We start from the raw sequence: 72,089 nt of genomic DNA on the forward strand, positions 1-72,089 counted from the left end.
CTGCCCTTCCTGCCCCAAGTGCTTCACTGCCCCTCCTGCTTGAATGGCACGCTCCCATTGAGGCCAATGATTGACTTAGTGGTCATGTGAACGATGGCTGTCACTTCATCACTTCTGGACTGATTGGGACTGGATGCTGTGGGGGCAGGACCCACAGCTCGGGTACAGAGGGACCTTTAACAGCTGAGTGAAGCTTTTTCTTTGTTTTATAAGCTGTCTGCTGAAGATTTTTAAAACTTTCAGATAGCCGCTTTAGGGCTCATGCACACGTGTGTGGCCCGTGCTGCGGAGCGGTCTGCAATGTACAGGCACCGGCCGTGTGCTGCCGTTTGCGGATGTGGACCCATTCACTTGCAACGCAAAAAAAAGAGCATGTTTTATTTTTTTGCGATGTGGAAGCACGAACCGAAATCCCACAGAAGCGATTGATAGTGCTTCCACTCCGTATCTTGTGGATTACAGACCCATTCAAGTGAATAGGTCCACATCCGTATTACGGAGCGTACAGGGCCAGTGCCCATATATTGCGGACCTGCTGTTTGTGGGCCGCACACATTCGTGTACATGAGCCCTTAGGCTGGGTCCACATGTTATAAGCCTCACCACTAGTGTTGAGTGAACTTGTGTTTTCAAGTTTGGCGTCCGGGTTATCTAAGAATTCCGGTATGGATTCCGCTACCACTGACTATAAGTTATGGTCTGTGGTAGCGGAATCCATAATGGATTTCTTAGATAACCCGAATCCGAACCTTGGACACGGAACTTGAAACCACAAGTTCGCTCATCCCTAGTTACCACACACCCTTTCTGTAGACTGGGCGAGGATGGCAAAAAATGCACATTGCGACTTAAAAACAACACACATTTAATAGAAAGTGACAAATCCAGTGGCTCTGTGACTTTTCTGCGCCTAAAAACAGGCGTCAGGGCAATAATAAATCAGGTCTTGTATGTCTATTGGGGGGGGGGGTGCGCAATTTGCCTAAACTGCCTAAGGGCTGTTTCACACGAGCGAGTCCATTGCGGGAATCACGCTCCGTGTGTGAGTGTGATCCTCCGCTCTGGACTTGCAGGAGCGTACGGAATTATCATGATTTATAATGCTATGTGTCTCTGCTTGACCTTATTTCTACAGGATCATAGTGACATAAAGCTGTCAGTATGATTCTGTAGAAATAAGGCCATGCAGAGACACATAGCATTATAAATCATGATAATTCCGTACGCTCCTGCAAGTCCAGAGCGGAGGATCACACTCACACACGGAGCGTGATTCCCGCAATGGACTCGCTCGCGTGAAACAGCCCTAAGGCACCAAAATACATTGTCCCGGCCCTGCAAACTATGTTACTATAAAGATGCCCCACTGTGAATGCAGGCTGGGTGGTTGTTTTGCTTTGGGGTTTTTTTTTGTCCCTTGGAGTTTTTTTAGTTTTTAGTAAATTGTAGCACGCTGTGGGTGTGGTATTTTTTACACATTTTCCCTTAGGCTTCTTTCACACAAACAATACGTATTGTGTCCGGGTGCGTTTAGTGAAACTCACACCATTTCCCAAGCAAGTTCAGTCAGTTTTGTCTGCGGTCGCGCTCAGTGTTTCAGTTTTTTCCGTGTTGGGGTGCAATCCGTTTTGATGCGCTTATCATGAGCGTGAAAAAACCCCTGAAGGTTGACAAAGCAACATCTCCTAGCAACCATCAGTGAAAAACGCATTACACCCGGATGCAATGCGTTTTTCACTGAAGCCCCATTCACTTCTATGGGGCCAGGGCTGCGCGAAAAACAAAGAGTATAGAACATGCTGCGTTTTTCACGCAACGCAGAACTGATGCGTGAATAAAACGCTCATGTACACAGACTTATTGAGGTGAATGGGTCAGGATTCAGTGCGGGTGCAATGCGTTCACGTCACTCATCGCACCCGCGTGGAAAACTCGCTCGTGTAAAAGGCGCCTGCCTTAGGCTTCTCTGTGTGGGGAAAAAAGTGAAAAAACTAGCACTAGCCTGCTTTTTGTGAGAGGCTGGCTAGAAGAATGCAGCCTACAAGGCACACAGCACTCCCATGCTGAAGCTGAGGGAACCTAGAAGGATTACCTCATAGACATATTTCACAGAGCAACACATGAGACGCCGTGCGGCATTGTCTGTGAGGGAGTGCTCGATGTATCCTAAACAACGCGCAGCAGGCAGCACGCCTCAAGCACGTGAGACGCCACAGGGCCCTTCTGTTAGGAGAAGTACGGTACAAGGGCTGCGTCAGATCAAATCCTTCTGCCACTGAGGTTTAAAGTTTCAGCAGACCTGCAAAGTGAATGGTAGAGGCTGCAGAGTGCCAGTGTGCCCGGGCACCGTCCACCTGACTGCTCCTAGGAGACCTGGCGCTGGAGGGCAGACATATGGGTGTATAAGGAATACTCACTAATGACAGTGCACACCCTAATGAAGCAGTTGTGACTTGTCACCCAGGAAGCCATGCCTCGCTTCTCTGCCCTGCTGTAGAACCTCCTGGCATCTGGCTGCCTCTGCCTTGTAGCGCTGCTTCCTCACACCCAGTCATGGCCGATTCCTCCACCCCGGACCTCAGAGATATAGAGATCAAGCTGGGGCGCAAGGTGCCGGAGAGCCTGGCCAGGTCCCTGCGAGAGGAGCACGGGGACTGGAAGAAGGATGCCACCCGCTCGGAGTGCCCGCTCAGCCCTGCCCAGTCCAGCACCCTGGAGAGGCTGGAGAGTAAGCTCCAGCTGCTGCGCCAAGACATGGTGAGTGTCAGCAGGGAAAGCCCTGGCACCTGCTGGGCACAGGGGGGACACTATGCATGGGGTGTGGGCACAGTATGTCCTGCCAGTGTACCTTTTGAGTAATATCTGCACTGTATTTGAGTGTGGGTTATGGGTGTGTGTGTATATATATATATATAATCTAGTATTATATTCCCTCATAATCCATTACGTTATGCACTTTACTATTGTAAGTTGTCACCATTTCCAATATCTCTGCTTGTTGACGGTGAATGAAAGGAAACTGCAGCCCCCTACAAACCTAGGAGTATCGGTCTAGTGTTCTATGAGCTCAATCCACCAGCACAATAGGTTTTCCTGTTCTGGCAGTTCGTTACTATGTATCAGTGCAGGTAGGGCGCTGTTCTCTGTAAGAGCTCTATACACCCATGTGCCATAGACTGTAATTGCCAAATGTTTGCTACGGGTTGCCTATACTGAACACCTGCGTTTGGCGGCACAGTTCCAGCGTGTGAACAGAGGAGCCTAGCATGTGATAAACAGTCAGGCTTTTTGCTTTCTGTCCACACGAACGAGTGAAGCCCGTGCTTTGGACCTCAAATGCACGGGCACCGTCCATGGGGCAGGCGTATGGGGATCGCAGACCCATTCACTTGAATGGGTCTGCGATCCTTCCGTTCCGCAAAAAGATTGAGCAAGTTCTATCTCTTTGCGGTGTGCGGAGGCACGAAACGGAACCCCAGAAAGCACTCCTTAGTGATTCCGTAGTGTTACGTTCCGTTCTTCCGTTCCAAATCTCTGGATTTGCGGACTCATTGAATGGAATGAGTCCGCATCAGTAATGTGGAATGGCCACGGAACGGTGCCTGCAACGGGCATCACACGTTCGTGTGAACGAGCCCTTAGGGGTATTCACATGACTGTGCTTAGTGCGGGAAACACGGAAGGTGTCGGCCACATCTCCTGGACTGACCATGGCTCCACTGACCAGTGATTTGTTCCTATCTGATTGTGGATCTATTGTACGGTACACCAGACCTGTACCCAGGATAGGTCATCAGTATTTAATCGGCAGGGGGGACCAATACTCCGCACCCCCATGATCACTTTGAATGGAGCGGGAGCACAGCTCTGTTCCTAGCCTAGTGGTGGAGCTGCAGGAAACGGCTGATTGGTGGGAGTGCTGGGTGTCAGACCCAGTGTGCCCTCTGGAAAGGGGAGGGTTAAAACAGTCTACTAACCAGTATTACCAGACCAATAGAAGCTTTACCTGCTGCAGAGTTTGGCATTTTTAACTCTTTCAATTCTAGCGCTTACAGGGGCCAGGACCCTGCTGGTTGGATATTGACCTATTCAGAAACCTGGAAAACCCCTTTAAAGGGATATTCCAGTTTCAGAGCTCCAGCTGTTAGCGGAAGGACTATGGGAAATATGAAACACCGGACTCTCTATTTAATGTGTTTATTCACACGTCCTTGTTTTTTCACAGACCGCGGGGATCATTGACTAAGGCCTCTTTTACACAGGCGTCGCGTGTGAGAGCCGGTTAGGATGCGAGTGCGTCACGGGAAAATGCATGATTTTTCCGCGCGAGTGCAAAGCGTTTTAATGCGTTTTACACGCACGTGAAAAAAATTGGCATGTTTGGTACCCAGTCCCGAACCCGGACTTGAATGGGTCCACAAATCCGAAGATGCAGTGAGGATCAGAACAGAACCCAATGGAAGCACTACGGAGTGCTTCTGTGGGGTTCCGTGCTTCCGTTGCGCAAAAAAAACGGATGGATCGCGGACCCCATTCAAGTGAATGGGTTCACATGCGGCTGCCCCACGGTCGGTGCCCGTGCATTATGGACCACAATTTGCAGTCCGCAGCACGGGCATAACCAGGTGCAGGTCAGTAACACAGAACAGGAGCAGATCTTTCCCTTATACCTCATCTCTGTGGAGGCTCCACTCCTGGTTTTGGCTCACAGTCACTGATGGAAATCACTGATCAAACAATGACCAGAACACTGACGTGTGTACTAGGCCAAAGTCTCTGAGGGGAATTTATCATGAGGGGAATGTTGGAGTACTTCATACCACATTTATCAAATGTCTCATGTTTCTTGATACTTTTTTCTGTACTTTTATCTAGAAAAGCTGCTCTAGTTTTCCTACTCCACCAGCCTACTGGAGTAAAATGGCGACTTCTCTTGCGATAAATCTGGAGTGAAACTCATTAACATGGCTAACCACGCCTGCTTTCCCACCCATATTGGAGGGAGTGGTGTAGAAAAGATTTTTGCACAATTGAGCCCAAAAAGTCAGAGGGTAAAACACAGACACACTGGTGCAAAGGAAGACTGGCTTAGTTGCCCAAAGCAACCAATTGGATTCCACCATTCATTTTTCTGAGCTCCTTTTGAGAATGAAAGGCTGCCTCTGATTGGTTGCTGTGGCCAACTAGGCCAGTTTTCCTTTGCACCAGTTTTGATAAATCACCCCCTCCCCTGACCCTTCACAGACATCTTCATGGATAAAACACTGACCATCTTGACATGGACATGTGAAAAAAGCCCTTTACATGGAGCCCCTGCAGCTCCTTAGTAGAAAGCCATAAAGCCTCCCTGCAGACCTTCTCATTAGTGCAATGTTCCCCGAACTGTGGCTGCTCAGCTGCTGCGAAACGGCAACTCTCATCAGGCGCTTATAGGGGGGTCATTTATCAAAACTGGGGTAAAGGAAAACTGGCTTAGTTGCCAATACTAACCAAGCAGGTTCCACCTTTCATTTTTCAGAGCTCCTTTGAAAAATGAAAGGTGGTTTCTGATTGGTTGCAATGGTCAACTAAGCCAGGTCTACTTTACACCAGTTTTAATAAATCTCCCCATAGTCTGTGGCTATTAGAACATGGTGGGACTTGTAGTTTTGCAACAACTGAAGAACCACAGGTTGGAGGTCACTTCTTTAGGCTCTGCACACGCATAATTTGTTTTTGTTTTTTTACCAATTAAAACACCAGAATAATTGCAAGTGTGTTTTTTGTCACCCGCTGTTTTTTCAGCATTTTTTTGTGGCATTTTCTTGCACAGAGTGACCCAGATTTACTAATCCTATAAATGGTGTACACGGGCTGTCTAGACAAGCAGCAGATTTATCACAGTGCCCCAAGCACTTTTCTCTGACTCCATACCAATTATTGGTTGGCTTATGTCTCATTCACACATCAGTGGTTCACGGACACTTGCTGTACATGTTCTCCCTGGACAGCACACCTACCTATTCTTTTTAATGTGTGTATTCACACATCCGTGGTTTTAGCACGGTCCATGGGTCTGTGGTTTTAGCACCGAAGCGTGCTCTATTTTTCCCATCTTCACAGATCCATCATCCTCATTTTAGTCTATGGGTCCATGAAAAACACAGATGCAACATGAATGCCATCTGTGTTTCACAGACCATTAGAAGATGCTAAAAAATGAACTTTCTGCTGTGCGGTGTCCGTGAAACACAGATAACACATGGAGAGCAAAAAACGGACACCCAGACCAAACACGGATCCTTCACGGAGATCTTCACTCAAGAATCACTGACCATCTTATCACGGTTTTCATCACGGACGTTTGAATGAGGCATTACTTTGAGACAGATTTTCACACCAGAATTGTGGTGCAATTTTGGCGTAAAATGGCGCATCTTAGGCCCTACCCAGTCACATGAAGCCCTGCCCCCTTTCTGTTAAGGCCTCAACCGTGTCGGAGGAAAAAAGTGTAGAAACTCTAGCCAATTTGTGCCACTTTTTTGACAGATTTTTGGTGTAGACACATTAGTAAATCTGGGCCAGTGTGTCTTGGGGGGTCATTTATTAAGGGACATGCGACTATTTTAAAAATAGTCGCAAGTCCCTTTTTTATCAGCCGTGCAACAATACTTAGTGTTTTTGTCAGTTGGACAGGGGTGTCAGAGTCCTGGCCCCGGCAAATTGACTAACATTAACACCTGGAAACAGGCATATATGTTGGCAAAAAACGACACCATCCAGGGGCTGGAGTCGTTTTTTGCCAGGCGCAAGGACTGCCATAGATGTGCCTAATTTATGACAAGGCACACGCCTCGTCATAAATCAGATGAGTCTTACACGGCACGCTGCGAACAGGTTTCGTATGGCCCAGACAGACCACCAGTAAACAGGCTTGTTTGATCCGCCAACAAGCTGGAGCTGCTCCCACATTTTTATTGGCCACCATCCGGTTGGCACCTTCTTTACACACCCCTGTCTCTGCCTGGACCTTTACCAGTTGCTTAGCAGAAGGAAATTTGGTGTCACAGTGCCCATTACATGTCCTCCCATTTGATGGCCAGCTACCATCGCCTTCATTTTCAGCGATTTTGTGAACGAGAAATCTGGATGCTACAGACTGAAACTGTTCAGCAACCAATCCAGGTTCTGTTTGGGATCTGACAAAGGTTGGGTTTGAGTATGGAGGCCTCATGGCGAGTGATTCAGTCTTGCCTTTGCTGTAGAATGACACATTGCCCCAACTGCTGGTGTGATAATCACATAGGACATTCGGTCCCCCCTAGTAGTGATACGAGGAACACTAACAGCAATATGTGCAGGACTTCCTGCGGCCACGTGTGTTGCCTCTCATGGCAGGGCCTCCAACTGCCATTTTTCAGCACGATAATGCTCGCCCACCCACACAGCATGGGTTTACCAGGAATGTCTCCACCAGATTACAGCACATAATTGGCCTGTCAGGTCACCAGATTTATCACCAATTGAGCATTCATGGGACCAGCTGGGACGCCAGCTTCAGCAACCTACGAGTGTGCAGGATACTGTATGGAACCTGTATGCCTCCGGGACCAACCATGTCTCATCTTGTATCCAGGCTAGAGGTGGCCCAACAGGGTACTAGAGCCTCCTTTCAATTGTACTATTTTATGAACCACTCAAAGTGGCAGACCATGTATTAAAAAGTCACAAAAACAGGGTCTTGCAACTTTCTTTTTACACTACAAACTGGCATAGGCTCCTTAATAAATGACCCCCTATGTGTTGGAAACAGTAAAAATTTGCAAATGTAAGGTTATGTTCACACGGATATGTTGTTGCTGATTTTCAGGCGGCAAATCCATAACATTGCTTAGTACCAGCAAAATGGATGAGATTTTAAGAAATGCGGATTTGCAGCAATGTCAGTTTATGCTGCCGATCTCCACAGATTTCATTTTTGCAAAGGAGAGGGTGAAATCTACAGCCATCTTCCCAACAACAACTGCATGTAATTCACGTAGGGGGGTGGGTTTGCGGTTTTCAGCAGACTTTTCTGTTGTATTTTACGTCCCATGTGGATGGACCCTAAGGATTTGAGTGACTTTGACAAGGGTTAAGTTTGGAGGGTTAAAGAACTTGGTCAGAGTATCTCTAAAATGGTAGTCTTGTGGAGTGTTCCCAGTATGCAGTGGTTAGTAGCTACCAACAGTGGTCCAAGAAAGGACAGTTGGCGAACCGGCAATAGGTTCATAGGCGCCCGAGGCTTATTTAAGTACATGGAGCAAAGGTAAGCCCTTTCTGGTCCAATGCCACAGAAGAGCTACTGTAGCACAAATTGTTGAAAATGTTAAAGGGAACCTGTCATGGTGTCTGGGCTGAAGGCAGCATGTTATAGAGCAGGAAGAGCTGAGCACATCAATGTATAGTTTTATGGGAAAAGTTTCAGTATAACTTTTAATTTACTTATTAACCGTATTTTTGGCCCTATAAGACGCACCGGCCCATAAGACGCACCTAGGTTTTTGAGGAGGAAAATAAGAAAAAAAAATTTTTTTACCAAAAGGTGTGCTTTTGGTGGGTTTGAACTAATGGCGGTCTGTGCATGACATTATTATGGGGGATCTGTGGATGATGCACTGTTATGGGGTGGGGGATTTGTGGATGGCACTATTATGGGGGGAGCTGTGGATGGCATTATGATGGGGGGGTCTGTGGATGGCATTATGATGGTGGGGAGGATCTGTGGATGGCATTATGATGGTGGGGGGGATCTGTGGATGGCATTATGATGGGGGGATCTGTGGATGGCACTGTTATGGGGTGGTGGATCTGTGGATGACACTGCTATATGTGTCATCCACAGATCCCCCCATAACAGTCCCATCCACAGATCCCCCATCATAATGCCATCCACAGACCCCCCCCCCCCCATCATTATCCCATCCACAGATTCCTAGGGAGGGGCTGTAGTAGGCGGGGAGAGCGGCGGGGCAGTGCAGGCACTGTACTCTGGCCCCGCCGCTCAGTATGTACTGTATTATACGTAGTGTTAATCATCATATCTAAACTGAATAATGATGCGCTCCCCCTGCTCACCGTACTTACCGGTACACACATCACGCTCCTGTAGTAAGCACTAGCAGCTAGCAGGCAGGCTGGGCGGCCGTAACTCACGGAGGTCACGTGCCTGCTCCTCCTACTTTATGAATTAAGCAGGCGGAACAGGCACGTGACCTCAGTGAGTTACGGCCGCCCGGCCTGCCTGCTAGCTGCTAGTGCTTACTACAGGAGCGTGATGTGTGTACCGGTAAGCGCAGGGGGAGCGCATCATTATTCAGTTTAGATATGATGATTAACACTACGTATAATACAGTACAGTACATACTGAGTGGCCCCCAGAGTACAGTGCCTGCACTGCCCCGCCGCTCTCCCCGCCTACTACAGTCCCTCCTCACTAATACATCGCAGACTGCAATGTAAATTGCCAGCATTCGCCCCATAAGACTCAGGGGCACTTTTCCCCCTCTTTTGGGGGGGAAAAAGTGCATCTTATGGGGCGAAAAATATGGTATATATGTGCTCATTTTGGGCTTTTAAGTCCTGGAGGAGGTCCTATCAGTGATTGACAGCCTTCCCTCTATGACTGTGTGTGCAGAGATAACTGTCAATCACTGATAGGACCGCCTCCTGGACTTCAAAGTCCGGAATGAGTACAGATTTGAATAAGTACTGAATCTTTTCCCATAAATCTATATATCAGTCTGCTCAGCTCCTCCTGCTCTATATCATGCTGCCTGCAGATTATTACACATTTTCATGGGAACAAGTTTAAGGCTACTTTCACACTTGCACTGTTAATTCCGGTATTGGGACCCAGCAGTGGATCTCAATACCGGAATTAAACGGATCCGTTTTGATTGTGCTCATCAGGATGCATCCGTTCCGTTAGCATGCGTTTGTGTGAAATCAAAACGGGGAAAAAAAGGAATCCGTCACTAAGTACATTGAAAGTGAATGGGTGATGGATCCGTCACCATTGACTTACATTGTTTTCTGTACCAGATCCGTTTTTATGACTGGACATAAAACCGCAGCTCTTTCCATTCAGAATGCATAAGGACTAAACAGAAACGTGTTTGTCCGGTATTGGGATCCTCTATTGGATCCCAATAGCGGTAAACAACAACGCAAGTGTGATAGTACCCTAATGCTCTCTTCACCGTGCATTACAGCTTGCTGTGTATCAGGCTGCGTAGCCACATTGCTGTCCACCCATGTCCACCACCAAAAGCATCTACAATGGGCATTTAAAAGGGTTATGCAGTACAAAGATATTGATGACAGCATCAAAAACATGATAAAAACTCCACATAAATCTGCTTCATTTATCGTGGTTTTTGTTGTCTCTTTTTGGGGAAAACCACTTTACATAAAGTGCGGAATCACACAAACCATTGACATGCTGCAGATTTTGAAATCCACTTGGGAGTTCAGTTTCCGCACATACCAAATACTCAATGGAGGTAATGTCTGAACAGTTTTACACCTATTTTTGGCATAAAAATGTCACAACGCCCCATTTTTCTAACTTTTTAAATGACCGTGCGCGACAATGTGTTTTTACTCCATGTTCGACACATAGGTGTATTGAGGGAGTATTTAGGACCACGGCCAGCAAATTCACAAATTTTACGAAAGAAAACTACGCCAGCCCTTAGCGCAAGCACTACCAAGGATGCGCCTAATTTATGATGAGGAGCACCCCCGTCTAAAATTAGGCGCATCTTCCGGCAGCAACGATGGAGTAAAAGGAACAAAAAGAAAAGCCAAAAAATGACGGTCTTAATGAATGACCCCCATGCGTACATGACATTTGGCAAATCTCATTCACTTTGGTGGTGCAGTTTTACACTGCAATGAAAAGTAACAAAAAATAGCCACCAATGCTGTAAAAATAAACACTGAAAAATGTGTAAACCTGCCTAAGGCTACTTTCACACTAGCGTTTTTACTGGATCCATCAGGGCTCAGCAAAAACACTTCCGTTACTGATAATACAACCATCTACATCCGTTATGAACGGATCCGGTTGTATTATCTGTAACATAGCCAAGACGGATCCGTCATGAACTCCACTGAAAGTCAATGGGGGACGGATCCGTTTTCTATTGTGGCAGATTGTGGCAGAGAAAACGGATCCGTCCCCATTGACTTGCATTGAGGGTCATGCCATCCCAGGACGGAAAGCAAACTACAACATGTTGCGGTTTTCTCTCCGGTATGGGAACACAACTAAACGGAACGGAATGCATTTTGGAGCATTCCGTTCTGTTCAGTTCAATTTTGTCCCCATTGACAATGAATGGGGACAAAACTGAAGCGTTTAAAACGCTAGTGTGAAAGTAGCCTAGCCATATCACCCTGCATACAAGAGAATGATTGGTCATATGTAGTACTATAATATCACTGTAATTGGGAACGCTATGAGGATTAGATAAAACAAATACTTTATTAGATATATAAATATATAAAAAATCAAAGTGACCAAAGTGTATCCACAATTCCTGTGGCGGATCGAGGTAACAAAAGGACCACGGTCCGTGATACCACTCAGGTGTGGAGACGGTCACCTATCTTGTGTTTGTGACAAAGACTACACTGGCCACTAGGGAATGGGATACAACATCGCTTAGCAGAATCTGACAATAATCTTTGTCCCTATAATGCCTGCAATGCCCTGATGCATTATATGTTTAAACCGCCGTTTTGTCCCTTTAACAATAGTATGTGAATGTGTTGACATTCATCTGTGATCGTCTCATAGAGGGGGCGGGTAAGTGGGGCGGGTAGTTTGTTGCGGTGTTGCCGCGCCTCCTTCCTCCTTATTGGCCGCTCCAGGGGCTTGATCCGGAATGAGGGGAGGAGTCTCCTCCTTATATAGAGCGTGTCCTTGCGGCCGCGTACGGCCACTCAGTGCTGATAGCTGCAGCCTCAGTCACGGAGGCTAGCAGCAGCTGATCTGTTTGTTTGTCTCTTTACCCACAACTTGTGCTCCTGACGAGCCAGAGCATGGCGAAACGCGTCGAGCAATTAGTGGGGGCAGACTTATATGTTTTTTGATGGTTGCTTGAATGGCGTTTACATGGCAGCAGTGGTCTGCGGTTTCCCAGCCCTCTGCCATACGTGAACAGATGCACTCAAGCTTCTTTTTGCTCACACCCAGGTAGTTAGTGTCCCTTGATTCGTGCTCTAAGGGCCGACAATCAGACATCTGGTTCATACACATGACAGGTGGTTCTTGATGCATGTCGGATCCTAAGGGTAGATGTTTATCAATGGATTAGTCAAACATTAAATTTAGTCCAGGGCTATCTAAACTGGGTGAGTGAGCTGAGCACCTTGTCCGTGCCACGGTGCACAATTTTGGTTGTGCATAGATTACCATAGCCGAGGCATGGTTATGTAATGAACCATAGTGCACCTGAAGTGGATCTCTTAGGCCCCTTTCACACGGGCGAGTATTCCGCGCGGATGCGATGCGTGAGGTGAACGACCCATTCATTTCTATAGGGCTGTTCAGATGAGCGGTGATTTTCACGCATCACTTGTGTGTTGCGTGAAAATCGCAGCAAGCTCTATTTTGTGCGTTTTTCACGCAACGCAGGCCCCATAGAAGTGAATGGGGCTGCGTGAAAATCGCAAGAATCCACAAGCAAGTGCGGATGCGGTTCGATTTTCACTCATGGTTGCTAGGTGACAGTCTATTCACTGTATTATTTTCCCGTATAACATGGTTATAAGGGAAAATAATAGCATTCTGAATACAGAATCCTTAGTAGGTGATCAATTGAGGGTTAAAAAAAATATAAAAATTAACTCACCTTCTCCTCTTGTTCGCGTAGTTCCCGGTCTCTTTACTTCTCAAAAGATGAACTATCGGCTAGGACCTGTGGTGACGTCAGATCACATGCTCCAATCACATGGTCCATCACCACGGTGATGTACCATGTGATTGGAGCATGTGATCTGACGTCACCAAAGGTCCTTTAGCCCACAGCTCATCATTAAATAAGTAAAGAAGAGACCGGGAACTCCGCAAACAAGAGGAGAAGGTGGATAGGTCATCAGTATGTGATCAGTGGTGGTCTGACACCCAGGACCCCTACCAATCAGCTGTTTGAGAAAGCACCGGCACTTCCATCTCGCAGCTTTGGCTTGCACCATTGAAGTGAATGTGGCTGAGCTGCGATACCAAGCATATCTGCTATACCATGTACGATTCTGTGCTTGGAGAGCAGAGAGACGGCTGCAGCGCTGCTGCGTTCACTGGTGCTCTCTGAAACAGCTGATTGGCGGGGGTCCTAAGAAACTCTTGGAAAACCCCTTTAAAGTTGTTCAGTTTCAGGAGGAAACCAGACAACCTTCCCCCCAGGATCTGGCATAAAATAATTGATCTGCCAGATCCCACACCGCCACTCCGTTTGTCCCCGCTGGGCTCTATTTACCCAACTGCAGCAGTGATGTCATGTCTACATGTGACTGCTGCAGCTAATCATTGGCCTTGTCGGGTGCACTGCTGAGGCCAGTGATTGGCTGCAGCGGTCACGTGTTGTCATCAAGACATCAGCGCTTCTGCAGGGTAAATAGAGCCCGGCAGGGAGAACCGGAGCTGCAGTGTGGGATCTGGCAGGCGGTGATGGCCAGTTCGCCGTGTTCGCCCGCGCTCCTTTCCATTGCGTGCATCTTCACGCCATTCCTATTCACAGCGCAGCATCCCCTGGTTCTTGCTTCCAGAGCGGCTGATGTTTGATAAAGGCTATTTCAGCCGAAACGTCACACGAAGTGTAACTTTGCTGCACTAAAATAAAGACAATATCAACGCATTTCGCTGGAGTTTTTTGATTTTCTTTATTGAACACATGCGGGCTGCCATCTTTATTCACAAGTCCGGCGATGCACAGGTAAGTCCTTACCTGTGCCGAGAGCTGGTCTGAAACAAATGCGGTCACCGGGAGCAGGCAGTTCCGAGAACAGCCTGATAATGGCCCCCGGCGGCTGTTCTCGGAACTGCCTGCTCCCGGTGACCGCATTTGTTTCAGACCGGCTCACGGCACAGGCACAGGTAAGGGCTTACCTGTGCATCGCCGGACTTGTGAGTTAAGATGGCAGCCCGCATGTGTTCGCGGGCGAACACGGCGAACTGGCCATCACTGCTGGCAGGTAAGTACTTACATGTTCCTCATCTCAAGAGAGACAGTGATGACAGATGTGTTTGTTTGTAGCTGATAGCATATACAGAATATAATAATTTCATCCTGCTATGACTGTGATTTACAACCCAAACATGCCTGCATCTTGTAGGAATTAGAGGAAGCGCAGAACTGACCGCAGTTTCATATACAGGCCATGTGGACTGATTATTGCCCAAATCAAGTTATTTCAGATGCCCGCACTGGGTCCTTGTAATCAGCAAAGTTACTGGCTCGGTCATTACGTTCAGTATTCTGGTTTACATTTCATTGTGTAGAGATTGTCCCACTGGAAATGATTACTTTAAAATAAACCTGTCATGTCCGCACCAGTGCACACTGAGCAGATATTCTCACTGACAACATATAAGTAAACAGGTTTCTTGGCAATAACCCCCCATAAAAAAGGAACAAGTAGTCTGACAATAATCAATGTGAAGGGAGCACGCATTTTCCGTATACACCTGACGGCAAGGCACACTGCTGTAATACAGCTGTATCATATTCCCCCTGCAGTTGTATACTTATGTATCGCCAACATATTCCGGAGCACTTTACAATAGGGGAAGCAGCAAACAAGTAAAATGACAAATACACTGATGCAAAAGGAGAGCGGTCCCTGCCCGTAAGAGCTTACAATCTAAACAGAAATATTGTATAACGCACTGAGAAGGAGTTGTTGGAATCAAATGAAACTTTATGTGTGTGAATGTAATGATGATATTTGTAAGTGATTACATACATACATTGGGGAAAACTGTCCAACTGAAAGGAGGCTCTAGTACCCTGGTGGGCCACCTCTAGCCTTGGTAAAAGATGAGATACGGTTGGACATGGAGGGAGGTTCTGTGTGGTATCCTGAGGCACATTTGCCCACAACTGGACCTATAGATCCTGCACACTCCCAGCTTGTCTCAAAAAATGATCGGTGATAAATCTGAAAACCAGGCAAGACAAGGAAGTCTTGCAATCTGGTAGAGACATTCCTGGGAAACCTTTGCTGTGTGTGAGCATTATTCGGGTAAAAAATGCCAGGTGGAAGCCCTGCCATGAGAGTCAACACACACTCGAACACAACCATTGTGGGAGGCCAAACAGAACCTGGGTTTGTTGCTAAAGGCGATATGGTTCCTTACGAGAGCAGTCCAAGTTTCCCATCCACTACACCACTGCAAAAGAATGTGATGGGGGCTAGCTGTCAATGGCAGTGTGACACCAAATGTCCTTCTGCTAAGCACCTGGAAATGGTCCAAGCAGAGACGTGTATAATGAAAGTGCCACCTGTGTCTGGATGGTAGACAACAAAACTGTGGGAGCTGCTCCTGCTTGTTAGCTGATCAAGCGATCCTCTTTACTGGGGGTCTGTGTCATCCAGAGCCTCATGTAACCACTGCTCTCAACACCTCATAACGGCTAGGTTAGAATGGCCTAGATGGCGGGTTAACTTTTGTATGATAATACAGTATATGGACGTACTAGGTGAATACTGTTTACTGCCTAAATAAAGTACGTTAAAAACACTTTATTTCATTTTATTAAAAAGTTATCTCCACAAATATAGGCTGATAGGGTAAACTGGAACTGATTCAGACCAATAATATGCTGGTTCCTAAATTGACCCTACCACAAGAACTCCTTATGTGTGTAGGAGTATGAAAAGCAAAGAACACTCCTATTACAGTCCTAGGAGTATATCTGCACTAGTCCCTCAGGGCTGCAGTCCCTATAGACAGTGCGTACCCTATTGTTGTATAGGACCAATATGTAGGAGGAGTATTCCCTATTGGGGCTCAGTAAGGGGAAGAGAGTCAGCCTGCATGTATCAAATCTATACTGCAGTGCTAATGCTCGACGCGTTTCCCTTCCGACTTCTGTCGGTAATTCATCAAGAGCATTGATCTAAGTGTCTGGCCAACACTGTACACGGCGACCCTGATGGTGGGTGCACAGCAATCATGCCAGCACACTTGATCTAATTGCTGACTATAACGCTGCACGCCTCTGATGGCGTGCGTGCAGCAAACAGCGAGCCTCCCGGCACTATAGTGGCCATCCTGCTTCTCTGAGTCCAGTGATGTGCTCTCTCTCAAAGTCTGTCAACTTTGCAAAATGACTTTGAGTGTATTGTAGAGGCATGTCTAGCAGAGGTACTCTACCAAAAAGTAGCCTCTGAGAGCCTTTTTATAGGGCAGTGGGGAGGTACTTTTTACGCCCTCTTGTGGCAAGATCCAGTGTTTAGTCAGACCACATCTGTAATCATTTATATATTTCCCTGAGACATAACTGCGTGCCGAGTTTTGCTGCAATCCGACATTTCTATTTGGGAGTGTTATTTATTTATTTTTGTCAGTGTGTGTATTAAAGTAGCACTCCCACAGAAAGAAAGTTAGAAAGGTACATGATGTAAACTTGCTGTGGAGGCAATCTTCTTACCAGAGACTGTATTTGTGAGTTATCCCCTCCCTTCTGATCCTCAGCAGTGTCATTTGACCAGCAATCAGACTTTCCAAGATCTGCTGTGGGGTCAGTCAGTTCTAGTTACGCCACTTGTGTAGATACTTGTCTGACGTAGGGTAAAAAGACATCACTGTGGTACACTGCAGAATTTGGATTGGGTGCTCTCTCAGAAGGCAGTTAGTTACTGCGTCAGGGGCAGGTTATCAGATGGCACAGCCCAGGTTACAGCTCTGCAGCACTCAACAGTTAAATGCTGATCCTGGAACGGGTTCTGTTTAAGCAAACATGGAACAGTTTGATTAACTTCACATCAGGGTTACTGCAGCGAATGTCACATTCCAGGCACTGGTAAAGACTTTTCTTTAACCCTTATTATTCAGGTGAGAGTTCAGTCCTACTGCACAATCTGAACCATGCAGCAATAGGGCTAACAAATGAGACCCAAATCCTAAGTGTGTAAGAGTTCTCCTAACTGTGCTAATACTACATTGTAGTACATCGTATAGCCAATCAACCGTCACATTTCAGTAGTATTAACTTGTAATATAAACATGAGTGGCAGATATTACATTAATAGGGTAAATAGTATATACGGTACGTACATCTTGGTTTTACTGACCTTGTTGCTTAGGTCATTTAGGATCTAACTTATGAAAACCATTCATGAGGTAACTGCCACTTGTCCAGCTAACAGCTGTCACTTCCAGACCCCCACCCTTCACCCCAATGCACGTTTACTGTATTTCAATGGGGAAAGAGGAATAAGCAGCTGTCAGACACCTCTGTCAGTGCCTGGCTCCTGAGGCAATAAAGGATTGGGCATGTGGGATACTTCCTGACATATGCTAGGGGCATACACAGATATCTCCATAGCATAAGGCTCCGTAGCAAAATAACCCACCCTCCCCTCAAGTGAGAGTTCTGCTGAATGTACAGTTTTGTTTATTAAGTGGAGGATTTTTTTTGATCTGATCCCAATATTTACACCAGACTCCCCCATACATGATTAAACAGGCTGTCTATAGCAACCACTAGCGTAAGCTCTGTGCATACGAATTCTTAAAGCTACCATTAAACTCAGTAACAGCTGTAAAACGTTATTTTCACTGAGCTCCCTCTAGTGGTAGCCGTACAACTATGTCTTTAATTTATACTGGAAGGCAGGAGAAGTGACGGTCTCCCTTTCACACTAGTCTCATAGCACTTGCAGTGTTGTACACTATTAGAATCTGCTGTAGATCAGTGCGTGTCAACCTGTGAGGCGCCCCCTAGTTGTTGAAGCACAGGTTGGCAGGATCTGTCTCCAGTGAAAACTGCATGTATGCTCACTGAAGGACCAGATTACATAGAAGTCAAGGGAGGGTGGAGTAGGAGAAGGGAGACGGCTGTTGGAGACAGTCAAAGAGACTTACAGCGGAACTGCTGCTGGTTTGTAAATTAATTACTGTCCTAATTTACTGCTGGATTTATATATAAACTGCTTAGTTGTGTTGTATAATGTCCTCCTTGCTGCTGCCGCGTCTGAGGGCGTGCTGTGAGAGCTAGGGAGTAGGTTCTCCTGTTTCTCCATGCCCTGTGAATGGGCAGACAGCTCATCTCTACGTCCCAGCTCAAAGACCATTCAGAAATTACAGAGGAGGAAACTGCTTAAAATACCACATTGTGTTATTCCTCATGTACATACATGACAGCCTATTCTGAAAAATTGCCTGAAGCTATAGTTACACTTTAAAGGGGTTGTTCACTATGGGGGCCTTTCGCTCAGACCACCTCCCCGCGGCACCGGACGCTGGGTCCGGCTCGTTTACTTCCCTGCCTTTCTGCAGTTTCTCCGGGTCAACTTATTGCCTGACACGGGTCACATAACGCTGCAGACAATGAATGGCCACAGTGGTTACATGTCCTCAATACATCATGTCACTGGGCAAACAGGAATTATTTTAAAGAATGCATAAAAACAATATAAAAATAATATATTGATGTTTCCAAAGCTCACATATACCACAATGCGTACATCGACAAGAAACAGGGGTATTGCAATATTTGGAAGTCATCTACTCGACAAACTACTACCATATTAACAAAATATACAGTACAGACCAAAAGTTTAGACACACCTTCTCATTCAAAGAGTTTTCTTTATTTTCATGACTATGAAAATTGTAGATTCACACTGAAGGCATCAAAACTATGAATTAACACATGTGGAATTATATACATAACAAACAAGTGTGAAACAACTGAAAATATGTCATATTCTAGGTTCTTCAAAGTAGCCACCTTTTGCTTTGATTACTGCTTTGCACACTCTTGGCATTCTCTTGATGAGCTTCAAGAGGTAGTCCCCTGAAATATTTTTCACTTCAGAGGTGTGCCCTGTCAGGTTTAATAAGTGGGATTTCTTGCCTTATAAATGGGGTTGGGACCATCAGTGGCGTTGAGGAGAAGTCAGGTGGATACACAGCTGATAGTCCTACTGAATAGACTGTTAGAATTTGTATTATGGCAAGAAAAAAGCAGCTATTTGACCATGAAGGAGAGTGATGGGGTGCTGCGCCAGATGACCTGGCCTCCACAGTCACCGGACCTGAACCCAATCGAGATGGTTTGTGGTGAGCTGGACCGCAGAGTGAAGGTGAAAGGGCCAACAAGTGCTAAGCATCTCTGGGAACTCCTTCAAGACTGTTGGAAGACCATTTCAGGGGATTACCTCTTGAAGCTCATCAAGAGAATGCCAAGAGTGTGCAAAGCAGTAATCAAAGCAAAAGGTGGCTACTTTGAAGAACCTAGAATATGACATATTTTCAGTTGTTTCACACTTGTTTGTTATGTATATAATTCCATATGTGTTAATTCATAGTTTTGATGCCTTCATAGTCATGAAAATAAAGAAAACTCTTTGAATGAGAAGGTGTGTCCAAACTTTTGGTCTGTACTGTATACTTTGCGAGAAAATTATAACCTAATAATTAATACACAACTTTGCTGCAAACAATGGGTATATAAAATATTGGATGAAAACTCAAATTTGCAACTAAAATGCGTACTCTAGCAGAGTTCTTCTGATAAAATATAGTCTGCAAAAAGCTGTAAGATGTGAGGAGTTCATGGATACCACACATGTCTACACGCAATGCTGCTGGACAGCAGCTACAGACTGTCTTGTTTTAAAGCTGACAGTGTACGCTTGCTGCCGTACTGTGGGAACTATAGCCTTTAGAAATTGGGTCAGGAGTCATGTGCAGTTCTCACTGGGACCCATTTCTATGAGGTGTAAGTGGATAGCTTTAAAGTAAACCCTGGCTGGTATCTCTAGCCTCTACACAGCCTGAGATACAGCCGTCAGTAGCAAAGTTCGTATGAGACACGTTCTTGGCTACTGAAGTGCCACCCTGCAAGGGCATATGAGATACTTTCTTGGCAGGCAAAGGGTTAAGGAGCACCTATCGCTATGATCAGCCCTATTAAACTTGGCATATTGCCTGGTAGGGTTGATCATGGTGAATAAAATGCAGCACAATTAGTAATCCGGACCCATTCATTTCTATGGGGCTGTGCACATGAGCGGTGATTTTCACACATCACTTGTGTGTTGCGTGAAAATCGCAGCATGCTCTATTTTGTGCGTTTTGCACGCAACGCAGGCCCCATAGAAGTGAATGGGGCTGTGTGAAAATCGCAAGCATCCGCAAGCAAGTGCGGATGTGGTGCGATTTTCACGCATGGTTGCTAGGAGACGATCGGGATGGGGACCTGATCATTATTATTTTCCCTTATAACATGGATATAAGTGAAAATAATAGCATTCTTAATTCAGAATGCTAAGTAAAATAGGGAGGGAGGGGTAAAAAATAAATAAAAAATAATTTAACTCACCTTAATCAACTTGTTCGCGCAGCCCAGCTTCTCTTCTTTCTTCTTCTTTGATGAGCTGGGAGAAAAGGACCTTTGGTGATGTCACTGCGCACATCACATGGTCCATCACGTGATCCATTACCATGGTGATGGATCATGTGACGGACCATGTGATGAGCGCTGTGACGTCACCACAGTTCCTTTTCCTCAAAGAAGAAGAAAGAAGAGAAGCCGGGCTGCGCGAACAAGTGGATTAAGGTGAGTTAAATTATTTTTTATTTATTTTTAACCGCTCCATCACTATTATACTTAGCATTCTGAATTAAGGATGCTACTATTTTCCCTTATAACCATGTTATAAGGGAAAATAATAAAATCTACACAACATCTAACCCAAACCCAAACTTCTGTGAAGAAGTTCGGGTTTGGGTACCAAACATGCCGATTTTTCTCACACACGTGCAAAACGCATTAAAATGTTTTGCACTCGCACGGAAAAATCACGCAATTTCCCGTGACGCATCCTATCTGTCCCAAATCCATGACGCCCGTGTGAAAGAGGCCTAAATGCGTCTACTTTGTAATAATAGCACTCACAGTTGGTCGTGGAATATCTAGAAGGGAAGACATTTCATGAAGGTTTGTTTCACACTGCTTGCAGCGATATTTGTCCGGCCAATTCTCTGCATATTTGCTGGATCGCGCCTGGATCACCACCATACCCTATCATAATTAATGGGGTCAGATGGCATTCCGGTAGCATCTAGCAATGTCGGATCTGGCAGGCTGCTCCCAGCCTGAACAGCCTGCTGGATCGGCAAAAGCAAATGTGAAACTAGCCTTACACTTGGGGCATCCTGCTATAGTACCATGCTGGAATTCAGTGAGTTCTTTAGAATAAGCTATTCTTTCACAGATGTAAAGGCAGACTGCATAGCTAGGTGCTGGATTTTATACACCTATACACAATACTTTTGTCCATATAATGTAGCTTCCCATACACACTACAATTCATGACCTCACCATCATCCCAGGTTAAACTATTGCACCATGTATGGCCAACTTTACAATGATGAGAAGAGTTGTTTTGTCTACATAGGTTACATATGTGCACAGTTTGTTTCCATGTAAACTAGTTTCCAAAGTTGCCCAGAAATTAGAAGCATGTACAGGACATATAAAAGGACAGACGCTGAGGAATCAAGTCATAGCTTTCATGTTCTGACATATGTGCTTCTTTGTTCATTTGAAATAATGGCTCGTTTACACCTTGTTAGAGCTTGACATCAAAAAGCATAGTAAGCTTGGATTTATTTTTATGTGTCTTTTACTTGGCCTAAGAAAACTGTATGCCCCATTCTATAATATCCCCCTTCCATCACATTCTTCATGGGTTATACTTTGATTACTTGTTTGTCTTGTTTTATTGTATTACTCACTGTCCTAGAGGTATGTTTGTCTTTTTAATATATCCCTTTGTGGAAAATGGCAGCTTTATTGTGGTTCTGCAGTGAAACTAGATGACTTCTATCCACAATGTTAAGACCAGCTCTTGTTTTGATAGCACCGATATTTTCATGCCTCAGTTTGCAATGATATTCAGTGTTATGCTTTCAGGTTACATTCTTCCCAGGCTATGGTAACATGCTCTTGGACTAACGTAATATCTGGATAATTACAGACATGTTGTTACGAAGAGAAATCCTTTCAACAGCTGAACAATAACCTCTTGGTGTTAGCTCTAGTTCTTCCCATTATCTTGTTCATTGGCTTGCATATCACTGGTCAGGCTTCAAGAGGCCCTTCAGCAACTTTCCAAACTTATCAGAGCATTCCCAGTTCAAAAAGGCTTCGACTTTGTACATGTATATGATCAAGGACAGAACATACACAAAATATAAAACCATTACAAGTTCGTATTGTAATAAATTACCCTGCTGCCGTAACAGTGACCTCCACAGCAGTTGCCCCTTTAATAGTGGCCCCTGCCCTCTTAACAGTGACCTCCACAGTGTCCGCCACTTTAACATTGACCTCCACAGCTCAATGCCCCATTAATGCCAGGGCTACACGGCGACATGTGTCGCGCAGCATTTTCTCTCAACAATTTTTATAATTATAGACTATGGTGTCGCACTGCGACATGTGTGATACTGTCTGCTGAGCTATGTATCTAATCCTATCCTGTTTAATACTGTCTGCTGAGCTGTGTATCTAATCTTATCCTGTGTGATACTGTCTGCTGAGCTGTGTATCTAATCTTATGTTGTGTGATACTGTCTGCTGAGCTGTGTATCTAATCCTGACACGTCATATGACTGAATATTTAAGCACCTGCAAACTGCTAAAACCTGTGATCAGTTGTTATGGAAACCTGGAGTAGGACCTGCGAGCTTCTATTGGCTGATAAGGGACATGTGACCGTGTGTATAGCAGTTGGCATGTGAAGCGAAAGACTTGCAGGCTTGTGTTGGCTAATGCAGGTCATTTTTTGGGAATATTTCAGGAACGGTACATCCTAGAGAGCTGAGACCCAGTCTAAAACTTTCCCGGACACCTGATATACCTGTGTGCCAAATTTGGTGAAGATCGGTCCAGTCGTTTGGTCGCGCATAAAGAACAGATAGACATCCAGACAGACAGAATCTCATTTTTACATATACACTCACCTAAAGAATTATTAGGAACACCTGTTCTATTTCTCATTAATGCAATTATCTAGTCAAGCAATCACATGGCAGTTGCTTCAATGCATTTAGGGGGGTGTTCCTGGTCAAGACAATCTCCTGAACTCCAAACTGAATGTCAGAATGGGAAAGAAAGGTGATTTAAGCAATTTTGAGCGTGGCATGGTTGTTGGTGCCAGACGGGCCGGTCTGAGTATTTCACAATCTGCTCAGTTACTGGGATTTTCACGCACAACCATTTCTAGGGTTTACAAAGAATGGTGTGAAAAGGGAAAAACATCCAGTATGCGGCAGTCCTGTGGGCGAAAATGCCTTGTTGATGCTAGAGGTCAGAGGAGAATGGGCCGACTGATTCAAGCTGATAGAAGAGCAATGTTGACTGAAATAACCACTCGTTACAACCGAGGTATGCAGCAAAGCATTTGTGAAGCCACAACACGCACAACCTTGAGGCGGATGGGCTACAACAGCAGAACCGGGTACCACTCATCTCCACTACAAATAGGAAAAAGAGGCTACAATTTGCACGAGCTCACCAAAATTGGACTGTTGAAGACTGGAAAAATGTTGCCTGGTCTGATGAGTCTCGATTTCTGTTGAGACATTCAAATGATAGAGTCCGAATTTGGCGTAAACAGAATGAGAACATGTATCCATCATGCCTTGTTACCACTGTGCAGGCTGGTGGTGGTGGTGTAATGGTGTGGGGGATGTTTTCTGGGCACACTTTAGGCCCCTTAGTGCCAATTGGGCATCGTTAAAATGCCACGGGCTACCTGAGCATTGTTTCTGACCATGTCCATCCCTTCATGACCACCATGTACCCATCCTCTGATGGCTACTTCCAGCAGGATAATGCACCATGTCACAAAGCTCGAATCATTTCAAATTGGTTTCTTGAACATGACAATGAGTTCACTGTACTAAAATGGCCCCCACAGTCACCAGATCTCAACCCAATAGAGCATCTTTGGGATGTGGTGGAAAGGGAGCTTCGTGCCCTGGATGTGCATCCCTCAAATGTCCATCAACTGCAAGATGCTATCCTATCAATATGGGCCAACATTTCTAAAGAATGCTATCAGCAACTTGTGGAATCAATGCCACGTAGAATTAAGGCAGTTCTGAAGGCAAAAGGGGGTCCAACACCGTATTAGTATGGTGTTCCTAATAATTCTTTAGGTGAGCCCTCAGAGGTAAACAATCCCTTTTGATTGTTCAGAGTGGGTAAGCCACCTGTATGGTATCTGGCAACAGCTTGCTTCCCTCCCCCTTGGAATATACATGCACACTTGGTGGAAGGGAGCCAGGATGTATAGCCATTAACTGACACAGGTAACGGAAGTGGCCAGCTTTAGAAACAAGCAGAAAGAACGCCTGCCTCCAGGGTTATATGTACTGTAGAAGCATTTACAGTGTATATTTTTATATAGAATATTTAATTGGAGCAGAACTAAAATAAGATTGCTAGTTTATTTTGGTTTGTGTATATTTTGTGCTTAATGTTCATTTAAACTCATCATGTACATTACACCACCCACCTCCAGGCTCCCATTAGATGAGCTGTCTTTATAAGCAGGGCTGTGGAGTCCTGTATTTTATCACATTCCAACTCTTCATAAATGGCCAATAATTTAGTATAATAAGTCTGCAGTAAAATGGTGAGATGGTGGCTTTTTCTTACCATCATAAAAGTAATCAGACCGCTTCTAACAAAGTATTTTTATTAGAATACATTTTCTGAAATTTTCTAAATTCCTGTAGCTAAAAATACAATGCACTATACATCTAATAATTAGAAAACACTGTTAGCCACTTAATAATTTGTAAGAAATGTATGAATTTGTCCTCAGAAAAAGTTAGAAAAGCTATACAGTATATGGACGTCCTACAAACGCAGAGAATTAAGTTTAAATGGGAATAAAACTTTTAAAAAGTGTAACTGCTATATATAGTGCTTGCCATACATGGGTCACCTGTTACAATGGCGATTCATGGCCACTGATGTTCCATGCGTACAGTTGCTGGCTTCCTGTGTGTGAATTAGGGCCATTGTGCTTTGTATCTCTCCTCCTTCTGCAGCACTGCAAGAGTTAATCCTCCATGGTTTCTACGTCCCAATCAGCCCTTCTATATTTTCTGTATTGTGTGTCACATTCCTGGCCTGAGCAACAGGTTCTTTCTGGTCTTTCTAGTCTGCTAGATCCTGTGAAGAAGCTATAATCTATTTGTCTGTCTGCCATCTGACCTGACCTGTGCCTCTTACACGACCACCACTGATGGATTGCAGGGTGGTCTTAATCATGGAAATGAGCAGTGTATAATGTAATGGAAAAATGAATCCTGCCAGCAAAGGAAGCAATATGGATAATCACAATACATTAGTAAGTGTCAAGGACGTAGCTATAGGGCAGGCATGGCCAACCTGTGGCTCTCCAGCTGTTGTAAAACTACAACTCCCACAATGCCCTGCTGTAAGCTGATAGCTGTTGGCAGTCTGGGCATGATGGGAGTTGTAGTTTTGCAACAGCTGGAGAGCCTCAGGTTGGCCATCCCTGCTATAGGGGGTGCAGAGGTAGCAGTCACTACTGGGCCCAGGAGCCTGAGGGGACACAAAGTCCCTTGTGCCACATAAGAAAACACCAGTATTATAGAAAGTGCATGCTGGTCAAGATACACCCCTGGCTGGAGTCAAGAATTTGGCATGGGCGGGGGTGCTGTTTCAATTTTGCCTCAGGCAGCACAAAGTCTATGTGCTTCCTGGCCACAAAGCACTGAGGGAAGGGGGGCCCAAGCTAAACTCTTGCACCAGGGCCCATGAGCCTTTAGCTACGTCCCTAATAAGTGCCTTGTATTAACTTTCTCTACATGATAAATGCTATTTGCTGAAGTGACACTACCCCTTTAATGAATAAATCACACAATCTTAGTAACAGATAATATTCTTTCTAAGCTGGAGTGATATTTCTTCTGACAGCCACCATGATTAAACGGCTTCCCACCCCCTTCAGTGGTTGATATTTAGTACTCCATTTCTTTGCAGTCGGCTTCTAACAGCTTGATATTCACTGACAAGGCCCTTCTTCTGAAGAGCTGCCGCGGTGGTGGTAACTCCCCGTGGATAAGCTGCAGTCTTATAACATCACTGTAGTTTTAATCATTATAATTAGTCTTCCCATATTGCAATTACCTAATATACTTTTATTACAGAAGATGCTCCCTTTTTGAAGTGAAGGCAGCCAAGGCGTTGGGAAATCAGATCCCCTATGTTCTTCAAGGAGCCTATCAGCAGACAAGGCAGACTCTTAAGGTCGATCCCAGAAAGGATCCTATTTCCACTACTGCTCTGTATTGTTAGGCTCTTTTCACACTGGTATTGCAGACTGTCAGAGGTACATATGGTACGTCAGTAGGACCATACACTCCTTTGATAAAGAAAAAAACTATTTTTTCTGGGTGCCTCTGTTTAGAATCATCAACTCTTTTGGCCTCTGTCGGTGAATGGAGACACATCTAACGTACACTGCGTGCATAATTATTAGGCAAATGAGTATTTTGACCACATCATCCTCTTTATGCATGTTGTCTTACTCCAAGCTGTATAGGCTCGAAAGCCTACTACCAATTAAGCATATTAGGTGATGTGCATCTCTGTAATGAGAAGGGGTGTGGTCTAATGACATCAACACCCTATATCAGGTGTGCATAATTATTAGGCAACTTCCTTTCCTTTGGCAAAATGGGTCAAAAGAAGGACTTGACAGGCTCAGAAAAGTCAAAAATAGTGAGATATCTTGCAGAGGGATGCAGCACTCTTAAAATTGCAAAGCTTCTGAAGCGTGATCATCGAACAATCAATCGTTTCATTCAAAATAGTCAACAGGGTCGCAAGAAGCGTGTGGAAAAACCAAGGCGCAAAATAACTGCCCATGAACTGAGAAAAGTCAAGCGTGCAGCTGCCAAGATGCCACTTGCCACCAGTTTGGCCATATTTCAGAGCTGCAACATCACTGGAGTGCCCAAAAGCACAAGGTGTGCAATACTCAGAGACATGGCCAAGGTAAGAAAGGCTGAAAGACGACCACCACTGAACAAGACACACAAGCTGAAACGTCAAGACTGGGCCAAGAAATATCTCAAGACTGATTTTTCTAAGGTTTTATGGACTGATGAAATGAGAGTGAGTCTTGATGGGCCAGATGGATGGGCCCGTGGCTGGATTGGTAAAGGGCAGAGAGCTCCAGTCCGACTCAGACGCCAGCAAGGTGGAGGTGGAGTACTGGTTTGGGCTGGTATCATCAAAGATGAGCTTGTGGGGCCTTTTCGGGTTGAGGATGGAGTCAAGCTCAACTCCCAGTCCTACTGCCAGTTTCTGGAAGACACCTTCTTCAAGCAGTGGTACAGGAAGAAGTCTGCATCCTTCAAGAAAAACATGATTTTCATGCAGGACAATGCTCCATCACATGCGTCCAAGTACTCCACAGCGTGGCTGGCAAGAAAGGGTATAAAAGAAGAAAATCTAATGACATGGCCTCCTTGTTCACCTGATCTGAACCCCATTGAGAACCTGTGGTCCATCATCAAATGTGAGATTTACAATGAGGGAAAACAGTACACCTCTCTGAACAGTGTCTGGGAGGCTGTGGTTGCTGCTGCACGCAATGTTGATGGTGAACAGATCAAAACACTGACAGAATCCATGGATGGCAGGCTTTTGAGTGTCCTTGCAAAGAAAGGTGGCTATATTGGTCACTGATTTGTTTTTGTTTTGTTTTTGAATGTCAGAAATGTATATTTGTGAATGTTGAGATGTTATATTGGTTTCACTGGTAAAAATAAATAATTGAAATGGGTATATATTTGTTTTTTGTTAAGTTGCCTAATAATTATGCACAGTAATAATCACCTGCACACACAGATATCCCCCTAAAATAGCTAAAACTAAAAACAAACTAAAAACTACTTCCAAAAATATTCAGCTTTGATATTAATGAGTTTTTTGGGTTCATTGAGAACATGGTTGTTGTTCAATAATAAAATTAATCCTCAAAAATACAACTTGCCTAATAATTCTGCACTCCCTGTATGTGCTGTGAGCTTTCCCACTGCGTGCGGCAAGCAAACGCGGTAAAACGGTGTGCGAAAGTAGTATGAACTAGGGGTGCACCGAAATTCCGGCAGCCGAAAATATCGGCCGAAAATATTGGCCGAAAATGCACCTAATCCACTTCGGCCGATATTGTTACATATCGGCCGAAAATATGGGGTGTGGGATTTGTCACCCACCATCTGCGGGCGGGCGGTTTACTTTGTCACTGCATCTTTATTTTACCTTACAATCGTGACGCTCCAGTAACTAACAACTCTGCAGGCAGAGCGGAGGCCGGCGTAACGTCACTTACTCACGTGACGCGCCTGCTCCGCCTCCTTCATTCATAAAGTGGGCGGAGCAGGTGCGTCACGTGAGTAAGTGACGTTACGCCGCCCTCCGCTCTGCCTGCAGAGTTGTTACCGGAGCGTCACGATTGTAAAGGTAAAATAAAGATGCAGTGAGTGATTAGTCTGCTGTGAGCAGCAGGGCCGGGGCTGTTATGGGTAGGGGGATCGGTTTATGGCACTGCTATGAGGAGGGGGGATCTGTGCACTGTTATGGGGAAAGGGATCTGTGCACTGTTATGGGGAAAGGGATCTGTGCACTGTTATGCCCATAACAGTGCACATATCCCCTTTCCATAACAGTGCACAGATCCCCCTCTCCAAAACAGCGCCACCCACAGATCCCCCTCTCCATAACAGCGCCACCCACAGATCCCCCTCTCCATAACAGCGCCACCCACAGATCCCCCTCTCCATAACAGCGCCACCCACAGATCCCCCTCTCCATAACAGTGCCACCCACATATCCCCCTCTCCATAACAGCGCCACCCACAGATCCCCCTCTCCATAGCGCCACCCACAGATCCCCCTCTCCATAACAGAGCCACCCACAGATCCCCCTCTCCATAACAGCGCCACCCACAGATTACCCTCTCCATAACAGCGCCACCCACAGATGAATTTCATTCATGAAAAATAATTATTAATAAAATCATTAAAAAAAAAGTATTTTAAAAGTATTTGGGCAAAAAGGCAGTTTCGGTTTCGGTTTTCGGTCAAGGGCATCCTGAATTTTCGGTTTCGGACCAGAATTTTCATTTCGGTGCACCCCTAGTATGAACCTATCCATCATTGTCATCAGTAATGAAGTGCTTGGACATGACAAACACTATCTAGGAAAAGACCTGACGCACACAGCTCCATAGGCCACAATTACTAACATGGCCTACCAATAATATACAAAGATGACGCAGCTGACAGGAGAGGGGAATATATGGGTTTTTTGAGCGCTGGTTAATTGAGACGTTCCCCTTTTTATTCCTGGTTTGTGCCTTTTAATACGATTCTGATTGCAAGCCGATATGTGGCTCAAGCAGTTGCTGGATCTTCAAATATGAAGCTGTTTCCAAAATCAGAAATAATATACTCAAGCGATTAAATGCAGAGGATAAAGCTGCAAACCATTGTGCACTGCTACAACAAACTATATCAATTGGCACTGGGCATAACATAACCCTTTCTCTACTGCTTTAAAGGGGTTATCCCATGAGTAATATTAAAAAATGAAAATTGGACATTATATAGTACATGATGGTTTCTTTCTAACAAAGCTAGAACCAGCCCTGTACCTCACATGGATCCAGAGCTCCCCATTCATTGCTCCGCTAGATTTATTTCAAGCTGGCAGCTCATGGGGTGTGTCCTTTCTGCTGCAGCTAAGGGTGTGTGTCTCCTCTCAGTGGCATCTCCTTTCTTACCAATCTGTTCATTCTGTTTCTAGCACAGATGGCTGTTATGCTGCATGAATGAAGGGCTTTTGTTGGCAGTCGCTCCTTGTAGTGCAGTTGCATATCCTATCAAAACTGCCGGCTGTCCATCAGAAGAGGCCAGTAACGTGCCATAAAGTGTGTCCAAAACATAGCTATGGGATCAGGATAAATCCTTTCCTTGGAGACTTTATATGTTGGTCCACTCTACCAAATAGTGTTTCAGCTCAGAAGATAATGTTCAAAAATAAAGTAGATACGGGGTTACGGCAGACGACTTGTTGGTTAGAAGAAAATGCCAGAAACAAGACTCTCACGTCTGTTTGCTAAGGGTACTTTCACACTAGCGTTTTTCTTTTCCGGCGCTGAGTTCCGTCCTAGGGGCTCAAATCCGGAAAAGAACTGATCAGTTTTATCCTAATGCATTCTGAATGGAGAGAAATCCATTCAGGATGCATCAGGATGTCTTCAGTTCAGTCTTTTTGACTGATCAGGCTTTTTCAGAAAACCGTAGCATGTTGTATTTTTACCTCCGACCAAGAATCCGGAACACTTTGACTGAACGCCGGATCCGGTCTTTTTCCCATTGACTTGCATTAACGCCGGATCCAGTGCCGTGTGTTCCGTCAAACCGGATCCGGCTTTTGCATGTTAAACCCGAAAAATGTGAAAAAAAAGTTAAAGTCCATAAATGGCGGATCCGTTTTTTCCAATGCATTTTTTCATTGTAATCAAAATCCTGATCAGGATTCAAATGTAATCTGTTTTCACACGTTTTTCCAGATCCGGCGGGCAGTTCCGGTGTCGGAATTGAACGCCGGATTCAAACAACGCTAGTGTGAAAGTAGCCTTAAACAAACAACTACGGTATAGTGTAAGAAATGAAGTATTCAGTATACACAGGAATGTGTGTGACTTTCCTTATGAATGTGCAGCCATGTATTAAGAGTCCGCAGACCAGAGACCGGTCACCTCTTTAGTTCAGTGACATGAAAAATGAAAACAAAGATAAAGGCAACATTGTCCATGTCCGATTACTCGAAGAATGAGTCCAATAACAAGCTTACAGCCAGACATAACTGTACACCGTAGAAAAATACTCTTTATAAGCAATGTCTTCAGATACGCCCAAAATAACCTCAAATCACTCCGAAAAACACCAGCAACACGTGTCAGTCAGAGGTCTGGGATTTCTTGTGCTCGAGCACGCTTCCTGGTACAGGACAATACTGTCTGATGCTGGGATTTGATTGTTTGTACTGAAAATACCAGTGCTTTGCTCTGTAGATTATGAGAATCAATCTGTCTGACAAACAATAGTAGAGATTTTTTTTTTTTCACCATCTTTAAAGTTTTGCAAAACCAACAGTTATTCTGTATATGTCAGTGTGCCCTGTCCAGTGTCTTTGGAAGCGCATGTTGCTCTCAGGCCCCTTCTGAACTAGTGATTTAAAGTGTATTCTTAGTGATCCATTTGGCATCAGTGATGGAACAGTATTTTGTTTGTAATCCTTGGATACTAACTGCAAGCCTAAGTTTAGTTCCTAGTGCGCAGGAGAAGCAAAATATTTGGCAGTGTTTCCCTTCTGTTCATATTTTTTATGAAAATGACGTATGGCTTAGCAGATATCTTAGAATAGTGAGCATAGTACGATAGCACTTCCATCCAAGAGTGCTTAGAAAGCTAAGTTCAGCTATTTCTGTGCCCCCCTATTTATATTATTTATAGGCTCCCTAATGACAGGCATAAGTGGACTGAAAAAAAGACCATTATGGTCCCAGAGAGTCATCTAGCTTTTTGTGGGAAAGATAGAAAATGCATTGGAGGGACTGCATACAGAAACATGTCATGGAAAATACTACAATGATAACCAGATAGGATAGAGGTTGTCAAACATATTTTGTATTCTGGGGCCTCTGGGCGGTAGAAACTTGGACAAAATAGCAACCGTGGACATGGGGCCGCATTTAGGCCTCATGCACACGACCATTGTTCTGCTCCGCATCCGAGCCGCAGTTTTTGCGGCTCGGGTGCGGACCCATTCACTTCAATGTCCACATCCGTTGCTCTGTCCACATCCGTTGCTCTGTTCTGTAGCCCCACAAAAAAAATATAGCATGTCCTATTCTTGTCCGTTTTGCGGACAAGAATAGGCATTTCTACAATGGGCCGCCCGTTCCGTTCCGCAAATTGCGGAAGACACACGGGTGGCTTCCGTGTTTTGCGGATCCACAATTTGCGGGCCGCAAAAAGCGGAATGGTCGTGTGCATGAGGCCTTACAATGATAAATCTGGCATGAAGATAATTACCATACATAACCGTGCCCACTTAATACATTCCCACTCCCCCCATAGTATTTTGCTAAATCTTTAATGGAGCTTTCCTATTAGCAACATTTGTCATGTATCCACAGATAGGTGATAAGTGTATGATCACTGGAGGTCTGACCCCTGGGAACCCCACCAATCACAAGTTCCTCGTGTGAATGGATGTGCATGTGCTTTACTTCTCCATTCACACAAAGGACTTCTGGGATCATTCATACATTTAAAAAAAACTTCTTTACCTCTATCCTTCATAGATGCCTCTATGTAAATTAAAAGGTTAAATTAAAGGTTGTCCAGACTACAGATAATGCTGACCTATCTTCAGGATAGGCAGGGGGTACCTCTCCCATTTACTTGAATGGGACAGACAACTGTAATGACACTGCACCGCCACTACAAGTGAAATGGCATGCAGGTAAACATTGAAGAGGAGGCAGCGCGCACATGAGCTGATAGATAGGGTGTCTGGAGTCAGACCCCCTCCAATGTCCTATTGATAATTTATCCTGAGGATAAGTCATCAGTATCTGAGGATAGGTAATAAATATCTGTAGCTCGGATAACACCTTTAAAGTGGTATTCCCATCACAGACAATGGGGACATATCCCTAGGATATGCCCCCATTGTCTGATAGGTGCGGGTCCCACCTCTGGGACCCGCACCTACAATGAGAACGGAGCTGGGAAATAAACGGAGGGCACACTGCGCATGCACAGTCGCCCTCCATTCATTTCTATGGGGCCGCCGAAAATAGCCGAGCGCTGGTTCGGCTATTTCTGTCTGCCCCATAGAAATGAATAGGTGCAGGGGCCGTGCGTGCGCGGTGCGCTCCCATTCTCTTCTTGGTGGTGAACGGACTCTGGGAAATCCGGGATCCTCCAGCCACAGCTCTCCCTGCTCTGTTCTCGTTGTATCAGACAATGCCCCCATTGTCTGTGATGGGAATACCCCCTTAATATCAGTTTAGAAAGTTTAGTTTGAAATTATTATACTGAAATAGCTCGAAGACTATATAGTTGTGGCCAATAGTTTATATGATGAACCGCTGTTAGAAGTGTTACCCTAAAGTTCAGTTGTCACGGACGTTCCTGCGACAGGTGGCAGGAGATCGGTGAGACTGGCAACACGTGGTTTGAGGTTTTCCTTGTGGATCAGTAGGCGTCTGTGTTGTTTCTGGTAATGGCCATACCCCTTGCCTCAGGTGTTGCTATGTGGTCATTTAACCTTCCTTATTTATTGTTGCTTCTCCCACAATGCTGTGCGGTTTATAGCTTCAGTTTCAGTTGTGGATTGCTGGTGTGTGGATTTGGGCTGAGTTCCTGGTCCTGCCATAGCCACTTGAAGTTAGGTGTTTTCTTTCCCTTTTGTATTTTGTTTGGGTAATTTTGTTTGTTGCATTTCCCTGTCATTTATATTAAGGCCTGAGGGAGACTTCTGTTCGTCCTTCCTTTTGGAGGAACAGGTTGTCTCAGTCCTGACATTAGTACCAGGGTCCTATAGGGTGAGTTAGGACATTAGGTATACCTGTGTATTAACTCACCTACCTCTGGGGTCTGTTCATACTAGTAGTTAGTCAGGACTTTAATTAGGGTGTAACTAGGAGGTGTCCATCTCCTTTCCCTAGTTTCCAGGCCTTATTCCCTCACCCCTTTCCCTCCTATGTTCAGTGTGGTGTTTCCCTCCCACACCCGAACATGACATCAGTTTTGGGATTGTTATTGTTTAATTTAATTATAGGACATATTGTGAATAGACTTAAAGGGGTTAACCAACTCTGTTAATGACCCCTTCCCCCCCCAATGCCCAGGCCCCATGTATAAATTATGCTTACCCGCTCTCCAACACTCGCTTCACTCCGGATCCTTGCACGGCATCGTGGGTGACGCTATGGAGGTTCGTCCCCGTCATGGCCTGCCATTGGCTGCTCCCCCCGACACCGGATTTTTTGATCAATGTGACGGGGAGATGCAGCAGCCACGCAAGGATCCGGGGTGACGCTCAGTTACAGCTTTTCTAAGAAGACTCTTTATACCCTGAATTCTAGTACGAAGAGACACCACTTTCCCCTAATAAAGTGTATTACAAAAGTATTTAACAACCCTGTCCCTACACTATTACAAATAATCCGACAGTTACACTTTAAGAAATTGGAAAGATATACATAGAGTGCCACAGGGTGGGGAAAGTACTGTATAACATAGCTAAAACTAACCTCTTTTGTCACAAGTGGGCTCAAGGTATCAGATCATGTAATCAATGTCAGCCAGTCTACTAGCCCCAAGTCTACCATAGATATGATATTCCAGTAGGGAGGGCATCAGACACCACTGCCATTACTTACTGTGGGTGAAACATTTACCATTGTTTATACGTGCCTTTTACTGCATAAAAAGTCGCAAATTTTACAGCTTTTCTTGTCCATGTTAAATCATTTTTCTGATGATCGTATAAAGTCTGCCCCTTGAAATGGGCTGTAGGAGAAGAATTTTAGTTTCCAATTTTGCAAAGCATCATAGTACATATCTAGTGTATATAGGTCACTTTGTCAGATAAGATATGAATATGCATCGGGTTGATTTTAATAAGTGTTACAAAGAGCATAAAAATAGTCATCTGGGTGCATTGAGAAGCACTCTGGGAAATAAATAGTTTCTACTTCCTGCACATTTTAAAATGAGTCGAATTACGATATTCGTAATGGCTCCTCTCAAAGTGGTGAGAGACCTGTAGGGTATTTGGAAATGAAGAGACGAATGCTGTAATTCCCAGTGCCTGCTGCTTTAATAATGTCTGCCTGTATTTCATATGCAGCCTTAATGATAAAAGCATTGAAAATTAGTTTTTTCTTAATATAGCTCTCTAATTAATGATTGGCTGGTTTACCAGATCATAGTAACTCCAAAAGGAAGTCATATCACATATATACCGTTCCTTGAAAAAGTATTCATACACCTTGAACGCTTCCATATTTTTTCACGTTACACCCACAAACTTAAATGTATTTTAATGGGATTTTATGTGATAGGCCAACACAAAGTAGCAAGTATGTGTGAAGTGAAATGAAAATGATATCAAAATTTTTAATAAATAAAAATCTGGAAAGCGTGGCGTGCACTTGTAATCAGCCCACCTGAGTCAATACTTTATAGCCACCTTTCGCTGCAATTACAGCTGCAAGTTTTTTGGGGTATGTCTCTACCAGCTTTGCACATCTAGAGGCTAACATTTTTGCCCATTTGTAACGGACCGTTCAGCACACAACTCCGTTCAGACGATATCCTCCTTTCCATGCACAGGCAGCTACTGCAAGCACCAGTCTGCCGAACTGCAAACTACACGAACACTGGAAACCGCGGAACAGGAAAACCATACAATCGGCTTACACTCCTGGCAATCAGCACACAATCCAATTCCCCCAATAACGAGACGGCACTTCGTTTTGAGGTCAAGCAGAACTTACTGTACTTCACGTACAGCCTCTTTTATTCATAAACCACAAACATAGTACTGCCCACAGGGGTTTGAAATACAACCAATCAGTAATTTACAACACATACAATGTAAGTACAGCAACCAATCGTTCACGCCCCCAGAGGACCAGAAGGGAGACTGCGACACAGGACAGATACAACATATCCCCACAATGCATCATGGTTTCCTCCTCTCTGTCCCGGAGACAACCGAGGAGCAATCCAATTATCTCTCAGGACAAAGGGAAATCACCAATACACATGTGTAGACAACAGGACAGACATCACCATTTAAACACACAATGGCACTGTGGCGAAAGCCACTTCGCCACGGTGTTTTGGAGGGGGCTGTTTGCCCGCCTCCTGCCCCTGGATTACGGCCCTTTAAGATACTCTTACTAACTTTTAAACCCCTGAACCTATTCAAGTGAATTTTGGATAGGTTTGTCCCTAAGTTATACTGGTTAAATTTATATAAGTTATATGTATGTACAATGTAAACTCACAAAGTTGTAACAATTTATAATAAGTGTAACTTGTCAGTTTGGGAGGAATATGCTGGGTGTGTTTCTATTGTGCCATTGTCCCATTGTGTGTTTAAATGGGCACAATAGAAACACACCCAGCATATTCCTCCCAAGCTGACAAGTTACACTTATTATAATAAATTGTTACAACTTTGTGAGTTTACATTGTACATACATATAACTTATATAAATTTAACCAGTATAACTTAGGGACAAACCTATCCAAAATTCACTTGAATAGGTTCAGGGGTTTAAAAGTTAGTAAAAGTATCTTAAAGGGCCGTAATCCAGGGGCAGGAGGCGGGCAAACAGCCCCCTCCAAAACACCGTGGCGAAGTGGCTTTCGCCACACCATTCTTCTTTACAAAATAGCTGAAGCTCATTCAGATTGGATGGAGAGCGTATGTGAACAGCAATTTTCAAGTCTTGCCACAGATTCTCAATGGGATTGAAGGCTATGTACACCTTTTAGGGGCAATTATTTTATTTTTGCATTATACCTATTTTGAGCTAAAAATCATTTTTTCAATTGGTCATTATTAACAATATGGAATAATTTTTTGTGTACATCGCTGAGATGCTCTACTAGCCTGTGGATTTTTTGTCCTTTCTGTCATCTGAGGAGCAGACAGACTTCTTATCTGTGAACCTCCGTGCCAGTCTCAAGTCTTTTGCAGCCTCTACCAGGTTTTCCTCCAGGATTGCCCTGTATTTAGCTCCATCCATCTTCACATCAACTCTGACCAGCTTCCCTGTCCCTGCTGAAGAAAAGCATCCCTATAGGATGATGCTGCCACCACCATGTTTCACGGTGGGATGGTGTGTTCATGGTGATGTGCATTTAGATAAAAACTTTGGTCTTATCTGTCCAGAGCACCTTCTTCCACATGTTTGCTGTGTCCTCTACATGGCTTGTGGCAAAGTGCAAATGAGACTTCTTATGGCTTGCTTTCAAAAATGCCTTTCTTCTTGCCACTATTCCATAAAAGCCAGATTTGTGGCGTACACGACTAATAACTTGGGATATTTTTTTAGAACCTAACCCACTTTACATTTGTTCACAACTTTATCCCTGACCTGTCTGTTGTGTTTCTTGGTTTTCATGATGCTGTTTAATCACTAATGTTCTCTAACAAACCTCTCAGGCCTTCACAGAACAGCAGTAGTTATATTGGGAAATGAGAATAAATTACACACAAGTGGACTCTTTGTACTATTTAGGTTACTTCTGAAGGCAATTGGTCACACTGGATTTTATTTAGGAGTACCAAAGTACAGGGGGGCTGAATACAAAGACACACCACACTTTTTTCAGATTTTTATTTATTAAATTTTTTTAAAACATGTATCATTTTCTTTTCTCTCTCCCTAATAAAATACTGTACATTTGAGTTTGTGGGTGTAACGTGAAAAAATATGGAAGTTCAATGGGTATGAATACTGTATAATATCAATATGTATAAATATCAAGCATTCAACACATATAAGTATATGACAAAGTAAAATGTACTTATGTATAAGAAACCTTTCAAAGGAGAAGTGGATATACTGTATCTACATCAATCGGGGAACTGCTATCCATTTTCCTAAATAAAAAAAAACAGCTGGGAGTCTTCTGGATATAGAAAATGCTGCTGTGTAATATAAGTTGTGTAGTATATCACTCTGGATGACAGTGACTGGGGCTTTTTAGATAATTGTGGAGGAAAAGCTAATATATCTTATCATTTTAGTTTACCTCTCAACTTCCTTTGCAATAAATAGATGTTCAACCCTGATGCTAGTCTTACACATGACCTACAAGTTATCTGCCTTTACCCTCTCCCCCTATAAACATGCACTTTCGAATCAGCCCATCATGCATGTTTATCTCAGTAGGAAGGTGATAACCTTCATCCACACAACTCTGGGAGGGACCAGGCATGTTCAAACATTGCTAATTCTTGTTTCCCCCAAAAGCAGATTTGGAGTGACTGTTGGGTTATCCTTTATGTAACATGTTTGGCCAGCTATAGATTAAAAAACACTGAGGCTGGGTTTTATTGCCAACAGTCGCCTTCCACATTAGGCATGTCTGGTTGAGGAGAGAAACGTGGTCTGTTTTCAGCTTTTTTGTAATATATGAATGTTTCTTTCTCCCAATAATAGGCTGGGAGTCCTAGTGCTGGGACCTCTGTATGTCAGGACCACATTTGTGGAATATGCAGATGCTCCAGTTACTATTTGAGCAGTCTTTCCAATCTAGAGGCCTTGGCCCCTTTATATGGTTTATCTGTTATTGATCCAAGTGTGTTCACACAATTTACAGTAAATTGCTAGACACTGTATTTGAATGTATTACAGTAACTGCATAGTCTTTGTGCATTTGTGTTGTAGTGTGTCTTTGTACATGGAAATACAATATTTTAGTCTTCCTTTCTTTTATTACTTGTGTTAACAGATCTACCTACGTGCTACTGATGTGAAGTTGATGAGACAGTTGCTCATTATCAATGAAAGCATTGAGTCTATCAAGTATATGATGGAGGAGAAGGACATCGTCGCCAGCCAAGGAAGCAGCCTGAGCGGGAGCCTTTGCAGTTTACTCGAGAGTCGTGAGAGTTCATTACAAGGAAGCTACACCAGTTTACATGGCTATAGTGATGGGATGGATGAAATATCAGTGGGTAGTTACTTGGATACACTGGCAGACATTGTCCCTGGACACTGTACCCCAGATTTTGAACAGTACAATGATGAACAACGGAACGGTGATGACTATCAACCACTAAGCAGTGATTCCAACCATCAGTACGATGAGTACTATTGCTTTAGATAGGGCTAGCATATCACTCTTGTCCATATTGGACGATCCACTGATTTTGTTAATTATTCTAATAGGTCAAAAACAAAACAAATAGGATGTACACAAGTTTTACCAGAACTTCATATGCTGTTCTGCTACTCGTTTTTTCAGTATATGTTCAGTTGCTATTTATTAAATGACTTGCAATTTTACAGTGTATAATGTTATTGATTGAAGACTGCAATATTAATAATCTGTTTTATAATAAATCAGGGAATGGGTTACCATGAAACTGCCACGCTTTTTTACGCTATTTTTAATTGCTTTGTGTTTTCTATCTTTACTCAACAAAATAAAGCACAATGTCACTCAGCAATCTATTCTTTATATGTTTTTTTTTCCCATATGCTCAGTCTCCTAAAAACCTGCAGTGTTCATCCAAAGGAAGGCAAAATAACCCTTATGAGCAGGTAGCTAATTGTCCTCATCCTAACTCCAAATATACCGTAACAATAAGAATAAATGGTCAATTACCCATCTCTGCAATGAAATACAGCAACTATGTAATACTATTTTGTCCAGACTCCCTTGGGGTTTTCTAGTATCCTTGCCCAATTTTTGGAAATCCGCAAACCTACCTAAAATCCCATGATAATGTGCGCCAAATAATCATCTTATCATTCTCGATGTCACTTCCAGGTTTGTTTCCTCCACTTGTTTCCAACCAAGACCATCAAGCCTAGTGCTGGCGGCTCATCCAGTGCTGCCTCTGTGTGGAGACTTCCAGCCAGCAATGTGTGTGACGTCAGTGATGATGTTCATATATTGCCTAGGCCATAGACAGAGTGAGGACTTCAACGGAAGTCAAGAAGACACCAATAGGTGTGTGAAGTGTCTGTAATACATGCAGAACTCGGACAACCTCTCTAAATGAATTAGAATATTGTTAATCTGTCTAGGTACTGTAATCCACCCATTACTTTGGTTTCTTACTCTTGAACCTAAAACCCCGGTCTGCTGTTATTCTTTTAGTTTCAAAAAGGTTTTATTAGCATAAGCTGGTCTCCCAGCTACATTAGTATACACTTAGAAAATACCATAATGACCCCACACATGGGACCATAGCGCAAACAGTAAAATATTCATGAAACAAAAAGACTATGGACAGGAAAAAATATAGGGAGAGATTTATCAGAACTGGTATAAAGGAAAACTGGCTTATTTGCCCATAGCAACCAATCAGATTCTACCTTTCGTTTTCAGATCCCCTTTGTAAAAAGGAAAGGATCAATCAGATTGGTTGCTAGAAGCAAATAAACCTGTTTTCCTTAATATCAGTTTTGATAAATCTCCCCTATAGAGAATACAGTCATATCTCCCCCAAGGTTAAACATATCTTAAAAGGGCACTTTTGTCAAGAAAGGGGTATTTTTTTAAACTCAGTGGCCCACATATACTAATGTCAGTGTGCCTTGAAATTTGGTGTAAATTGCACCAATAAGTGGTGCAGTTTGGCGCATCTAGGTTTAAAGAAATTTTCTGCTCCTAGTCGGAAAAGGAGGTGTGGCTTAACAGAAAAGGCACATTACTTCATTAGAAAGAGGCATGGCCTAAGATGCAATTTGTAGTACCAATATTTAGCCACAGATTTTGTGTAAAGTTCTGTCTCAGACTAAAAGTCCATAGCAAAATTAGCAGCAGAAAAATCTGTAGCGGATTAGTAGAAGATTACTGGCTGAAAACAGGTCATTTTGGTGGCAGATTTCTAATTGGTGGAGGTTTTAGAGGAGTTTTTACATGCGTGTTAGAAGAGTATTTGGTTGAGGATTCTCTGCTTCCCCATTGACTTCTATGAAATCCTCAATCAAACCTGCCACTTCTGACGCGTTTTTCAAATCAACTACTGACCCATTCAAGAAAAATTATACACAGTTAGGCTACATTCACACGTCCGTATTTTTCTACATCCCGATTTTCGGTCCGTTTTTTGCGGATCCGTTGTTCCTGAAAATGTTTCCGTATGTCATCCGTTTTTTGCGGATCCGCAAAAAACGGAAACATGTGAAAACTCAAATCCGACAGTATATTCTAACACAGAGGCGTTCCCATGGTGATGGGGACGCTTCCAGTTAGAATATACTGAGAACGGTGTACATGACTGCCCCCTGCTGCCTGGCAGCACCCGATCTCTTACAGGGGGCTGTGATCCGCACAATTACTGTGCGAATCATAGCCCCCTGTGAGAGATCAGGTGCTGCCAGACCCCCTCCCTCCCCTGTATTAAATGTGACTAGTGCGGTCTCACCTCTCCCCCTCCCCCCCCCCCCCCCCCATCATTGGTGGCAGTGCGGATTCCCAGTATTAATAAATGTGCCCAGTGCTGTCCGATTTTTTCCAGGACCCATTGAAAATGAATGGGTCCAGATCTGGTCCTGATCTGTTCCTGAAAAAACGGAACAGATCAGGAAAGAAAAAACGGACGTGTGAATGGACCCTTAATATATTCATAACATTTGTAACACTTTATTAATTCCAAGTTTATACAAAAACAAAGTTAAAAAAAAGATTAGCAGCAGCAGGCATATATGAATATATGGGGACGAAAGGGATGCAAATGAGCTCTTAACAAGCTCTGCCTCTAATGCCACCAGATGTAAGGCAGCTATCCTATAAGTCAATGTTCAGCTCTTTAACTAAGCCTTGAGACATGACTTGGATATTAAATAAGCCAGCACCTCATCTGCAGACAGTTGTTTCGGGGTGATCGCCCCTCATCAGTGCAGAGCAGAGAGTACTGGCTTGACTGGGTGAGAGGCCTGTCCAGAGGAGCATGTATGGCCTATAAGTCTCCTCACGCTGATTAAGGCGCTCTCTCTCTAAGGAGAGATAGTACCCCCCTAATATATGGGGACAAAATGGTGGTGCAGTCATGATTTTACCTGAATTATGCCCTTTCAATATAATTGCATCAATATGCACCTACATACAGAATTCTGTTTATAACCTACTTAATAGTAACAGGGTAATCCCTAAGTATACCTCTCATGGCATGCTGTAATATGGATACAACGTAACAAAGAGGGTAAGTAGCAAAAAAACAAACACAAAGCAACATCACTCTGCAAACACAAATAACAAAGTTTAGGCTACTTTCACACTAGCGTTTTTTTCCAGTATTGAGATCCGTCATAGGGTCTCAATACCGGAGAAAAACGCTTCCGTTTTGTCCCCATTCATTGTCAATGGGGACAAAACGTAACTGAATAGAACGGAGTGCTCCAAAATGTATTCCGTTCCATTTGGATGTGTTCCCATACCGGAAAGCAAACCGCAGCAAGCTGCGGTTTTCATTCCGTCATGGGATGCAGAGCAAGACGGATCTGTCATAACCCACAATGCAACTCAATGGGGACGTTTAAGGCCTCCTGCACACGAACGTTGTGTGCACCCGTGGCCGTTGTGCCGTTTTCCGCTTTTTTTCACGGACCCATTGACTTTCAATGGGTCCGTGGAAAAATCGGAAAATGCACCGTTTTGCAGCCGCATCCGTGATCCGTGTTTCCTGGCCGTGAAAAAAATATGACCTGTCCTATTTTTTTCACGGCCAACGGTTCACGGACCCATTCAAGTCAATGGGTCCGTGAAAGAACACGGATGCACACAAGATTGGCATCCGTGTCCGTGATCCGTGGCCGTAGGCTAGTTTTTATACAGACTGATCCGAAGATCCGTCTGTATAAAAGCTTTTTCAAAGCTGAGTTTTCACTTCGTGAAAACTCAGAACCGACAGTATATTCTAACACAGAAGCGTTCCCATGGTGATGGGGACGCTTCTAGTTAGAATACACTACAAACTGTGTACAAGACTGCTGCCTGGCAGCACCCGATCTCTTACAGGGGGCCGTGATCAGCACAATTAACCCCTTCAGGTGCGGCACCTGAAGGGGTTAATTGTGCTGATCACGGCCCCCAGTAAGAGATCAGGGCTGCCAGGCAGCAGGGGGCAGACCCTTCCCCCCCCTCCCCAGTTTAAATATCATTGGTGGCCAGTGCGGCCCCCCCCCTCCCTCTATTGTAATTATTCGTTGGTGGCACAGTGTGCGCCCCCCATCGGCCCCCCCCCCTCCCTCTATAGCATTAACAACATTGGTGGCCAGTGTGCGGCCTCCCATCTTCCCCCCCCCCCCCCCATCATTGGTGGCAGCGGAGTTCCGATCGGAGTCCCAGTTTAATCGCTGGGGCTCCAATCGGTAACCATGGCAACCAGGACGCTGGTTGCCATGGTTACTTAGCAATAGTACAATAGTAGAAGATTCATACTTACCGGGCCGGCTGCTGCGATGTTCGTGTCCGGCCGGGAGCTCCACCTACTGGTAAGTGTCATTGCTAAATGAACTGTCACTTACCAGTAGGAGGAGCTCCCGGCCGGAAGCAGAAATCGCAGCTCCCAGGTAAGTATGAATCACTACTGCTAGTAACCCGCTGCCACCAATGATGGGGGGGGGGGGGCTAGATGGGAGGCCGCACACTGGCCACCAATGTTGTTAATGCTATAGAGGGAGGGGGGCCAATGGGGGGCGCACACTGTGCCACCAACGATTACAATAGAGGGAGGAAGGGGGGGGGGGCGCACACTGTGCCACCAACGAATTATTACAATAGAGGGAGGAAGGGGGGGGGGGGCGCACACTGTGCCACCAACGAATTATTACAATAGAGGGAGGAAGGGGGGGGGGGGGCGCACACTGTGCCACCAAGGAATTATTACAATAGAGGGAGAAAGGGGGGGGGGGCGGGGGGGGCGCACACTGTGCCACCAAGGAATTATTACAATAGAGGGAGGAAGGGGGGGGGCTGCACTGGCCACCAATGATATTCAAACTGGGGAGGGGGGGGGTCTGCCCCCTGCTGCCTGGCAGCCCTGATCTCTTACAGGGGGAGATGATAGCACAATTAACCCCTTCAGGTGCGGCACCTGAAGGGTTAATTGTGCTGATCACAGCCCCCTGTAAGAGATCGGATGCTGCTAGGCAGCAGGGGGCAGTCATGTACACAGTTTGTAGTATATTCTAACTAGAAGCGTCCCCATCACCATGGGAACGCCTCTGTGTTAAAATATACTGTCGGAAATGAGGTTTTTACGATCTAACTCATATCCGACAGTATATTCTAACATAGAGGCGTTCCCATGGTGATGGGGACGCTTCAAGTTAAAATATACCATCGGATTGGAGAAAACTCCGATCCGATGGTATAAAAGGGACTCCAGACTTTACATTGAAAGTCAATGGGGACGGATCCGTTTGAAATGGCACCATATTGTGTCAACGTCAAACGGATCCGTCCCCATTGACTTGCATTGTAATTCAGGACGGATCCGTTTGGCTCCGCACGGCCAGGCGGACACCAAAACGACTTTTTTTTCATGTCCGTGGATCCTCCAAAAATCAAGGAAGACCCACGGACGAAAAAACGGTCACGGATCACGGAAAAACGGGACCCGTTTTTGCGGACCGCAAAAAAATACGTTCGTGTGCAGGAGGCCTAACTCTGACACAATATGACACAATAGAAAACTGATCCGTCCCCCATTGACTTACAATGGAGTTCATGACAAATCTGTCTTGGCAATTTTAAAGATAATACAACCAGATCCGTTCATAACGGATGCAGACGGTTGTGTTATCAGTAATGGAAGTGTTTTTGCTGAGCCCTGCCGGATCCAGCAAAAACGCTAGTGTGTAAGTAGCCTAAATACATTAGTGCCATACTCATTATAGAAAATGTACTAGTGCTGATGCAAATGTGAGATTCTTGGCAAATACATATTGTATAAAATTATTTGTGCCTGTCCGCTGATTATTTGTGCCTATCCTGCTCTCCCTTCATTTATTGGAGGCCATTTGGCACCAGGAGAGGTAAAATATAGTGTGGGCTCAGCACACATGTGGAACCTGCATTCCCTGAATTTAATGGAGGCCAGTATGGCACCAAAAGAGGCAAAATACAGTGTGGGCTCAGCATGTAGAACCTCCATTCCCTGAATTAAATGGAGGCCATATTGCACCAGAGGAGTTAGTATTTAGTCTTTGGTTCCTATCCTAAAGAGATAGCCTTGTCGTTGGCGGACAGGCACAGATAATTTTGTACAAAATGTATTTGTCAAGAATCTCACATTTATGAGTGTTGCATTAGCATTAGTACATTTTGTATAGTGAGTATGGCACTATTGTATTTTCAGAGTGCTGTTGCATTGTGTGTGTTTGTGCTTTCAGCCATGGTGATGTGCTGACTAATCCCTTTTTTTTGCAAAGAGGATACTGTAAGTATACCAGTAAAAATCAAATAGTTAGTCTCCACATCCTGACGCGCGTTTTGCTTCTTGCTTGTACACAGCATGATCTTCTACTCAGAAACGATGATTTAATGTATTGCATGAAAGATCATTTCACCCTATGCAGTGGGTGATCGGCATCACATTTACACGGGCCTATTTCAGATAAGCGTTCACAGTAACATTCATTCCAAATAATGAGCTCTATTGTTCCCTTGATAAAGATGTCCACAAAAGATTATTGCACTTATCGGTGCAATGTGGAATGTAAGTCACTCCTCCCCCCTCTGATCGGAGTGAATAGTCTGATTGAGAAAGTCAAGCAAGGCTGTTTGCCATTTTAAGGCCTCAAGCACACGGCCGTTGCTCTGCCGTACCGTGCATTTTGCTGTCCCGAATGCACGGGCAACATCTGTGCGGATTCCTCAGACGGATCCAGACCCATTTAACTTGAATGGGTCCGTGATCCGTCCACACTACAAAAAATAGAACATGTTCAATTTTTTTGCAGTGCAGAGACACAGAGAGAAACACGGAAGCACTCCATAGTTCCATGCCTCCATTCTGCACCACACCTGCCGCATTGGGAACCATTTAAGTGAATGGGTCCACATCTGTGATGCAGTGGGCACACAGCCGGGCAACAGCCATGTGCATGAGCCCTAAGCCTCATTCATCTTCCCCTGCCCACTCTGATTGGAGTGAATGGTCAGACTGAAAAAGTGCATCTGGTAGTCTAAGAACTGATTTGGCCATCTTAGATGGCAGAAGAGGGACCTGTGAATTGGTAGATCTGCAAATGAAAAGGAGGGTACTATGTAGATGTTCTGTCCATTCCCCAGTAATTTTATATTTTTTATAGAAATGGAGAGAATTTTAATGGTTGACAGGAAAAAACTGTCAAAATTGTCAGTTTTGCATACCTTTTACCCTTTATGATTAGTGCTATACACTGGTGCCCAAAACAGGATGCACCTAGCCAACATCCAATTAATGAATGACTGAAGTAGGAGTGGACCTGTTTTGGGTTTTGCCATGCAGGGAAAAAACTTTGATGCAGCATAAGTAACAATGTGGTTCCTTCATTCTGATGACTGTATAGGACCTCGCAGTCAGACCCCATCAATCAGGAAGTGCTTGCGTGTCCTGGCGATACACCATCACTTCTAATGGTAAGAAAAATTCTGTAAAATGCCATGTACAGTATTTAACACATGGTTTTTGCTGGGACTTAGTAGTGGAGTGGCTTCCTATTGCATCCCCAACCGCATATTTGAACTTCCATTTATACACATTTTCTCTCTAGCTATTTCAGTAATGCTCTTGTAGGATGGGAAGATAACTAAACAGTGACATATGAGAAGTGTTTACAGCTGTTCTGGGCTACTTCCTTTCTCACAGAATTTCACTAATCTTTTTATAGTAGAAGTCAACTGAGCTGCAATGGAAAAATTATTAGAAATGAAGGACTTTCCATGCATTATACTTTTACATGTGATTACAATCAACACTCATGTATGGATATAACTCAGTTAAATCTTTGAAAATATTTCCCCCTAAATATTAGCGAATTCTCGAAGTGCCGATATTCGTGACTAATATTCACTATTCGAATATTCGCGCCCAACACTACTTGTTATACATAAAGATTCAGGATCACAGTTTCATTTTGGATGGATAAACTATTGACCTGTGAAGGAGACCACTGTTGTCTCAACTTCTTTTCAAAATATGTATTTGAATCTTTATGTATAACAAGTAGTGTTGGGCGCGAATATTCGAATAGTGAATATTAGTCACGAATATCGGCACTTCGAGAATTCGCGAATATTTAGAATATAGTGATATATATTAATATTTTTGAATATTCTAGATTTTTTTTCCTCTGCACCCATGATCCCTCCCTGCTTCTTGCTTGTGGGCCAATGAGAAGGCTGTAATGTCTTTGTCTGAGCTTAGCAACATCACTAGCAACCAATAGGAAAGTTGCCTACCCCTTACTATATAAGAACCTCCCCAGCAGCCATTTTCTGTAGTTTTATGGAGTTCTGAGAGAGACAGCAGTGTCATTGCTGTGCTCTGTGCTTTGCTGAGTCATTACATTAGATAGATAGTTAGCATATATATATACATATATAATACAGAGAGTTAGTGGGAGATAGTCAATGTATGTTAGATCCTGATATAGTGTAGCTGATGGGTTCCAGTACAGGGTGTTAGGTAGTGTGATAGGTTCTGCTGTCCATACATAGATGCTACAGACATAGTGCTGTGATGTCACAAGTTCACAACAATACAGAGTACACCAATCAGTAATATGTAGTCAGACCTGCTAAAATGTGAAGTTTCACGTATTGCGCAAAAATATGTGCATTATTAATTGCCGATTAGCGCAATTGCGAATATATTGGAGCACTCTATCTGCATATAAAGCTATTGTAATGTTCTGCTGTGCCAACCATTTTCTTCAGTCTCAGGAAACTTCTAGCAGCTTGGAAAATGTAGCAAAAGTGACCCACACCTGTATTGTGCACGCAATACGCGCATATTACACTGCCGATTTTCGCAATCAAGAAAATAATAGCGAATTCTCGAATATATGACGAATATTCTACAAAATATTTGCAAAATATCGCAAATTCGAACATTGCCCCTGCGGATCATCACTAATAACAAGGAGGTGCAGTCCCAAAAATGCAACCTTTTTGCTCCAGGCTTTTCTTACTTCCAATATCTGGCTCCTGTCTGCCATATTAATTCTCAGTTTTATATCATGGCCAAGTTCAGAGTTTAAGTACTCCTCCCTCCATCTCTTAGCTCTCTCCCTACAAACAGTCATTGTGAAACCTGCGAAAAAGAAAACACTCCAGCACTGGATACTCTTGCGTAGTCTGTCTTTATTCAACAGCCATAAATAAACAACTCCAACCGTGGATATCACCTCCCCACACCTCCAGACAGGTTTACATGTTTCAGACCTGCTTGGTTCTTAATCATAACCTCTATATACTGTATGAGTGAGATCTTTTTTCATTTCCCACTATTATGAACTTGAGTGTAAGACAATGTATGGTAGCATAAATAGGAATGTGTATGCCTTGTATTTATGTACAAAAACACAAATAATGCATGTGAGCACTGAACACACTCACCAAATAATCTATGAACTGGCACTGATAGTGAACTACTTCTACCTGCATGAAGAAATTACTGCGTGCCGAGTAGTAATGGACGAACATCAGCCGGGAGGTTTCGCGAACGCAAATGCGCATTCGCGATCAAATGTTTGCGAGCCGCGCATTCACGGCGGGGCCTATTCACTTTAATGGCAGGTGAACCTGAAAAATCTTCAGGTCATATTTGCAGCCACCAAATACTTACTAGAAGTGCACAAATAGTCCCACAACATGGACAGTCACATACCAGAGTGGGATCAATGGCAAAAATTCCCCCCAAAAATATGTATTTTAATCAGGGGCCATTTTTCTGCGTCTTAAAGGGAAACTATTTAATGAGCCCTGCTGGAGTCTAGAAAAATTTTATTTTAGGCCACAGGACTACAGGCCCCAAAAATTAGGCATTCATCTGACAGAAAAGAACTAGTGATTATGTGGCTGGAGGTACATTAGACGGTCAATGAATAACAATTTTACTGTAGGCCAGTACAGGCCCCAAAAATTAGGCATTCACCTGACAGAAAAGAACAAGTGATTATGTGGCTGGAGGTATATTAGACAGTCACTGAATATCAATTTTACTGTAGGCCAGTAGAGTACAGGCCCCAAAAATTAGGCCTTCACCTGACAGAAAAGGCCTTTTATGCCGCTATATATACATAAGACAAGGATCTTTGTTCTGGGTGGTAGCGGATATGTGTGGGGTGGCATGAGGAAATTCTATTACACGTGGTCGTCACAGGTGTTGAATTCCTCCGAGATCATGCCTGTCGCGAGCTGCGCTGAACGTCCTTTCGGACAGGACACTCAACGAGGGGCAAGCCAAGAGGTCCATGGCAAATTGTGCCAGCTCTGGCCACTGGTCAAGCCTGCACACCCAGCAGTCCAGGGGTTCCTAGCTTCTCAGTGCATCCACATCGGCCGTTAACACGATGTAGTCGGACACCTGTCGGTCTGCGCGTTCCCTAAAGCTGGATCCGGAGGGCAGCTGTCGATGGGTTGGCTGCAAGAATGATCTTATATCTGAAGTGACCAACACATCTTCAAACCGCCCTCTTCTTGCAGGCGTGGTAGGATTGGTACCCGCACCTGGCGCTGTGGGTGGAAATTCCTCTGCCAATGCCCGCAACAGCAGAATGCAGCATCTCTGGCAGCAAGGCCTGGAAATGCTGCATTCTGACAGCCCTCTGTGATACTGGTCACATGTCCGCCATTTTGTGTTTGTACCGGGAGTCTAAGTACGTTGCCACCCAGTACTGGTCCTTGCCCTTTATGCTTTTTATACTGGGGTCCCTCTTCAAACACTGGAGCATGAAGGCCTCCATTTGCACTAAATTGGAAGCAGTGGAGCCCTTGCTCCTGCTCATCGCCCAGGAGAATGTCCTCGGTCTCCTGCCCCCAGCCACGGACAACACCAGGGATCCCCGAAAAGTTTAAAATCCCCCTCAAAGCCTGCTCTTCTTGCTTCTCCTCCTCCGCCCAGCCACCATCCTTCTATGACTCCTCTTCACACTCCTGCTGACTTGTCTCAGATGGAGTAGCCCCCCCCCCTCCCCCCGGGGAATTCATTCAGCATTGCGACTTCCTCATCTTCCAGCTCCTGCTCCTCGACAGCTTGATCAATGACACAATGCAATGTACGCTCCAGAAAGAAGGCGTAAGGTACGATATCACTTATGGCGCACGGGCTGCGACTGACCAGTTTGGTGATCTCACTTTCGCGCATGAGCAGCCAATGGCGCGGTGAAAATAAACCAAGCTCCCAAGAACCTCAAAGTCCCAAGTCCCCCTCAAAGCCTGCTCTCCTCCTCCCCCCAGCCACCATCCTCCTCTGACTCCTTTTCAGACACTTGCTGACTTGTCTCAAATGGAGTAACCCCACCTGGGAATTCATTCAGCATTGTGAATTCCTCATGTTCCTGCTCCTCGATCGCTTGATCAATGACACGACACAATGCCAGCTCCAGAAAGAAGGTATAAGGTACGATGTCACTGATGGTGCCCTGGCTGAAACTGACCAGTTTGGTGATCTCATCAAATGGCTGCAGAAGTGTGCATACTTGGCGCAGTGAAAAGAAACCAAGCTCCCCAGAACCTGTCCTGCTGCAGAGTTCGTACAGGTAGTCGTTAATATCAGGTTGCTGCTGGAGCATCCTATCAAGCATATACAAGGTGGAGTTCCAGCGCGTCGGGCTGTCACAAATCTGACGTCTGACGGGCAGGTGGTGTCGCCGCTGAACGTCAGCTAGGCGAGTCATGGCCTTGTAAGATCTTCTAAAATGGCCAGAGATTTTCCTGGCCTGCCGCAAGACATCCTGGATCCCGGGGTATTTGGCAACGAGTCGCTGCGTGACTAAGTTCAGGATGTGTGCCATGCATGGCACGTGTGTCATTTTGCCCTGTTTCAGCGCGCTCAGCAGATTGGCACCATTGTCACACACCACTTTACCAACTGTCAAATTGAGCGAGGTTAGCCAACCATCGGCCTGTGACCGCAGAGCTGAAAGCAGTGCAGGACCGCTGTGCAGGATCGATCTGGCTCTTGGCTTCCAGGCACAACAGCCGCAGCACAGCATGGCAACGTCTCACCTGGCACGTCGAATAGGTTCTAGGGAGCTTGGGGGTGCAGCGGAAGAGACGGTAGCAGTGAAATAGGAGGAGTCAGCCGAGGAGGATGGAGTAGGAGGAGGAGAAGAGGCAGGCCTGCATGCAATTCGTGGCGGTAACACCAAATACACATGGATGCCATGCGTTACATGCTTGACAGCCATAGAAAGGTTCACCCAGTGGGCAGTAAAAGTGATGTACCTTCCCTGCCCTTGTTTGCTAGACCACCTGTCTGTGGTCAGACGTATCTTGGCGCCGACACTGTGTGCCAGAGATATATTCACTTGCCGCTGAACGTGGCAATTTAGCTCTGGGATGCACTTCTGGGAGAAATATTTCCTTCTGGGGACCTTCCATTGTGGTGTGCCAATGGCCACAAATTTTGTAAAGGCCTCCGAGTCCACCAGTTTATATGGCAGTAGTTGGCGGGCTAGCAGTTCTGACAAGCCAGCGGTCAGCCGTTGGGCAAGAGGGTTATCTGGTGTCTTCAACTTTTTACACTCGGACATTTGGGCCACGGAAGCCTGCCTTCTGCCAGATGAACGCGACGATGGCACGGTGGAAGGTCGAGTGGAGAACAAATGAGAGGAGAAGGAGAAGAGGCAGGACGTGGAGTGCAGGGAGTGTGGCTTTGTGGGTTTTGATGACGTTGCTCCCACTGGGCTCGGTGATTGGAGGCCAGGTGCCTTCTTAAGGCGGTCGTCCCTAGGTGAGTTGGGCTTACCGCGATTTATGCGTTGACAGCACAAGCTGCAGATAGCAACACTATTGTCAGCAGCTGACACGTTAAAAAAAAGACCACACTGCGGAGCCATGTGCCGGCGTCCTGGGAGAGCAAGATGTGACCGTGTATGGTGGATGGCTCGCATTTACATTCTGCTTTTTGCCTCCTGTGGACTGCGGGTTCTTCCTGCTTCTCCTCCTTCTCCTGCCTATCTGCTGCTCCGTCTCTCCCTCTGAACTCCCCTCCTCTTTCTCTTTTGTGGGCATATAAAAAGGAGTTTTCTAAACAGGGCAATTCCTTTAACCCCTTCTTGACATCCCCCGGACATGTACAGCAGATGTTTGGTCTTTAAAGATGGCTCCTGAGAGGCTCCAAGGCCTGCCATAGCAAATAAAAATAATCAATAAAAATGTAAGATCATTGGTATTGCCTAACTTCAATTCACCCCACAAAAAAATTAGCCCTCACACAGTTCCCGACATAACTATAAAATGTCATGGGTGTCAGAATATGGAGATGCAAAGAAAAATATTTTATTTTTAATATTTTATTTTTATTTTAAGTATTAAAATACAAGAAAAACTAAAAATGTGATATCACTATAATCATACTGACCAGAGGAATGAATCTAAGATAGGGAAAACTGTATCGGAATTGGATTCTTTTCTAATTCCACTGCATTTAGAATTGTTTCCAGATACCACTACATCATATGCAACTTGTTCCGCAAAAAAACAAATCCCCATATGGCTATATGAATGGAAAAATAAAAAAGTTATGGCTCCAGGAAGGGAAGGTCAAAAAAATGGAAAAGAAAAAAAAAACAGAAAACCTCTGCATCAGGAAAGGGTTAAACTGCAGTGCAGAGTTGATTGAACAGATATATCTTGAACAGTTATGTCACATGATTTAGCTGTTCCTCTGCCTCTCTGTAATATAAGGGTACAAAAAAAGAACATATTTGCGCGTTCCTATGCAATCCTATGGCCGCAAACACGCGACAAAACGCCCCAAAGAAGCTCAAGAACTTTTTTGAGCGTAGGGCGTTTTTCAGCGCGTTCAAACGCGCTGTAAAACGCTCAAGTGAGAACCAGGCCCATAGGGAAGCATTGGTTTTCATGTGTTGAGCGTTTTACAGCGCGTTTGAACGCGCTGTAAAACGCTCAAGTGTGAACCCAGCCTGAGGCTGTACACCGCCTGCATGCACCAGTTCTTGTCTGGCTGAAACCCGACACTCATGCAGGAAAATGACTGAATCCATTATAGTCAATGGGGTCTAAAGGTAGACGGCAGTATCCGGCTATGCCGAATATGGTGAAATCCAGCAGGCTGTTCCTCTGCTGAATTTAAAAACACAGACGTGAAAAGGCACTGTACTTTTCTCAATAAGTGAAGTGGATAAGCTCCACGCCCCATTCTTCACCCTAGAAGGAGATTTTACAACCATGACTCTGGGTTTTCACTTGATGGATATTTATTTACCTATTACTATCTCACTGACATATTTGGCAAATGTAGTAATTTTAGGAACGTTGACCGACAATGGCTTACACAGCTGAGTTTACCATTACTTCAGTTTGCCTATTCAGCTGGATTATGACTCAAATATTACTGACAGTAATTGCAGTAAGAAGCTTTGCAATCTGAAGATAAAGATTTACTTTAACTCCTTAACAACCAGCCTGGTCGTGCCTGTTTGTCAATTTATGGCCAAATAGGTTTTTTTTGTATTTTTATTGTCACATATCTTTTATGTGATTCAGTCAATGTAGCTGTACGAACAGGGGCCCCATTTCACAATGACCACTTTCAGCAATACTTTCAGAAAAGCTTATTTTTTGGTCTCCCTAATGCACAGGGCTAAGGAACACATTGATATTATTGTACATGGATAATGCTAACAGTGATGTGACAGTACAGGGATAATGTACACAGTGATGTGATAATACACGGATAATGCACAAAGTGATGTGACAGTACAGGGATAATGTACACGGTGATGTAATAATAGTGGAATAATGTGCATCATGAAGTCACAGTATAGGGTTAGTACACACATTAGGCTGGGTTCACAAGACCTTTTTGCCCTACGTTTAACATATAAGTTGGGAAAAGTGGATTCAAAAGCACAGTACACCATGCTTTTCTATCCTGCAGTGTCCAGCCAAAAAGCGTATATGTCAACATATAAGTTTTTTTTTTTTACAATGGAACTCTATAGTAACGGAAGCCATACAGTGGAAGCATCCTTTTAACCTACATGTTTTTTGTATAACTTAAGCTTAAGACAAAAGCATGATGTAAACCCAGTATAAATGTCACAATGTTGGCATAATATACACAGTGATGTCAAAGTACAGACATATTAAAGACAATGATGTTACAGTAAAGGAATAATCTACTCAGTATAATGTACACATAATGTTGGCACAAAAATGCAAAAAGTAATGGTAAACAGAAAGCAAAACACAAAGGGCAGAAGTAACTATAAGGGTGCCATAGTAAAATTTAGAATAGGTTAGTATAAAGTTTTTCATTACACCTTTTATACATTTCACCACCAACTGGACCGTATCTCTGAGTGAAGATAGGCCCCCTTAGTTGTCGGGTGCCATAGGAGTTGCTGGTCACTGGAACCCAAATGTTCTTCCACCTTAGGGCTCATGCATATAACCAGGCCAGGGAAACATAGGGGCACATGTATTAAGACCAGCATTTAGACGCCAGTCTGAATAAGCCCATGCGTATCCAGGGCTGCACCACCAGGTAGGGGCAAGAGGGGAGCAGCAGAAGGGCCATGGGCTGAAGGCAAGGGGTTAGGTTAAGAAATTGGCATTGGGGAGGGAGGGGCGCCGTTTCAGTTTTCGCCTCAGACAGCCAAAAGGCTAGGTGCACCCCTGTGTGTATCCACTGCCGATTCTAAATGTAAGCCAGCTGCCTCTCTGTCTTACACTTAGACCATTTTCTACTCCTAAGCCAGGCATAGAAAATGGCAAATGAGACGGACCTGCTGGCCTGTCCCCTTCCTCGCCCATGCAACGCCCCCTTTTTTAGACCTGGAGTGAGCGGGGAAGAAGTCGCAGATTCTGCTGCAACATGGCGTGAGACAGAATCTGCACCAGATATATGTTCCTTCATCTGTTCATAAATGACCCCCACATGGTCCCTGTCTCAGCCGCATCTCCTAGGCCGACCTCGGCTTCCCTGATCCAAACTGACTGTATAATAGTAATTTATGATACAGTCTCTATCTGATCCCGGGGCTATTGCAGTGTACTCACATGATCATGTCAATACCCTCATGATTAGATAGAGACTGTATCATAAATTACTGTGATACCATCAGTTCGAGTCAGGGTCGGCGTGGAATATGCGGCTGACAAATGGACCATGTTTCACGGGCTGATCATGGTCATGTGCATGAACCTTTAACCTCAGTCACCAGATCCCTATTTTTGAAGACTAATGGGGTCATTTATCAAACTGGTGTAAAGTAGACCTGGCTTAGTTGCCCATAGCAACCAGTCAGATTCCACCTTTAATTTTTGACAGGTCCTTTGGAAAATGAAAGGGGAAATCTGATTGGTTGCTATGGGCAACTAAGCCAGGTCTACTTTACACCAGTTGATAAATGACCCCATAAATCTAGAATGTATTACATTCCACTGTAAATGATGGTAAAGCCCCTTCTACTGTAGATAACTAATCCTATTAGTGTAATACACTGTTACATAATGTGTATTAATTGTGGACCGCACAATGGGTTAGTTTAGTGCACGCCGCATTTATGTGCTGAGTGACATTCATCTCTCTTGTAATAATGGACGTTTTTAATCACATTTCCACCTGGCCAATTTCATGTCAGTAGCGTCCCGTTCTAATGACATGTATGTAACATCTAAAGGGGATTCCATTTCACATAATCCTTTAACTGTTCCTTTCCCCTCGGACAGATAACTGCCCTCTGTTACATCTCTCTGGAGAACTGGCCTCTAGATGAAGTACCTACAGACAGGCGTCTCCTTATACATCAGGCAGTGCTTATCCTATATTTCCGCTTCTCTAATACTGTATAAGCAAATTACAACAGGGTTAAATCCGTGGAAGAAACTGGCTGCATAAATTGACATGCTGTGGGTTTAAAATCTGCACCATAAATCAATATCCACGGAGATTACCCTCACCCACATTGCTGCTACTGTAAAATACCGCAGTTACATCCTACAACTCTGTAGCGTCCCATGTGCAAGTTCCCTTCAAGGTTTTTCCCCACGAATAAATCTCATTGGTGGGACAGTGAAATTGCCTCCATATTGATGTTATTTGGTGCATCAATCAGTGAGGCCAGTGTGCCCATTAGACCACCCCTGTTCATGCTTCTGATACTGGTATACTGTAACCACATTGAGGGGATTAGTAGAAAGTGCAGGAACAGTAAAGGTAGGTGAGTTGTCCGGGATCTTTGTCATTATTTACAGAGGTGTGACAAGTAGACAGGGAGCTCTTGGCAATAATGGGGCCCCACTTGGCCACCAGCAGAAGGTGAGTCAAGTAAATGGTAAGGCAACCAGTATTATTTTACTTGATTTAAGATCTGAAGAGGGTCGGACTAATGAGAGTCAGGCTCCTGGCGTCCCCAGCAAGCATGAGAATAAGCATCCTGCGTTCCTTCATAGGAATGGAGCCGATGTCTAGTATCCAAGCTGCCACTCCATGCATCTCCATGGAACTGCCAGACATAGCTGAGCACAGTGCTCGGTTACCACTTTAATCGAGAGGCACAGACAGGGGAAAACTGACAACACATGGGGCCCCTGGGCAATAGGAGATTATGGGGCCCCTGTGTCCCCGCCCACCCTCAAGCCACACCCACACACAGCCCCACACACATATCGCGCCGCGCCGGCTCCAGGCTGATGTGGGCCCTTGGGCGATAAAGTCTCAGTGGGCCCCCCTATACAGTGATAACTCTCTGAGTACAGATAATATAGTAGATGTCCCCTGCAGTCCTATGTAAAACTACAGATAACACTAGTGCTGATAATGTGGTAGTGTTACCTGCAGTCCTATGAAAAACACAGATAACACTACTCCTGATAATGTGGTAGTGTTACCTGTAAAACCACAGATAAAACCACAGATAATGTACCATGTAAAACCACAGATAACATTAGTGTAGATCATGTGGTAGTGTTACCTACATCCTTAGTGTGCCTCCCTGTGTCTCTCCCATGGACTCCATGCTGGTGGGGCTGCCTCCTCTTCCATCTTCTTCTTCTTGCCCCTCACAGAACGTCCTGATGCAGCTGCGTCAAGACATAGGAACACTGTGGGCATGGTGATGGAGACACACACAGGGAGAGACACACAGGGACAGACACACACACACAGGGACAGACACACACACAGGGACAGACACACACACAGGGACACACACTCAGGAACAGACAAACACACACAGGGACAGACACACACACAGGGACAGACACACAGGGACAGACACACACACAGGGACACACACTCAGGAACAGACAAACACACACAGGGACAGACACACACACAGGGACAGACAGACACACACACACAGGGACAGACACACACACAGGGACAGACACACACACACACAGGGACACACACTCAGGAACAGACAAACACACACAGGGACAGACACACACACACACACACACACACACACAGGGACACACACTCAGGAACAGACAAACATACACAGGGACAGACACACACACAGGGACAGACACACACACACAGGGACAGACACAAAGCTAGGCCTCACCACACTCCAGCCAGGCTCCTCTCCGAACAGGAACACAGAGGGTCACTAGTGGAGGGGAGCAGGGTTACTAGTGGGGTGACAGGAGGAGGGGGGGAGCAGGGTCACTAGTGGAGTGACAGGAGGAGGGAAAGCAGGGGGGAGCAGGGTCACTAGTAGGGGAGCAGGGTCACTAGTGAGGTGACAGGAGGAGGGGGAGCAGGGTCACTGGGGGGGACAGGAGGAGGGGGTAGCAGGGTCACTAGTGGAGTGACAAGAGGAGGGGGGAGCAGGGTCACGAGGAGGGGGAGCAGGGTCACTAGTGGGGGGACAGGGGGAGGGGGGAGCAGGGTCACTAGTGAGGTAACAGGAGGAAGGGGGAGCAGGGTCACTAGTGGGCTGACAGGAGGAGGGGGGAGCAGGGTCATTAGTGGAGTGACAGGAGGAGGGGGATCAGGGTTACTAGTGGGGGGACAGGAGGAGGGGGGAGCAGAGAACTGTGAGACTGGACGGAACCATGATTGGGGGAGGGGGGAATCACTTACTTGAAGACTGACAGGCTGGGCTTTTCACTGCCACAACAACACGGCCGGGGGGGGGGGGGTCACAGGCCCAGGGTCAGGTTTTCTCTCAGACCAGTCCAGTCACATGAGTCCACGGCTCCCCAGGGTCCTTGGGCAGCGCACCCCGCTCTCCTTAATACAGCCACTTCCGGCATCCGGCCCTTCCTCCTTCCAGCTCTCGCCAGCTTCCCCTGCCTGACCCGACCTGTATCGCCAATACCCAACCAATAACAAAGCTCCTTGCTGTAAGGAGCTTTGTTATTGGTTATTTCAGGCACAGACAGCATCGCTTCGCTGCCCGTGCCGTTCACAGCTTTCACTGCGCTGATGTGGGGGGACTTTTTCAAGGGAGTAAAATTTATTATTTTGTAAAAGTTATTGCGACCTCTGGCTGCAGGAGTGAGCGGGCCCTCTAGTGGCCGCAGACCCTCGGTCCATGCTCCAGTGCCCAAATGGTCAGTCAGCCCCTGGGCACAGGACCACCATTCCGGTGCACATCACATTCCCATTCATCAGATCCTTACCAATCTAAGCAGATAAGGCATACCTTTCTCCTATCGTAATACACCTTTAAAAAGTGAGATGCGATCTCTTGGTCCCTTATTTTCCTCCTCCCTTCATCATTTTACATAACTCCATAAACCATATGATGGGAAATATTTTGCCCCCAATGCATTTTTCTTGAACCATAGTAAAGTAAAAAATATAATCAGAAAGTTCATCTTTAACCTCTTAAGGACACAGGGCGTACAGGTACGCCCTAATGTCCTGGTACTTAAGAACACAGGCCGTACCTGTACGCCCTGTGTATTTCCGATCACCCCCGGTGATCGGAACAAGGTGCCTGCTCAAATCATTGAGCAGGCACCCTGGGACAATGTGCGGGGGGGGGGGGGGGGGGGGGGGTTGGCGATCACAGCAAACCACAGGTCAATTCAGACCTGCGTTTGCGGCGTTTACGGGTAGTTCCTAGGGGGGATCGGCAGTGCCATCGGGTCCCCGTGCTGCTGTAATGGCGACACGATGGCATGGAAGGCAGCGCGATGCCTTCCTTAGGCATCGGCGCTGCCTTCCGGTGAAGAGCCTGTGAGATCCAGCCCCCTGGATTTCACAGGCAGGAAGCTGTATGAGTAATACACACTGTATTACTCATACAGCAAATACATTCCAATACAGAAGTATTGGAATGCATTGTAAAGGGGAATCAGACCCCCAAAAGTTGAAGTCCCAAAGTGGGACAAAAAATAAAGGGGAAAAAAACTAAAGGGTTAACAAAGTTTGTAAAATCAGTTTTGAATACCTTGAGGGGTGTAGTTTCTTAGATGGGGTCACTTTTATGGAGTTTCTACTCTAGGGGTGCATCAGGGTGGCTTCAAATGGGACATGGTGTCAAAAAACCAGTCCAGCAAAATCTCCCTTCCAAAAACCATATGGCACTCCTTTCCTTCTGTGCCCTGCCGTGCGCCCGTAAAGCAGTTTGCGACCACATATGGGGTGTTTCTGTAAACTACAGAATCAGGGCCATAAATATTGAGTTTTGTTTGGCTGTTAACCCTTGCTTTGTAAAATATTAAAATGGAAAATCTGCCAAAAAAGTTAAATTTTTAAATTTTATCTCTATTTTCCATTAATTCTTGTGGAACACCTAAAGGGTTAACAAAGTTTGTAAAATCTGTTTTGAATACCTTGAGGGGTGTAGTTTCTAGAATGGGGTCATTTTTGGGTGGTTTCTATTATGTAAGCCTCACAAAGTGACTTCAGACCTGATCTGGTCCTTGAAAAGTGGGTTTTTGAAAATTTCTGAAAAATTTCAAGATTTGCTTCTAAACTTTTAAGCCTTGTAACATCCCCAAAAAATAAAATGTCATTCCCAAAATAATCCAAACATGAAGTAGACATATGGGGAATGTAAAGTAATAACTATTTTTGTAGGTATTACTATGTATTATAGAAGTAGAGAAATTGAAACTTGGAAATTTGCAAATTTTTCTAAATTTTTGGTAAATTTGGTATTTTTTAAGAAATAAAAATGATTTTTTTTTAACTTCATTTTACCAGTGTCATGAAGTACAATATGTGACGAAAAAACTATCTCAGAATGGCCTGGATAAGTCAAAGCGTTTTAAAGTTATCACCACATAAAGTGACACTGGTCAGATTTGCAAAAAATGGCCTGGTCTTTAAGGGGTTAAAGGGAGTCTGTCACCTCCATATGGCCAGATACAGTGCTTACATTGTCCTATCGCACACCTATACATGAATGTAATGGTATATTTTTTTCTTTTATTTTTACTTGCAGAAGCTGGAAAAACGATGTTTAATTCATATGCAAATGAGCACTCGCAAGGGCCTGGGGCGGCGTTCAGTGTGTAGGAGCCCAGGCTGCTCTACCTCATTTCATTGTTACTCCTCCCCAGCCTCTGCTTATGCCTTCCCTCCTATTCCCTTGTGTCATCCTTCGGTCCGGCCAAGATACTGCGCCTGCTCACTGCCTCGCCGGCGCATGCGCACTAGTTGAAGCGCATGCCCTGGCAAGGCAGTGTGCAGGATCTCGCCCGGACCAAAGGATGATGCAAGGGAATAGGAGGGCAGGCATAGGCAGAGGCTTGGGCAGAGTAACGCCTCCCCAGGCACTTGGGAGTGCTCAATTGCATATGAATTAAACATCGTTTTTCCAGCTTCTGCATGTGTAAAGAAAATAACAAATGTACCATTACACATAGGTGTGTGATAGGACAAAGTAAGCCCTGTATATGGACATATGGAGGTGACAGACTTCTTTTAATGAATCAGAAACATTTGGAAGTATAAAGGATGTGCGTAAATTTGGTCAGATGATCATGAGATATAATAGTTATGTTTTTGGTCAGCAGAACATCGCCTTCATAAGTTATAGGGTTCATAAGAAAAAGCCCCTTAAGGCCTCATGCACACCACCGTTGTTTGGGTCCGCAACATTCACTTCAATGAGGGCCGCAAAAGATGCGGACAGCACTCCGTGTGCTGTCCGCATCCGTGGCTCCGTTCCGCAGCCCCGCTAAAAAAATATAACATGTCCTATTCTTGTCCGCGCTTTGCGGACAAGAATAGGCATTTATATTGCCGGCGCCCGTTCCGTTCCACAAATTGCGGAAGGCAACACGGGCGGCTTCCGTTTTTTGCGGATCCGCAGTTTGCGGACCGCAAAAAACGGCACGGTCATGTGCAAGAGGCCTTACACTGAGAAGGCTATTATCAGGAACGATCTATTTCTTGCTTGTCAGAGGAGATGAGAATTCATTTACATGCAGTTCTACTGGAACAATTAATCAGTACAGTAATCACGTGTCCCCATAGAGAATCATTGTTTCTGGGCAGCAGATGTCCACTTACACAGAACAAGCTGTTCCCCAGAAACAATGATTTCGGGTGCCTCATCGACAATGCTTTCACCCGATGAACAAGCGTTTGTGTGTTCTTCGCATGATCGGCAGCACTGTTACCTGGGCCAATTATTGGGAATGAGTGTTAATACAAACATTAGTTCCCGCTAATAAGCCTGTGTTAAGGACCTTAAAAAGGTTGTCTCACTTCAGTAAATGACATTTACCATGTAGAGATAGTTAATACAAGCCACTTCCTAATGTATTGTTATTATCCATATTGCTTCCTTTGCTGGTTGGATTCACTTTTCTATCACATTATACACTGCTCGTTTCCATGGATACAACCACCCTACAATCCATCAGTGGTGGTCGTGCTTGCACACTATAGGAAAAAGCATCAGCCTCTCTGGTGGCCGGGACCATGAGAAGACACATAGGCTGGTGCTTTTTCCTATATTGTGCAAGCATGACCACCGGTGATGGATAGCAGGGTGGTCGTAACCATGGAAACGAGCAGTGTATAATGTGATAGAAAAATGAATCCTGCCAGCAAAAGAGGCAATATGGATAATAACAATACATTAGTAAGTGCCTTGTATTAACTTTCTCTACATGATAAATGCCACTTACCGTACTGAAGTGAGACAGCCCTTTTAAGGATCTGTTCACACTTGTAGACTTTTTCTTAGGGTTTTTAGTTAGTGGCAAGAATACCACAGTCTGTAGTGCTGTTCTCGTGATCAGAAATAAGCAAACCGCCAGTCAATGGGCTCCATTAGTCCAATTTGTGTAGTCCTGCCAATATGGTTATAATATATGAATGTGCCATGCTATGTATTATACAGAATTTTTATGCAATGCAGACTATGTATCATTTTGGTCATGGTGACATTATCACTATGTCCTTTCTGGAGGTCTGATTTATCCTTCAGGCTAATCCAGTCACTGCTCACAGTAAAGAAGAACCTTCCTACCAAAGAGTGGACAAATCATTGGAATGATTCCATCTTGTCAGAGGTCAACACGTGATTTCTGCGCTGACATTTCTCACAAAGAACTTTGGATAGAGAATACTCAAATCCATCAAAGTTTGGATATCTGATGCTAAAACCTTGAATCCTTTCTAAAGAGATTATTTCACTGTTTCTTTGTGGTGAATGGTGGATGGAAAATGTTTTCTACATTCTCTGAGAAAATATAGAGCGAGATTGAAGATAAAAGGCCACAGTGAGGAATACAGTACAGAGAAATAATGGACAATGCTTTTTGTCAGGTAACTAAATGCTATTTATTTTCCCACATTTGGGTGAATTTATTGATACAGCCTTATATAAAGATCTGACAAATGAACTGTACAACCTAGATCAGTGTTGGCGAACCTATGGCACGGGTGCCAGAGGCGGCACTCGGAGCCCTCTCTGTGGGCACCCGCACCCTTCAAAAAGTCTTTGGTGTACTAATATGCCTTTGATTTTTCCTGTCCTTCATCAGCGCAGTGCGTACTATGAATGGCACAGGCAGTGCATTGAATGTAGGCAGGCTATTATAGCTAAATGATACATGGAAGATATACTATATTGCTATTCAGGTTAAATTGCTGGCTTGGCACTTGGCGATAATTAAGTGGGCTTTGGGTTTCAGTTTGGGCACTCGGTCTCTAAAAGGTTTACCATCACTGACCTAGATCATCATTTGCTTAGTTAGAGCAATTATCAATAGTGGAATTCCCTAATTTTATGATCTGCGCTGTTCGGACTGTTAGGCCTCTTGCACACAGACGTATTTTCATTCCATGTCCGTTCCGTTTTTCTTGCGGACCGTATACGGAACCATTAATTTCAATGGGTCCGCAAAAAAAATGGAAGGTACTCCATGTGCATTCCGTTTCCGTATTTCCGCAAAAAATTAGAACATGTCCTATTATTGTCCGCATTACGGACAAGGATAGTACTGCTCTATGAAGGGCCAGCTGTTCCGTTCCGCAAAATACGGAATGCACACGGATGTCATCCTTAATTTTTGCGGATCCGTTTTTTGCGGACCACAAAATACATACGGTCGTGTGCAAGAGGCCTTACTCAGAGTAACGCATCATGCTGCTGACTACTCTCCAGCTCCTGTGTCTACACTCCACAGATATGTACTTGGCTCTACTGAGCCATCCCTGTTTCTTTCTGGTTACTTCACTGACTTCTGTTTCCATTTTCCAGTTTTGCTCTTGCAGCTGAATCCACCAAAGTATGTACATTCCTTGTCTTGTAAGGTTACTCATGCTGAGACCTGAACTCTTGACTGTGTGATCTGTCTGCAGGAAAGTAACATTTAAAGGCTATGTACACCTTCGGAGGCAATTTTTGTTTATGATTTCATTTTACTCATTTTTGGCTAAAAATCTTTTGTTTTATTGGCCTTTATTAAAAATATTGAGCTGTTCTGTCACAAAGGGTTAACAGTTTTTCTAGCTGTGTGACTGGTACTTTCACTTTGTGCTGGTCATCTAAAAACCCTTATCTCTAAATTACTCAAAGATCATAAACACTTATTTAAGTCAAATTCTTATCAGTAAGATAAGAATTGAGCTATAATGAGTGCTCAGGAAGTTAGAGATCAGAGATAAGGAGTCCACCTGCTCCTGGTCTGACTGAAAAGACAGAAAAATCCAAAGGGTGCTACTAGAGCATGTCATCACTGTACAGAAAAAAGGGCTCCATATTTTAATAAAGACCAATTTAAAATGTAACTGCCGTTTCATTTTTTATTTATTTTCTGCTAATGTGTAGAGACAGTGACATGGAACTTTTTTGTAATATACTTTGTTTAGGAAAAATGTTTATTTGTGGTAGAAAACTGGGACTTAAATGTCCCTTAGCAGCGCTCTCTCGAATAAAACATAGAAGAGACGGGCTGTGCGGGAGCTGTGGACTTCTGCCTGCCCTGTTCCCTCACAGCCTGGTGGGCACAGGAGCCTTATGTGTTACATATACATAGTGTTATATATACATTTCCCCTTGTATTAAATATGATCTTCTACAGTATGTATATGCTCACTGACCAGTGTGGCCTTGCACTCCCGGCATGCTGACTAATGAAGCAGCTGCCGTGAGCATTGCCTGACTGAGCAGTAAGCGCTCACTACAGGCAGGCAGGGGGAAGCTGCTATACAGTATATAAGGACAGTTACAGTCAGGTCCATAAATATTGGGACATCAACACAATTCTAACATTTCTGTCTCTATACACCACCACAATGGATTTGAAATGAAACAAACAAGATGTGCTTTAACTGCAGACTGTCAGCTTTAATTTGAGGGTATTTACATCCAAATCAGGTGAATGGTGTAGGAATTACAACAGTTTGCATATGTGCCTCCCACTTGTTAAGGGACCAAAAGTAATGGGACAATTGTCTTCTCAGCTGTTCCATGGCCAGTTGTGTGTTATTACCTCATTATCCCAATTACAATGAGCAGATAAAAGGTCCAGAGTTCATTTCCAGTGTGCTATTTGCATTTGAAATCTGTTGCTGTCAACTCTCAAGATGAGATCCAAAGAGCTGTAAGTATCAGTGAAGCAAGCCATCATTAGGCTGAAAAAACAAAACAAACCCATCAGAGAGATAGCAAAAACATTAGGCGTGGTCAAAACAACTGTTTGGAACCTTCTTAAAAAGAAGGAACGCATCGGTGAGCTCATCAACACCAAAAGACCCGGAAGACCACGGAAAACAACTGTGGTGGATGAGCGAAGATTTCTTTCCCTGGTGAAGAAAACACCCTTCACAACAGTTGGCCAGATCAACAACACTCTCCAGGAGGTAGGTGTATGTGTGTCAAAGTCAACAATCAAGAGAAGACTTCACCAGAGTGAATACAGAGGGTTCACCACAAGATGTAAGCCATTGGTGAGCCTCAAAAACAGGAAGGCCAGATTAGAGTTTGCCAAACGACATCTAAAAAAGCCTTCCCAGTTCTGGAACAACATCCTATGGACAGATGAGACCAAGATCAACTTGTACCAGAGTGATGGGAAGAGAAGAGTATGGAGAAGGAAAGGAACTGCTCATGATCCTAAGCATACCACCTCATCAGTGAAGCATGGTGGTGGTAGTGTCACGGCGTGGGCATGTATGGCTGCCAATCGAACTGGTTATCTTGTATTTATTGATGATGTGATTGCTGACAAAAGCAGCAGGATGAATTCTGAAGTGTTTCGGGCAATATTATCTGCTCATATTCAGCCAAATGCTTCAGAACTCATTGGACGGCGCTTCACAGTGCAGATGGACAATGACCCAAAGCATACTGCAAAAGCAACCAAAGAGTTTTTTAAGGGAAAGAAGTGGAATATTATGCAATGGCCAAGTCAATCACCTGACCTGAATCCGATTGAGCATGAATTTCACTTGCTGAAGATAAAACTGAAGGGAAACTGCCCCAAGAACAAGCAGGAACTGAAGACAGTTGCAGTAGAGGCCTGGCAGAGCATCACCAGGGATAAAACCCAGCGTCTGGTGATGTCTTTGCGTTCCAGACTTCAGGCTGTAATTGACTGCAAAGGATTTGCAACCAAGTATTAAAAAGTGAAAGTTTGATTTATGATTATTATTCTGTCCCATTACTTTTGGTCCCTTAACAAGTGGGAGGCACATATGCAAACTGTTGTAATTCCTACACCGTTCACCTGATTTGGATGTAAATACCCTCAAATTAAAGCTGACAGTCTGCAGTTAAAGCACATCTTGTCAGTTTCATTTCAAATCCATTGTGGTAGTGTATAGAGCCAAAAATGTTAGAATTGTGTAGATGTCCTAATATTTATGGACCTGACTGTATGTTACAATGCCCCTATAAGTGCCATCTGTGCATATTATGACCCCTATTAGTGTCCTCTTTACATATAATTCCCCCCAGTAGTGCCCCCTGTAAATATAATGACCCCCAGTAGTGCCCTCTGTACATATAATGCCCCCATAGTACCCTCTGTACACAGGCTGGCTCAGTGGTTAGCACTGGTGCCTTGCAGCACTGGGGTCCTAGGTTCAGATCCGACCAATTGCAACATCTGCATGGAGTTTGTATGTTCTCCCCGTGTTTGCGTGGTTTTCCTCCGGGTACTCTGGAGTGTGGGAGGAAACCAAAGACATACCGATAGGGAACTTAGATTGTGAGCCCCATTGGAGACAGCGAGTGATGATAATTTATATAAAGCACAGCAGAATATGTCAGAGTTATATAAGTGATTAACCACCTCCGGACCGCCTAACGCAGGATCGCGTTCCGGAGGTGGCAGCCCTGCGCAGAGTCACGCATATATGCGTCATCTCGCGATGGCCGAGATTTCCTGTGAACGCGCACACACAGGCGCGCGCGCTCACAGGAACGGAAGGTAAGAGAGTTGATCTCCAGCCTGCCAGCGGCGATCGTTCGCTGGCAGGCTGGAGATGTGTTTTTTTTATCCCCTAACAGGTATATTAGACGCTGTTTTGATAACAGCGTCTAATATACCTGCTACCTGGTCCTCTGGTGGTCCCCTTTGTTTGGATCGACCACCAGAGGACACAGGTAGCTCAGTAAAGTAGCACCAAGCACCACTACACTACACTACACCCCCCCCCCCGTCACTTATTAACCCCTTATTAGCCCCTGATCACCCCTGATCACCCCATATAGACTCCCTGATCACCCCCCTGTCATTGATCAACCCCCTGTAAAGCTCCATTCAGACGTCCACATGATTTTTACGGATCCACTGATAGATGGATCGGATCCGCAAAACGCATCCGGACGTCTGAATGAAGCCTTACAGGGGCGTGATCAATGACTGTGGTGATAACCCCATATAGACTCCCTGATCACCCCCCTGTCATTGATTACCCCCCTGTCATTGATTACCCCCCTGTAAAGCTCCATTCAGATGTCCGCATGATTTTTACGGATCCACTGATAGATGGATCGGATCCGCAAAACGCATCCGGACGTCTGAATGAAGCCTTACAGGGGCATGATCAATGACTGTGGTGATCACCCCATATAGACTCCCTGATCACCCCCCTGTCATTGATTACCCCCCTGTAAAGCTCCATTCAGATGTCCGCATGATTTTTACGGATGCACTGATAGATGGATCGGATCCGCAAAACGCATCCGGACGTCTGAATGAAGCCTTACAGGGGCATGATCAATGACTCTGGTGATCACCCCATATAGACTCCCTGATCACCCCCCTGTAAAGCTCCATTCAGATGTCCGCATGATTTTTACGGATGCACTGATAGATGGATCCGATCCGCAAAACGCATCCGGACGTCTGAATGAAGCCTTACAGGGGCATGATCAATGACTGTGGTGATCACCCCATATAGACTCCCTGATCACCCCCCTGTCATTGATCACCACCCCTGTCATTGATCACTCCCCCTGTCATTGATCACCCCCCTGTCATTGATCACCCTCTGTAAGGCTCCATTCAGACATTTTTTTGGCCCAAGTTAGCGGAATTTTATTTTTTTTTTCTTACAAAGTCTCATATTCCACTAACTTGTGTCAAAAAATAAAATCTCACATGAACTCACCATACCCCTCACGGAAACCAAATGCGTAAAATTTTTTTAGACATTTATATTCCAGACTTCTTCTCACGCTTTAGGGCCCCTAGAATGCCAGGGCAGTATAAATACCCCACATGTGACCCCATTTCGGAAAGAAGACACCCCCAGGTATTCCGTGAGGGGCATATTGAGTCCATGAAAGATTGAAATTTTTGTCCCAAGTTAGCGGAACGGGAGACTTTGTGAGAAAAAAATTAAAAATATCAATTTCCGCTAACTTCTGCCAAAAAAAAAATTTTTCTATGAACTCGCCATGCCCCTCATTGAATACCTTGGGGTGTCTTATTTCCAAAATGGGGTCACATGTGGGGTATTTATACTGCCCTGGCATTCTAGGGGCCCCAAAGCGTGAGAAGAAGTCTGGTATCCAAATGTCTAAAAATGCCCTCCTAAAAGGAATTTGGGCACCTTTGCGCATCTAGGCTGCAAAAAAGTGTCACACATCTGGTATCGCCGTACTCAGGAGAAGTTGGGGAATGTGTTTTGGGGTGTCATTTTACATATACCCATGCTGGGTGAGAGAAATATCTTGGTCAAATGCCAACTTTGTATAAAAAAATGGGAAAAGTTGTCTTTTGCCAAGATATTTCTCTCACCCAGCAAGGGTATATGTAAAATGACACCCCAAAACACATTCCCCAACTTCTCCTGAATACGGCGATACCACATGTGTGACACTTTTTTGCAGCCTAGGTGGGCAAAGGGGCCCATATTCCAAAGAGCACCTTTAGGATTTCACAGGTCATTTACCTACTTACCACACATTAGGGCCCCTGGAAAATGCCAGGGCAGTATAACTACCCCACAAGTGACCCCATTTTGGAAAGAAGACACCCCAAGGTATTCCGTGAGGGGCATGGCGAGTTCCTAGAATTTTTTACTTTTTGTCACAAGTTAGTGGAAAATGATGATTTTTTTTTTTTTTCATACAAAGTCTCATATTCCACTAACTTGTGACAAAAAATAAAAACTTCCATGAACTCACTATGCCCATCAGCGAATACCTTGGGGTCTCTTCTTTCCAAAATGGGGTCACTTGTGGGGTAGTTATACTGCCCTGGCATTCTAGGGGCCCAAATGTGTGGTAAGGAGTTTGAAATCAAATTCTGTAAAAAATGACCTGTGAAATCCGAAAGGTGCTCTTTGGAATATGGGCCCCTTTGCCCACCTAGGCTGCAAAAAAGTGTCACACATCTGGTATTGCCGTACTCAGGAGAAGGTGGGGAATGTGTTTTGGGGTGTCATTTTACATATACTCATGCTGGGTGAGAGAAATATCTTGGCAAAAGACAACTTTTCCCATTTTTTTATACAAAGTTCGCATTTGACCAAGATATTTATCTCACCCAGCATGGGTATATGTAAAAAGACACCCCAAAACACATTCCCCACCTTCTCCTGAGTACGGAGATACCAGATGTGTGACACTTTTTTGCAGCCTAGGTGGGCAAAGGGGCCCATATTCCAAAGAGCACCTTTCGGATTTCACAGGTCATTTTTTACAGAATTTGATTTCAAACTCCTTACCACACATTTGGGCCCCTAAAATGCCAGGGCAGTATAACTACCCCACAAGTGACCCCATTTTGGAAAGAAGAGACCCCAAGGTATTTCGTGATGGGCATAGTGAGTTCATAGAAGTTTTTATTTTTTGTCACAAGTTAGTGGAATATGAGACTTTGAAAGAAAAAAAAAAAAAAAAAATCATCATTTTCCGCTAACTTGTGACAAAAAATAAAAAGTTCTATGAACTCACTATGCCCATCAGCGAATACCTTAGGGTGTCTACTTTCCGAAATGGGGTCATTTGTGGGGTGTTTGTACTGTCTGGCCATTGTAGAACCTCAGGAAACATGACAGGTGCTCAGAAAGTCAGAGCTGCTTCAAAAAGCGGAAATTCACATTTTTGTACCATAGTTTGTAAACGCTATAACTTTTACCCAAACCATTTTTTTTTTACCCAAACATTTTTTTTTTATCAAAGACATGTAGAACTATAAATTTAGAGCAAAATTTCTATATGGATCTCGTTTTTTTTGCAAAATTTTACAACTGAAAGTGAAAAATGTCATTTTTTTGCAAAAAAATCGTTAAATTTCGATTAATAACAAAAAAAGTAAAAATGTCAGCAGCAATGAAATACCACCAAATGAAAGCTCTATTAGTGAGAAGAAAAGGAGGTAAAATTCATTTGGGTGGTAAGTTGCATGACCGAGCAATAAACGGTGAAAGTAGTGTAGGTCAGAAGTGTAAAAAGTGGCCTGGTCTTTCAGGGTGTTTAAGCACTGGGGGCTGAAGTGGTTAAATACTGAATAATACTTTCCCATAATGCCCTCTCTGCATATAATGCCCCCCGGAAGTGCCCTCTGTACCTATAATGCTCCACCCGATCTTAATGTCTCCAGCACCAGCAGTGAAGAAAAACTAACAAAAAACTCACCTAACTCCCACCATCTATGATGCAGGCCACAGACCTGTTCTGGCCTGCGGCCCTGGTTGCCTGCCTCCTGGCGCATGCTGGAGAGGGTAAAATCTACAGCCATTTCCACAGCAGAAAATGCAAGTAATACATGCCTATCTGCTGTAATTTCTGCTGTATATTCAGTCATATGTTGAAGTACCCTTACACCAAAAATCAAGTTAGCACCATGATGCTCACTGAGTTAAAATAACATTTCATATCACTTTAAAGTTTGCAGTCAAAATAATTCAGAATACCTATGAAAAAACAAGAGTTCCAGTCTAAAATAATGAATATAGAACAATTACTTACAGTATTTTCTGTAAGTGTGCTGAGACAAAAGATTTATTTTCCCATAACCGATTCTGTGGATAGCTAACAATAAGGCATGCCTGTGTGGGGGAGGTCCAGGTTTGTGAATTTAACTGTGACCACACCAGATGTCTGAATTATACATTATGGCCATACCCATGCAGGGGGAAGCTTGCATCATTCTGGAGGTCAGACACAGTGCCTCATACCGCTTGAACTTTTCCAAATTTTTTTACGTTACACCCACAAACTTAAATGTATTTTATTGAGATTTTATTTGATAGACCAATACATAGTAGCAAGTAAGTGTGAAGTGAAAAGAAAATGATAAATGGTTTTCAAAATGTTTAATAAACAAAAATCTGAAAAGTGTGGCATGTATGCATTTGTATTCAGCCACCCTGAGTCAATACTTTGTAGGACCACCTTTTTCTGTAATTACAGCTGAAAGTCTTTTGGGGAATTTCTCTACCAGCTTTGTACATCTAGAGGATGACATTTTTGCCCATTCTTCTTTGCAAAATAGCTCAAGCTCAGTCAGATTGGATGGAGAGTGTCTGTAGATTCCAAATGGGATTTAATCAATGGGTCCTGGACTTTGACTGGGCCATTCTAAAACATGAATATGTTTTGACCTAAACCATTCCATTGTTGCTCTGGCTATATGTTTAGGGTCATCGTCCTACTAGAAGGTGAACCTCCGGCCCAGTCTCAAGTCTTTTGCAGCCTCTAACAGGTTTTCCTCCAGGATTGTCCAGTATTTAGCACCATTCATATTCACATCAATTCCGACCAGCTTTCCTGTCCCTGATGAAGAAAAGCATCCCCACAACATGACGCTGCCACCACCACCATGTTTCACGGTGGGGATGTTGTTTTCAGGGTGATGTGCAGTGTTAATTTTCCACCACATATAGTGTTTTGCATTTAGGTCAAAAAGTTTAAC

At 44.4% G+C, this 72,089-nt stretch overlaps 1 protein-coding gene across 1 annotated transcript; it reads left to right on the forward strand.

Annotated features, from left to right (window-relative positions):
• The first annotated feature begins 2,275 nt into the window (after positions 1 to 2,275).
• LURAP1L (leucine rich adaptor protein 1 like) lies at positions 2,276 to 39,593 on the forward strand. The gene is made up of 2 exons (XM_040417152.1): positions 2,276 to 2,757; positions 38,880 to 39,593. Exons 1-2 carry the CDS (start codon positions 2,554 to 2,556, stop codon positions 39,255 to 39,257), a joined length of 582 nt encoding a protein of 193 aa, XP_040273086.1. The 5' UTR covers positions 2,276 to 2,553; the 3' UTR covers positions 39,258 to 39,593.
• The last annotated feature ends 32,496 nt before the right edge of the window (positions 39,594 to 72,089 follow it).

This window comes from Bufo bufo, chromosome 2 (assembly GCF_905171765.1).
Source record: "Bufo bufo chromosome 2, aBufBuf1.1, whole genome shotgun sequence".
NCBI lineage: Eukaryota > Metazoa > Chordata > Amphibia > Anura > Bufonidae > Bufo > Bufo bufo.

Excerpts from the sequence above, each read along its gene's own strand:
- LURAP1L (XM_040417152.1), top strand. The coding sequence starts at position 2,554 with ATGGCCGATTCCTCCACCCCGGACCTCAGAGATATAGAGATCAAGCTG. Across the intron at positions 2,758-38,879 it reads AGCTGCTGCGCCAAGACATG|ATCTACCTACGTGCTACTGA; the intron begins GTGAGTGTCAGC and ends TTGTGTTAACAG.